Here is a 70,688-nt window from a genome sequence, read left to right as displayed (position 1 = left end):
CAAGCAAGCTGCTTGAGGCAGTGGAATTTTCTGCAGCCTGGGAACCTCTGTCTTATGCCCAGTCTGAAATGTAACCTCTCTCTCAATCTAAACCAGCCTCCAAAATTCTAAAGACCCTTCAAGAGAAAGACTAGTTCTCAGGTTCTTCCTAAGGCTGCTAGGCAACTCTGAGGTCTCAAGAAAACTGGACAGAAAGGGGACAAGCACTTATGGAATGTGTATTGTGTACTAGATAATATGCTAGACATTTTAGTGCACACTACCTCTTTCAGTCTTCACAAGAACCCCGTATGGTGGGTGTTATCCATTTTACAGATGAGAAAACTGAAGCTCGGAGAGGTTAACCAAGAACTTACTATGTATGTGTTCACTCAAGGTCACATAAGTAGTAAGTGGCAGAGCTGGGATTCGAGCCCATGTCTGTCTGAGTCAAATCCTGTGTTCTTAATTATCGAGCCATACTGCTGTTCTCAGTCCTTAGAGTAATTTGGGGCTTCCTAGGTCTTTCTTGTTCCTGATCCAAAGCTCAAAGAGCCTGGGGTTCTAAGATTGCTCTGGGGTTAGCAGAGGTGGAGAACTCTTTTCTCTTAAGCCTTGTGAAGGTGAAAGTCAATGAGTTACAGGCCTGAGGTCCAGAGGCCTAGGTGTGGCCTGGGGCTAACTGTCAATGGCTGTAACACAGTATAGAGACCAGTGGCTCTCAGGACTTTCTGTGGAGCAGCTGTGAGCTGCAGTACCACAAAGACCCTCTCCCCTGAGACACAGATCAGTGGGCTTTGCATTGTTCCTGCTTCCCACAGTCCCCTCCTATTCTTCCTTTCCTCTCCCACCCCCTTCCTCTCTGTAAACCCTGATTCCACTCCCCTGCCCCCACCTCCCAAATAGAAGGCAGCTGGGGGAGGTTTTGCAGGTGGCAGATCCTCTCAGGCCTCTGGAACAAAAAAGGGCTGAAATAATCCTTGTCACCTGATGAGAAGCAGCCTGGAGCAGCACCTGTCCTGGGCTCCTTAGTTCCTCAGCAGAGGTAACATCGGGCCTCCTATCCAGCCAACCCACTGTGAATGAACTGAGAGACAGGGAGCCGGAAAAAAAAAGCTTGGGGGGGGGGGTTGGGGGGGTGGGGGATGTGAGAGAGATAGAGCGCATGCACATTTTTTGTTTATTGGTGCATTTTTTTGAGCTGGCTGATTGGCTGCCCCCAGGGAAGGTAACCAGTGGAGACTGGTGGTGGGGGTGGGGGTGAGGTAGGGGGAGTATAGCAGGGAGGAATGTGTTCTCCTGAGGGCTGTTTCCTCCAGAGCAGGCAAACCTTCTAGTCCCAGCTGGGGCTGCTCCCACTGACAGCTGTTTGGGGGCAAAGCCCCTCCCCCATGGCAAGCTCCCTGCTGTTCCTGCTCCTGTCACCTTGGCAACAGGCTTCTTTAGGCCTTGCAAATAGAAAAGGTCCCTTATGCCCTGAAAAGCGATGGGGGCATGATGGGGGAGGGGAGTAAGGGGCGGAGAGCAGAGCCTAAGAGGTTGGGCTTTGGAGGGGAAGGCAAAAGGTCTGGCTTTGCCCTCCTCAGTGATATGAGGACTGAACCACGGAGGGCAGAAGAGGGGCAGGCAGTGAGTGTCCCATGGGTCCCCTTCAGGGAAGCCGAGCCCCAAGGGAGCTGCGCCACAGATAGGAGGCTGGGTTCTGGGAGTCCTCTTGAGTGCACTTTCAGGCCCAAAGGTGAGGAGAAAGTTGCTGACTGGGAGGGAGATGCTGTGATAAAAGGAAACTGTCCGGTCACTGAAAATCCTGGGCCGTTTACTCACAAATGCAGCCTCCAGATGCCAAGTCTTTGTTTTGCCTCCTCATTCCGCCTCCAATCTCAGCTGATGATTCTCTGTTGGGAAGAAGCCCTGCTACATAGCTGCTTTGTTTTATCAAAGGTGATTTTGTATCAGGGAGTAGTGATATCTATGCGATAGGCTGAACAATTTGGTGATTGCTGATCCCAGGATTCTTGGGCACCACAGTGCCCTCCCAAACTGGGCGTAGACACACTTTTACCTAGAGAATCCAATAACAACAAAAACATACAGGTGGGTCTGTTGTCTAACAGCTTTCCATAATTTTGATGTTAAAATCGCAGAGCCAACCATGAAGGTCATTTCAACCAGCCATGATAGGACCAAATTTAGATTACTAAGAATTGGCCCCTTTTATTAGGAAAAAGAAAAAATCTAGAGGATACAGGTCATCAGTGGAGGAGTTTTGTACTTTGCTTAATTAACATCCCTCACCCTGAGAGAGACAGAAAGAAAGAGAAGAGGGATACATAGCGCTAAGGGAATTCTTCACCTTGAACTTCTCTTACATTGTCCCTGGCTGCTGCCAGCTAGTAATAATTACCATTTAGTTAATAGCCCTGTCCCAGGTACTGTGCAGCATGTTTTCCTGCATATCTCATTTAATCCTAACAATTATTATTCCATTTCACAAGTAAGGAAGCTAAGGCTCGGAAAGAATAATTAACTGGCTGTCCCAAATAGTTCTTCTCTGTCTCCTTAATTGTTCAGTTCAACTCGCCATATATTCAGCAAGCCCCTATTATGTGCCAAACACTGTGCCAAGCGCTACGAGAGATACAGAGATGAATGACAGCTTACATTTTAATTGGGATTGCAGAAGTTTCCGTTGTGCCTTGAAAAAGGAGTATGTTTCAAGACTGGAACAGAGAGAGGATTATCTCAGCTAGCACTGGGAAGCACCTAAGCCGAGAGTGGCCATGTGTGCTTGTGACCATCTGTGTGTGTGGGAGGGACCTGTTCCTCTTTTTCCATTTCCTGTGGTCCACCACCATTACCTCTGGGGCTCCCGAAGGACAGTCCTGTGCCCACTTGTTTTTTACTCCAATACTTAATCCCTAGAGGAGCTCATCTGTTCACACATTTCAGATGCCTACCACCTGTCTGCAGGTGACTTCTAATTAAGCTTCCATCCCTGTCTTCATCCCCTCTCCCCATAGAATTCCAGCTGTCTATAGGATGTTCCTACTTGGATATCACCCCACCTGCACACAGAGTTTTTAGATTTGGAGCACGATTCTTAAACAAAACAAGACCCTGAACACTTCCTCTACAGAAAGCTCCCCTTCCCAGTTTCCTGACCACTGTCCACAGCCATGAGGTTTCCCTGTACCCCAGCCTCATGTTCTCTGAGTTATTCCGACCTCCCTTTCCTTCACCAGGGAGGCAGTGTGGGCTTCAGAGTTAGACCTGATTTCAAATCCCAGTTGCATTACTTGTTAGCTCTGGGACCATGATTAGTTGCTTAATCTCTATAAACCTCAATTTCCTCATCTGTACAACAGAAATGATTCTATTTACCGCAGGCTGTGAAAATGAGATGGCTTTCAAAAGTGATCAGCACAGGGTAGGCTTATGACAGATGCTAGTTCCCTTTCCTTCCTGATTCCCGCCCTCTGTCATCCCCCAGCTTATCACCGGGTTCTGATTATACTTCCTCTGTATTGGCTTCCTGCCTTTGCTCAAGGCCTGCTGACTGTATGTAAGAGGCTTAACCAAGCACCAGGACATCCTACTCACAGCTGTTAGAATCCTCTTCCTCAGAGAGTGTATTATTTCTTTCTTATTTAGAAACCTTTGCTATGTCTTTATTTTCTGCCTTATCAATTGGAATGCCTAGTCTATAGTACTAAAACCACACCCACTGCTGAAGAGTCGATTCCAACTCATAGAGACCCTATAGGACAGACTAGACTGCCCCATAGGGTTTCCAAGGCTGTAAATCTTTATGGAAGCAGACGGCCACATCTTTCTCCCATGGAGCGGTTGGTGGGTTCAAACTGCCAGCCTTTTGGTAAGCAGCCGAGTGCTTTAAGCACTGTGCTACCAGGGCTCCTTAGTCTATTGTAGGGACTCAATAAATAGCATATTAGTGGCTTCTAATAGACTGACCCTGATGAGGCCTCTGCCAGACCCTCCCCAAACTGCCCACTGAACCACTGTACTTTCTCATTGCTTCTGCACACAGACCTGCTTCAGCCAAGCGAATATGCTCTTGTATCTTCTCCCCTACTCCCACCCTTTTGTGACTTACTTGACCTATCTGTCATATACCTTTACCTTTCCACCTTCTGGCATTACACTTTCCTTTTGTTGTCCATCCCTCTAAGATTACCTCCAAAGCTCTCAGCCACCTCCAACTAACACTCCTGAACTTTCAGTATTAATTTGTGTTTGCTGACTTGTGTTATTCATTCATCCATCAGCATTTTTTGAGCATCTGTTACATACAAGTAGTCCCTGACTTATGACAGGGTTCCGTTCTGACAACTCTGTCCTTAGTTGGTTCTGACGTAAGTTGAACACCGTTTCAAATTAACAACCGATGCTTCTTATGGTAGGAAATGCCAAGTAAGAGTATGCGATAGGCCTGGTCTACAATGAAGTTGGTATCAGTGTCATAACGATGAAGTCAGGGACCTAATGGTTGTTGGGCGCATGCTCGATTCAATTGTCATACGTTGTTGAGCTGAACATTGCCCAATTTTCTACCCTTTATGACACCCAACACTGACACCAACTTCATTGTAGACCAGGCCATAGCCTGCTATGGCACTGTTTTGAACAGAAAATCATAAAATTGAACATCTATGAGTGAACATCTGAGAATAACATCAGCAAATTACGTATTGCAACATTGTATGCAATACATATTACTAATGATAAGATGTACCAAAAAAAAAAAAAAAAAAGCCCTACAGTCATAAGTATAGTTCGTCGTAACGAATACATCATAAATCGGGGGCTACTTGTACAGCAATACCTGTGGGAGCCGAAACTCAACAGGAACGGCTTCTTTTTCCAAATCTTTCAAGTTTTCCATGTTTGACAGGGTGCAGTCTTACCACTTTCCTATAGCAGTCTGTTAGTGGAAAATATTTGAGTTTTCCTTCTCTGACAAGTTTCCACCTTACACAGCTTCTGGCTTTCGCAGGTTTTACTGTACAAGGCATCATGCCTCATCTGTCAAGTGAGGTTGATTTCCCCTTAATTACTGCATTGTGGAAGTCCTCTGGAAACTACTCTCAGTTCTTGTTTATAAAATAGGAACACTGCCTGATTGCCTCATAGGCTTATTGTCAGGAATAAATGGGATTCAAATTATAAAAGTGCTTTGAGATGTTCAGATTTTTTTTTTAATATTTTATTGTGTTTTTGGTGAAGGTTTACACAGCACTTTAGGTTCCCATTCAACAATTTGTGCACAAATTGTTCAGTGACATGGGTTACATTCTTCACAAGGCATGAACATTCTCATTATTTCCATTCTGGTTGTCCCATTTCCATTAATCTAGTTTCCTTGCCTCCTTACATTCTCATCTTTGTTTTAAAGTAACTGGTGACCATTTGGTCTCATACAGGTAATTTTTTTTTTTTTTTTTTAGTAAATAAAATAATATATCTAGTTGGTAGCTATAATCAGAGAATATAATTTAAGATATAACTGAAAATTTTCATGGATAGAAAAAAATGCTATAATGTATAAGCCCTAAATACAAGTCTTTTGTACTTTATTTTTGATACAAATCATGTAGTCTTTACCTTGTGCCAGGTACAATTTTGAAAATAATCTAACCACAGCATGTCACTAATTACATTATTCTAACTATCAGTACTGTATGCTCTTCATTTGACAGTATAACTCATATAGGTGATTTTTTAAAGGAGCACAGTCCTTCGAGTGATACTCATTATTTTATGAGCCAATCCGTCATTTAGCTACAAGGTAGCCTCAGGATTTAGTTTCAGTTCAAGGATTTAAAGAGTATCTCAGGGCAATAGTCTTGGGGAGTCCTCAAGCAGTCCAGTAAGTCTGGTTTTTAGAGGCTTTTTTTTTTTTTTTTTTTTAGGAATTTGAGGCTTTTTTCCACATTTTTCTCCCATTCTGTCAGGGTCTAACTACTGTTGCCCTGATTAGAATGGTCAGTAGTATGGCTGGGCACCATCTACTTCTTCTGGTCTCAGGGTAGATGAGGCAATAGCTCATGTAGACTGTCCTGTAGACTAGTCTCTTCTCTGAGACTTTGGATTCCTTCTTTCCTTTTTGTTCTAGATGAGTAGAGACCAAAAGTTGTATCTCAGATGGCCACTCGTAAGCTTTTAAGACCCCAGACACTACTCACCAAACTAGGATGTAGAACATAACTTTACGAACTATATTATGCCAATTTACCAAGATGCCCCACAAGACTCTGGACCTAATTCTTCAAACCCAGGAAACTAATCCCACGAGGTGTTCGGTTATGTCTAAGAAGTATGCACAACTGTGCCCCCTATGCACTTTATTATGTATGGATATATATGCACACAGTCACATACATGCATGGACATATACGCATGCATTACCTATATATATACTCACATACACATACCTATACACATATATGCCTACATACATACATATATACCCACACATATATTTCTTGGTTGTTACTATTGTTTCAAAATTATATATGCCACAGCAGTTACCAACAGATCCTTTTTTCCTATGTACATTTTAGTAACATCATTTACCTTTATCAAGCTGTGTATACTTCACCCTCATTCGGTGTTAACTTTCCCATCACCTAAAATAACAAGTGTCTATCTAGAGAGTGAGTTTCCCTCTTCTCCCCAACCCCCATCCCTGCTAACCAGTAATGAACATTAGTTTCTGTATACTTACCTGTTCATGTCATTTCATAAAAGTGTGAACATAGAATATTTGTTTGTTTTTCTGATTGACTTACTTTGCTCAACATAATGTCCTCCAGGTTCACCTATGTTCCAAAATGTTTCGGGAACTCATTTCTCTTAATTGCTGAGTGGTACCCATTGAATGTATGTACCACATTTTACTTACCCATTCATCCACATACAGCGCATAGGTTGTTTCCATCTTTTTGCTATTGTGAATAACGCTGCAGTGAACATAGGTGTGCATATGTCTTTTTGTGTCATTTCTATTAGATCCCTAGGGTATATACCTAGGAATGGAATTGCAGGTCATATGGAAGCTCTACCTCTAGTTTGTTGAGGAACCACCAGACTGTTTTCCACAATGACTCTATCATTTTGCATTCCTACCAGCAATGCATAAGTGTTCCAATTTTTCCACATACCTTCTAACATTTGTCATTTTCTGTTTTATATGTGTGTGTGTTTTGTTGTTGTTGTTTTTATCTTAGCCATCCTAGTGGGAGTGAAATGGTATCTCATCGTGGTTTTGATTTGCATTTCTGTGATGGCTAATGACACTGAGCATCTTTTCATGTGTCTGTTGGCCACTTGAATATCCTCTTTGGTAAAGTGCCTGTTCATGTCCTTTGTCCAGTTTTTGATTGGGTTGTCTTTTTGCTGTTAAGTTGTACAAGTTTTCTCTATATTTTAGATATTAGACCCTTATCAGTTATATCATTCCCAAAGATTTTTTCCCAGTGTGTGTATGTTGTCTCTTCACTCTTTGAACAAAGGCTTTTAATGAACATAAATATTTAACTTTTATGAGGGACCAGTTATCTGTTTTGTTTTCTGTTTCTCATGCAGTCATTGTTGTGTTTGATAATCTATCACTGAAAAAAATTAGGTTACAAAGCTTTGCTCCTATATTTTCTTCCAAGAACTTTATGGTTTTAGATTTAACATCGAGGTCCTTGATCCATTTTGAATTAATTTTTGTATGGTATGAGGTATGGGTCTTATTTCATTTTTCTGCATGTGAAAATCAAGTTTTTCCCACAGCATTTATCGAAGAGACTATTCCTTCCTCCATTGAATGAATTTGGCGCCCTTGTTGAAAATCAATTGGCTATAGATGTTTGGATTTATTTCTGTATTTTTTATTTTATTCCATTGGTCTGTGTGTGTGTGTCATTAAACCCGTACCAGGCTATTTTCATTACGGTAGGTGTGTAATATGTTTTGAAGTTGGGAAGTGTGAGGTCTCCTACTTTCTTCTTCTTCTTAGAGAGTATTTTAAGAATACCACCACCAGTTGCTGTCAAGTTAATTCCAACTCATGGCGACCCCACGTGTGTCAAAATAGAACCGTGTTCTATAGTGTTTTCAATGGCTGATTTTTCAATAGTAGGTCACCAGGCCTTTCTTCCAAGGTGCCTCTGACTGGTTTCAAACCTCCAACATTTTGGTTAGCAGCCAAGCATGTTAACTGTGTGCACCACCCAGAGACTTTATTTTTAAAAATAGCTACCATTTATTGAGTACCTGCTATGTGCCAGGCATCGCGCAAAGGCAGTGAACCTATGTGTGGTTTAAACATAGATACTAACAACTACCCTATACTCTAAAAACCAAAAACTCATTGCCAACTCAGTGACCCTATAGTACAGAGTAGAACTGCCCCATAGGGTTTCCAAGGAGCAGCTCATGGATTTGAACTGCTGACCTTTTGGTTAGCATCTGAGCTCTTAACCACTGCACCACCAGGGCTTCTCCCAATATATCGTTAATTACAGAAGGAGAGGTCAAGATTCAAAGAGGTTAAGCAGTTTGCCTTAAGACTGCATAGCCTGTGTAGGTGGCAAAGTCAAGATTGAAGCACACATCTGTCTGACTTCAGCCACTTATGCTGTGCTGCCATCCCTCTGCCACAGGGAGAGGAAGGGGCAGAAATGCAGATACCGGTTTCTTTTTTAATGCTTCAAGCTGCTTGGAAAGGAATCCTGCACACAGAGGGCATTTGGTACTTTTGCACTTTTGCACTTTTGCAGAGCAGCTCTAAAGACATTAAGGCCAACATAGGCCTCCATAGAGTGCCCCTGTGGTTGGCAACCCTGTTTCTATCACCTAGCTCAAACGCCTCCTAACCCTAAACTGGTGGGAATACAACACAGAAAATTAATGTGACTATTAAAAACCCCAAAATTTAGGTTTTTCTAAAAGGGCTTCCATGTCAGTTTACTTGTATGTTGGGCTCTGACCTCTAGAATCAACTTCAAACTCAGTTACTCCCCGAGGCCTGATCACATGAGACGTTTTTGGAGATGAGCAACCTCTTGAGAGTACTGGCATAGTTTAGACCCAACCTAAATTTGCCTCCTGTCCTGGCTTCTCTTCCATAGCCAGATAGTTTCCTGAATGTGCCGTGCTGTTTTAGGCCTCTTCAGTCTTCCCATGTGCTATTCCTTTGGTCATCTTTGCCAAGCCGAATCCCCTTTTCTATGTCCTTGTGATATTCTGTGCTTATCTCCTATCGTAACATTTACCAAATTATGCTGAAAGGATCTGTTTACCACCTGTCTCTTGTAGTAGACTATAATCTCTTCCAGGGTAGGGACCATATTTTAGCCAGCACCAAACATACTACTTGGTCTGTAGTAACCAAAAATACTCATTGCCATTGGGTCAATTCTGACTTGTCACTACACTATAGGACATTAGAACTGCCCAATAGGGTTTCCAAGGTTGTAATCTTTATGGAAGCAGACTACCCCATCTTTCTCCCACAGAGCAGCTGGTGAGTTTGAACCATGGACCTTTCTGTTGGCAGCCAAGTGCTTAACCCACTATGCCATCTGGGCTCCTGGGTCTGTAGTAGATGCTTAGTAAATGTTTGTTGCATGAATGAATGGTTGAAAGCATATCTTCACTTAACTTCCTGAACCTCTAAGAGTAGTAGTTAGTAAAACATTATGCCTTTCCTCTCCCATAGATACCCTCTAGCCTCCCACAAGCCAGGTTAACTCTAAACTCTAGCCAATTATAATGGACTCCTAGGAAAATAAATGGATAAGGAGGTTTGCAACCTGCAACTGGGATGCTTGCAGTTCCCATACACTTTAGGGCAAGAGTCCCAGTGTTTCTGGGAAAATGATTTATTTCCTTTGTAACTGAAGTCTTGTTAGGTAACATCGAGTCAGTTCTGACTCATAGCAACCCTATGTACAACAGAACGAAACTCTGCCTGGTCCTGCGCCAGCCTTACGATTATTGTTATGCTCGAGCCCATTGCTGCAGACACTGTGTCAATCCATCTCTTTGAGGGTCTTCCTCTTTTTCTCTGACCCCTCACTTTACCAAGCATGATGTCCTTCTCCAGGGACTGGTCCCTCCTGATAACATGTCCAAAGCATGTGAGATGTAGCCTTACCATCCTCACTTCTAAGGAGCATTCTGGTTGTACTTCTTCCAAGACAGATTTGTTCATTCTTTTGGCAGTCCATAGTATATTCAATATTTTTCACCGACACCACAATTCAAAGGCATCAGTTCTTCTTCAGTCTTCCTTATTCATCATCCAGCTTCCACATGCATAGAAGGTGATTGAAAACACCACGGCTTGGGTCAGGGGCACCTTAGTCCTCAAGGTGACATCTTTGCTTTCTAACACTGTAAAGAGGTCTTTTGCAGTAGATTTGCTCAATGCAATGAATGTGTCGTTTGATTTCTAGGCTGCTGCTTCCATGGGTGTTGAATATGGATCCAAGCAAAATGAAATCCTTGACAACTTCAGGCTTTTCTCCATTCATCATGATGTTGCTTACTAATCCAGTTGTGAGGATTTTTGTTTTATGTTGAGGTGCAATCCATACTGAAGGCTGTGGTCTTGAGATCATATGAAATTTTGAGATCAACTTATTATTTATAAGTTCTGGTAGTGGACACAGTGAAGGGGGGCATGCCTGTCATCACCCATTTAGTCAGTCCTGCCACCCAGAGAAGTTAATTTACTTGTTGCTAACAAACAACTGATTTGAAAGCAGTGAATTGGCCTCTTCAAGATCTGAGGAGGCAATTCAAGGTCAGAGCACTGAATGGAAAGATGAGTCTTGCCTGGAGCCTCTTAAACTCCTTCTAACCCTCAGCCTGGTGTCATAGAACCAACCCTTTGTGTTTCTTTTAGCTAGGCCCTCATTTGCAAGAGGGCCTGGGCCTGCCCCACTCCTGCTCTGTAACATAAAGGGCAGATGAGACTTTCTAGAACTTCAGTTGAGGTATCATGGAATCAACCCCTTGTGTTTCCTACGAGCAAGGAACTTTCCAGCAGTTGGGTTTATGGGGGGAGGGGGAGCTGTATAATCTGAAAGGGTAAATAAAGGTACTAGACTTTAAGAAGAAATAAGAAGGAAGGTCCAGAGATCTTTCTGTGCATTCATATTTCATATACGGATATGCCCTATCCTAGCTATAGGAATGAGGGACATGGTCCCCCTCTGGTATAATTCCTGCAATGGGCAGTGCCCTCCGACCCTTCGCCTCCCCTGAGACTGAGCTGAGAAGCTATGGGAAAGGAAGACGAATTAATTTATCTTACTATGATCAGCAGCAGACATTTGCTGAGCATCTATAAACATATAAAGGATTATACTGGACGATGTGGAAGATAAAAGAAACATAAAAACCTTCTAGTTAAACTAAAGCATGTCTTTTCAATTAAAAAGAAAGAAATTATAAAAATATGTATATATAAGACACATCCTTGACTCAAGAAGCATATAGTCTAGTTGAAAGGATAGGATATATACACACAAAAGAATAAAAGCATTCCCATTTCATTTAAGCTAAGATGCCATCAGTTGTAAAACATACCATTATTAATTCTAAGAAAGAAAAACTGCCAATTAAACTGACATCAACTGTAAGATATAGCCCAATTCAAAAGATGTTAAATGTGAGGGAAAAAGAAGAATCAATTTTTACGAATCAATGAAACATGCATGTAAGAGAGCACATGTTATATCCCAAATGAGTGAAACAAACAAACAAAAAAAAAGCACGCGGGAAATCTGAGGAAAAAACCATAATTGAGGGTTAAGGCAAGCAGGGAGAAAGCAGGAACTGAGCCTGGATCCGAAACCTTAGATCCCTGAAGCAGCAGGAGAGCATTCCAGAAAATGGAAGCACTGAAGTTAAAGCCAAAAAGGCACAAAGGGACGTGAAGTTTTATGAAGAAATGAGTAGATCAGTTGGGTTGGATTGAAGGTTTGTGCAGGGAGACAGTGAGCAAAGGTTGTACAGATGTGTTGTTGTTGCTAGGTGCCGTTGAGTCAGTTCCGACTCGTAGCGACCCTATGCACAACAGAACGAAACACTGCCCGGCCCTGCGCCATCCTCACAATTGTTGTTATGCTTGAGCCCATTGTTGCAGCCACTGTGTCATTCCACCTCGTTGAAGGTCTTCCTCTTTTCCGCTGACCCTGTACTCTGCCTAGCATGATGTCCTTCTCCAGAGACTGAACAGATACAGGATCTTCAGGAATCCAGAATGTTGATTAGACCAAAATGGTCTACAAGGTTATACCCATCTCACCCATGTTCTGCCTCTGAAGAGGAAAGTAAGTTTTATGAGACAGACAAAGTGGAGTCCCACCATGTTGTCATTCATTCATTCACTTATTCACTCATTCACCAGTGCTGAGCATCTACTAAGTTCAAGGCCCTTTGGGGGAAACAAATGTGTCACATAAATTCTGCCTATTAAGGGACAGAAGTCATTTACTTGAAATAACTGAGAGAGGTAGCAACATTATCCCCATTTTACAGATTGTATTACACAGAGGTACAGAGGGCTCAAGCAACCTGCCCGGCATCACACTGCTGGGAAGTGGCAGAGCCAGGACTCAAATCCAGACATTCTGGCTCCAGAGCCCACACTTAACTACTATGACATACTCCATCTCTGAGGTCAGTGCAAAGCAGAGAAACCTCAGTGGCAGCTCAGAGCAAGGGAAGAGTAAGGGGAGGGCAGGGCTGGCCTTTTAAGGATGAGTAAGATGGGATTTTGGGGTTTTTTCTAGACAGTATGAGGAAAAGCATGAACTGTGCAGGAGGTAGTGAACAGTAACATTTGCTTAAATCAAAGAAATAATAAAAAGTAAAAGGTTTGTTTGTGTGGTAGAGAGACCTTGAATGCAGTAAGACATCTGTAGACAAAGGAGAGCACCCAATCAGGGATCAGAGCTGTGCTTTAGGAAGATTAATTTGCAATTTCTCAATCAGGTGGATTATAGAGGGAAGAATCTGAAATCAGGGAGACCAGTTAAACAGTTATTGCAATACTCAAAAGTATTTTTGATCCGGGATAATGCTGGAGTTAAATCATGGCTTTTGCTTTTTATTAACCTCAAAAGGTAAGGACGTACATTCCCCCCACAATATCTTGGGGTCTTTGATTTATGAATTTATCTAAACTTTCATTTGCTTTATTTCCAGTCTTGGTGTATATTAGCGTCATTTGTCCTAAAGCAACTGCTCTCAGTTGTCAATGAGCAGCCCAGCAGGGGCCCAGAGGGGGCTAAGGAGGCGAGCACAGGAACTAGAAGGGCTTGGGCAGCAGTTTCCATTCCCAGCCTTTGTTAAACAAATGGGTATTGTCCCCAACTATACTCTTATACTCCATAGAGTTAGAAACTTTTTCCTCTCTAACCTTGTCTTTTCTACCTTGTAAATCCTGAATTTTACACTATTCCCATATTGTAGCCACTCCTATCAAATTGTAGAGCTGAAAGGGACTTGAATGATCATCTAGCCCAAACTTCTTATTTCACAGATGAAAAAATGGCATCCCTGAGAAGGAAAAAGACCTTCTCAGGCCACACAGCCAGCTAGTGGTAGGACACGCCATTGATCCTCTTAGCTTCCTAGACTTGGACCATCTGCAGCTCCCACTTCAGAGGGGCAGCCCCAGGAATAAACCTGTGTTTCAGGGGCAGTAAATGGATGACTGTGTATTAACAGTTTGAGTTGAGTTTCCAGTGATGTTGCCCAGCATTCTGCAGACCTGTTTGAGTGCTGAAACATAGCAGAGCACTGCGTGGCATCTGCGGTACCTATCGGGTGCCTTCTCAACAGTCTCCTTAACAGTTCCATTTGCAACATCTTTCCTGGTTGTTAAATTTTGACCTATTCAATGTAGGATTAGAAAACAAGGCTGGAGGTTGGGCTCAGGGACAGTCTCTAATCCCCAAATGCCTGCTGGCCAGTTCCATCATCACCTCAAACCTACATAACCCATTGCCGTAGAGTCAATTCTGACTCTTAGCAACCCTATAGGACAGAGTAGAACTGCCCCATAGGGTTTCCAAGGCTGTAATCTTTACAGAAGCAGATTACCACATCTTTCTCCCAGCTGGTGTGTTCAAAACAATGACCTTTTGGTTAGTAGCTGAGCACTTAATCACTGCACCAACATGTTGTTGTTGTTAAGGTGCTGTCAAGTCAGTTCTGACCCGTAGTGACCCTATGTACAACAGAATGAAACACTGTTCGGTATGGCACCATTCTCACAATCATTCCTATGCTTGAGCCCATTGTTGTAGCCACTGTGTCAATCCATCTAACTGAGGGTCTTCTTTTTCCCTGACTCTCTTCATTACCAAGCATGATGTCCTTCTCCAGGAACTGATCCCTCCTGATAACATGTCCAAAGTACATGAGACAAAGTCTTACCATCCTTGCTTCTAAGGAGTATTCTGGCTGTACTTCTTCCAAGACAGATTTGTTTGTTCTTCTGGAAGTCCATGGTATATTCAATATTTTTCACCATAATTCAAAGGTATCAGTTCTTTGGTTCTTTTTCATCGTCCAGCTTTCACATGCATATGCGGTGATTGAAAATACCATGGCTTGGGTCAGGCACACCTTAGTCCTCAAAGTGACATCTTTGCTTTTTAACACTTTAAAAGAGGTCTTTTGCAGCAGATTTGCCCGATGCAATTTCTTGACTGCTGTTCCCGTGGGCATTGACTGTAGATCCAAGAAAAATGAGAAATCCTTGGCAAATTCAGCATTTTCCCTGTTTATCATGATGTTGCTTATTGGTCCACTTGTAAAGATTTTTGTTTTCTTTATGTTGAAGTGCAATGCATACTGAAGGCTGATGTCTTTATTGTTTAGTCTTTTACCTTCATCAGTAAGTGCTTCAAGTCCTCTTCACTTTCCGCAAGCAAGGCTGTGTCATCTATATATCGCAGGCTGTTAATGAGCTGTCCACCAATCCTGATGCCGTGTTCTTCTTCATATAGTGCAGCTTCTCAGTTTATTTGCTCAACATACAGATTGAATAAGTATGGTGAAAGGATACAACCCTGACACACACCTTTCCTGATTTTATACCGCGCAGTATCCAGCGATTACCTCTTGGTCTATGTACAGGTTCCACGTGAGCACAATTAAGTAACCACTGCACCAACATCCTTCCCCCTAAACCAGACACCTGTCCAAGTTTTCCAGTTCTGTCTTTCACTGTCATCACATAAAAACCTTGGGGGTCATCCATATTCGCTCTTTCTCTGACTACAATAGTCACTAGGTACTGTTTTATTTACTTATTTGTTTTTGTAATGCCTCTTGTTTCTGTCCTTTCCTTCCCATTCCTATTGCAATTCTCTGAACTCTGTGTTGGGCTGTGATGGGCTAGTTAAAGACTTTCATGTAAATAGGCAACATTCAAGGAAGAAGTTACCTCTTTTAGTTTGAAATCTGTTTATTTTGCACCTGTAGTGTCACAGGGTCCTTTTAAAATGTTAGCTCAGGGACACAGAATTTGCCTTTGGTCTTGTTGATTCTGAGCCTTTGATTGTAAATCCCCATTCATGAACTTCCAGCTGTGGCCCTCTGCATTTGCATGGCCCAGCCTCTCTCTGATGGCTCTCCAGTAGTGGAAGTCTCTGTGGAGGGCAGATTTTAGGCAGGCCAGATTCAATTGAACTGCTCTCATTCTAAGCTGGCCTGGATGTCACTGGATATCCATGCTTTGCATAGGGACAATTGATCTCTGCACTGAATTTTCTGAATCCCTACTGTATACAAGGCAGGAAGCTAGATGCTGAAAACCCACTGCTGTCGAGTCGATTCCGACTCATTGTGATCCTATAGGACAGAGTAGAACTGCCCACAGAGAGTTTCCAAGGAGCAACAGGTGGTCTCGAACTGCTGACCTTTTGGTTAACAGCCAAGCTCTTAACCACTGTGCCACCAGGGCTCCTAGAGGCTGAAGGAATTACCAAAAGTATAAAAATTCTGACCTCAAAGGGTCAGCCTAGTTATAATGGAAGAAGGGAAAGCTAGTAACACCTGGCAGCAAATGAATTCCAGTTCAAGACAATATGTTTATTTACTTTATTTACTAATGTCAGGCACTATGCTAAGTTCTCAGTGAGGAAATATTGGCTAGTTCTGATTGCAAGGGGTTCTTGATCTGAAAGGGAAGTTAGATAAGAAACAATTAAAACACACCACAATAAACATTATCACGATACAGGTAAGCCCAGGATATTTTAAGAACCTAAACCAAGACTAAATTAATTTTAATTATAGCTAGAAATGATAGAGCATAGCAGTGCTGCAGGCACTGTGCTATGCCCATCATGTCGCTTTCTTTCTGTATTTTATTTTGTCGTTGAGAATAGACACAGCAGGACATACACCAATTCAACAATTTCTACACGTACAATTCAGTGACATTGATTACACTCTTCAAGTTGTGCAATTATTCCTATCCTCCTTTTCTGAGTTGTTCCTCCCCAGTAACATCAACTCACTGCCCCCTAAGTTTCCTATCTAATCCATCATGTCAATTTCTCTAATTTTATGCTCACAGCTTTTTCTTATTTCATCATTACAGCAACTTTCTGGGTAGGAACTACTATGACTTCGAATTTTTAGATGAGGAAGCTGAGGCCTAGAGAGGTTAGGTAGCTAGCCCAAGGTCCCACAGTGTTTAAGAAAACGAGCTAGTAGTCCAGGCCTGGTCAGCCTGATGTCACAGTCTGAGGACCGCTGTGTAAAACCAGCTCTTCCTGAAGGAGGTCTAGCCTGTACAGAGCCGGAAGGATGAGTAAGAGCTAGACGTGTGGGGCTGGGCTTGGACGGTTGGGAGGCAGCAGGTATTGTAGGCACGGAGACCAGTGAGTGAAGGGCATGGGGGAGAGAGAGAACATGCATATTGTAGAACCTAGTGTTTCTCTGAACAACTAGATGGTTAAAGATGGCTTCACAGAGGAGATGAGTTTTGAGGGGCAGCCCAAGGAGCCCAATGTTTGAGCATAGGAAGAAAGCAAGGATACAGAGAGAAGAGAGCCATGGCAATGACCAGACTATCTAGGTGAAAGATGAAAGCAAGAGACATTGAGTTTGGGAGACCTTCTTTCTTTGGATGTGGGAAGGGGCATGGTTGGAGGAAGGTGGTGATAAGGAATGTAGCAGAAAATGAGGTCAAGCCATGCTACTTAACCTGGGTGTTTCCCCCTCCAGCCTATGCTCAACTACAGCCACACCAGCTCCTCTCACAGCCACCATCAAAGCACCTGCAGCCCCAGTTTGTGATCCAGCAGCAGCAGCAGCAACAGCCACAGCAGCAGCAGACCCAGCAATCACGGCCTGCGCTCCAACCCCAGTCCCAACCCCAGCTTGCCTCGGTCCCTCCAAGCCTGGCCCTACAGCCCAGCTCAGAAACCCATGCCATGCCACTAGGCCCAGTCACACCCACTCTGCCACTCCAGTGCCCCACTGCCAATCTGCACAAGCCTGGCAGCAGTCAGCAATGTCATCCTCCCACACCAGATGTTGGGTCTCATAATGGACATCCTGAGGGCCTGTCCCATATCCCTCAACGCAGGTTCCAGCACACATCAGCTGTCATCTTACAACTACAACCTGCTTCACCAGTGGTGAGTAAGCTGGTCTCAAGGTCCAGGGAACAAGGGGGGGCAGGGCACAGCTCAGATGATCCCACAGCCCCCATTTGGATGTGTTTCTGGGTAGGCTGAGGTTTGAGGTTCTCATTTGGGTATTCCAAGAAAGAAAAGGGGGACTCTCCCTAAGTTTGGGCTCACTGAAAAAGTCTTTATCTGCCACCCAAGCTCCATAGAAGCAGGGGAATGTCCAAGAATGTAAAGGCAATTCATGAGAAGACCCATTTCTCTGTATTCTCCCTCAACAGCCCCAGCAGTGTACCCTAGATGACTGGAAGGAGGTGGTGCCTGGGGAGAAGAGTGTGCCTGAGAATCGGTCTGGCCCATCACCACATCAGCAAGCTATCATCACTGCCATGCCTGGTGGCCTGCCTGTACCCAAGAGCCCCAACATCCAGCATTCCCCAGCTCATGGTATGAAGTGTAGTGGGGCCCTCAGGGGAGGGGAGAGAGTTGGCCTTCCTTGCCATCCCTTGGCACATTTCACTTGGCACCTATAAAGGGAGAGTAAACTATCACAGGCCCAGGAAGGCAACAAGGAGGCTGCATAGGGGAAATGAGATGAGCCAGTGATTAAAAAGGGGGGAACCTAGAAATAAGGGTAAAGGGTAGAGAGAGTTGAAAGTTCTAGAGCCAGACTCTGAGGCCTACTGTGATTGCTGTCAGATGTATCCAACGCTGATTAGACACATGCAGAGTTGAGAGCTGAGGCAGTTATCCAGTTGTCTGAGTTCTCTGCTTCATTTAGTATGAGAAGGTGTTTTTGAAATTGAAAAAATGGCAAGATGGCTGCCATAGCTCATAGATCAAGAAAGTGCGTAGGGGGAACTAGAAGGGAATTCAGGATACCTTCAGCTCATGAAGCATCTCTAAATGAACTGGGATCACCGTTGTCTGTGACTGTCCACTAACAAGTGGGTTTTTTCAGGACCTGGGTTTCAGGAGACTTTGCTGACCCCCTCTACCCTGATGGGAGAGTCGCAGTAGTACCTCCACCTGCTGCAGGGATCGATTTGTTGCAGGGATCGATTTGTTTTTCCTTCCCCTCTCTATCAGTATGCACAGCAATCTTGGCCCAGATCTCAGTGGCATTCTGAGCCATGAGGCTTGTACGAGTCAGGGAGGCAGTTCTAGCCATTGGGCTAAGTGTGATGGGAGAGGGAGTGGGGAGGGCCAAGAGAAAAAGAGATTGGAAACTGAAGAATGAGAAATGAGGAGAAAAATACTTTTGGACAAGGTTGGGGTAGGGAATGTTATAAAGATCCTGTAAGGAAGGGGGAATGGGATCAAGGGAAAGGAAAGCAAAAGAATGTGGAGAAAGAACACTAGAAAGCTGGGAAGAAGGCCATCTATTCTCTCTGTGCATACTTACAATGATACATTGTAGAATTACTAGAAAGTTGCTCTTAAAATTCAGTCAAAATATGCTCTCCTGTAACTTCCACCTACCCACTGGTTGTGATGCTGTCCTGTGAATTATATGAGTCCATCTCATATATTACAGCTGCCCAGTATTTGTAGACAGTTATGTCTCTTCCCCCTCCTTCCCATTAAAAGAAAAAGAAAATCTCCAGGCTAAGTATCTGAGACTTTTTCACTTTTAACCTATGACATATCAAGACCTCCCATTCCCACCAATCTGGTCATCCTTGTCTGTCCACATTCTACCTTTTCATTAATCCGCTTAAAGTGTGATACTCATAATTAAGCACATTAATTCCATATATAAAAATCCAGTAGTTACCATAGATTGGCACCTGGGCCTCGTAAGCCCTGGAAGGAACAAGACTGTTTTCCACATCTGTATGGTATAGTAGGGAGGACGCTGACATTTGCTGAATCCCTACTATGTGCCAGGCATTGTTCTGAGTCATTTACTCACTTATGACAACCCTGAGAGAGAAGTATTATTATCCCCCTTACACGGAAGAGGAAACTACAGCTCAAAGGGGCTCCAAATGACACAGCTGTCAAACAGCAGCCCCATGACCCTGGCTCCTACTATAGTACCTTCCTTACCTTCCTTCATCAGCACTCTGCACCTGTGACCCCACATTAACTCCTCTGACCCAGTGACAACACACTGTTGATTCATACGGCACTTGTTCATCTGAATTCCAGAGCGCTTTTTAAAATGAGGTTACTCTTTACATGAACTGCTAGCATCCAAGGTCTCCTCAGTCTTAAACTTCCCCAATTTATATTTTGAAACAAAATATGATTAATTATATCTGTTAAATATCATCTTCTGAATTTGGCACGTAGTTCCAGCCTAGCAAGAAAATAGTAATTGTTATTGGCTAACAATTATTGAGCCCTCTCTACTGAGCTTAACATGTATTTACTCATTTAATCCTGAAAATAACCCTCTGAGGTAGGAACTTTTATCATCCCATTTTAAAGATGAGAAAACTGAGGCACAGAGATAGTAAGTGGTGGAGCAGGAATCTCTTATATCTGAATTCTGTTATTCATTATGCTAACTCCTCTAACTTTGCTATCTATAAATTTTTGGTATCCATAAATTATATAGCATGTTTGTCTTTAACCAATTTGCTGAAAGAAATATTGAATAGGACCTAAGGACACAAGCCCTGCCTCAAGGTTGGTGTTGATCAGCATTCTTTGTTCAAGCATTTGTTATCCAATGAACTTAAATGAACTGACATTTGCCTGCCTTTCTCCATCTTGTTCATAAAGCTCTCAAAAATCTCTGTGAAATCTAATCAAGATGATATACACATAACAAGCATCTGCTCTTGAGGTACCATCTCATGAGAGGAATACGCTTTGCACAATCGAAACAACTGTTGGCCACCCAAGACTTAAATATTTATCCATTTTTTGTATGGTTGAATGCCTGCTCCATGCAAAGCACTGTGGAATGGGAAGGAATACACAGAGAAAAGGATCTGTACCCTGCATCCAAGGAGCTTAAGGTCTGCTGGGAAAGATGAGAAATGCACAGAAAAAAATTACAATAAAAGTTAAAACATGATAAATACCATAGAAGGATTATAGATAAGTGCTTTAAACGTTATGAAGTGGGAAGCGTTACTGCCAGCAGGAGATTATCAGGATAGGTTTCAGGGAGGTAGTGGCATTGTTGTAGAGCAGAGGTTGGCAAACTACAGCCCCAGGGCCAAAGTCATTAAGTCACCAGTTTTTTACAGCCCACAAGCTAATAATGGTTTTTACATTTTTAATAATTTTTAGAAAATCAAAAGAATAATATTTCATGATATGTAAAAAGTATATGAAATTTAAATTTCAGAGTCTATAAATAAAGTTTTATTTATTTATACAAAATAAATAAACACAGCCACATTCATTGTGTGCTTATTGTCTTTGGTTGCTTTCGTGCTACCCGGCAAGAGAGACCGTATGGCCTGCAAAGTCTGAAATATTTGCTGCCTGGTCCTTTACACAAAAGTTTGCCAATCACTGTTCTTCAAGTTTTTAGACCTTGAAGGACCTGGGCATGCAGAGTTGGGGAAAGGGCACCCAGGAAGGACTAGTGCAAGTGAAGGCAGGAAAGTGTGGGCATGGTTGGGGAATAGAGGGAGGTCAGCTGTTCAATGACATGTGGCCTTAGTTTAGGAAATAAAATGTAAGTGTCAGAATTGCAAAGGCAGAGATGGGGAGGGAATGTGAATAGTAATGAACAAAAGATTTGAGAACTTGAAACACAGGGTGGAGGGGAAAGAAAGGGAATAGAGATAATAAATCAGGGAATATAAAATGTAAAATACAGAAACACAGGAAAAGGGATGAGGCCTGAGGGGGAAAAGGAGAGAGGAAGTGGGCAGAAGGAGGGAGACAGGAAATGTTAAGAAAGGTGAGAAATGGGGAAATGTTGGGAATAGAGAGAGGTCAAGAATAGAGAAATTTGCCATTTTTCAGCACACCCCTCCCCACACACACACACAAAGCTCCTGGGGGGGGTTGAGAATTGCGTCACATTGTACATCTTTCGTATCGCCCACACAATTTCTAGCATATTTACAGAATGAATGTGTACCACCATGACAACTCCTCTTAAACCAATGTGGTTTTGGAAGAGGGCTAACATTTATTGGGCTCCTACTGTGTGACAGGCTCTGCAGGCAATTTGTATACATTTCCTCGGTTAACCTTCACAATCAGCCTTAAGAGTAGGGATTATCCTTGTTTATGGAAGTGTAATTGGGTCATTCTGGTCATTAATTCCCCTCTCATCCTCAGTTCCCAATGGGAAGCATAATGACTTGGAGGGTTATGGTAAACAATAAGTGAGCGAGTGCCTTCCTGTAGGGCTTGACACACATTAAGCACTCAATTACTGGTAGCCGTTGTTTTTATTATTATTGTTGCCTCTAAGCGTTGTTGTTGTTATTATTATTACCTCTAAGGCTCCCAGAGAGTGAAGTGGTCGTGACGGGAGTTCACCAGTCCACCATGTCACTGGGAGACGTATGAGGGGGGGCGGGGATGGCAGGCGTCCTTGTGACGTGACCCTTGCCTCCCTAAACGGAAACCTTGACGTCCCTAACCCGCCGCCGGCCTTGCTTCTCGGCGGCATCGGCCTCCTGCGCCTTCCGGAGGGCGGGGCGGCGGGGCGGGGCGGCGGGGCGGGGCTGCACTGGCTCCTGCCGGTCCGGCTGAGGCCGGCGGCACAAAGGAAGCGCGCGGCCGGGCTTCCGCGCCTGCTCACCCGCTTTTCGGTGGTCCCGCCCCGCGCGGCCGAGGCCCCGCCCCGCGCTCTCGCCCCGCCTCTGGCGGAGGCGGCCGCGGGAGCCCGGCCCGGACGCGCCGCATTGTCTCCGCGGCGGCTGCAGCCCTCGAGCGCCCGCCGCGCGCGCGCAATCCCGGCCGCCGCCCGCGTCCCCGCGCCGGCCTTGCGCCCCTGCCCGGGCCTCGTGCCCCCGCCGCCCTTTGTTGACGCCGGCCAGGCCGGTGCGGTCGGATGCGCCGCGGCAGCCCGGGGCCCCGGCTCGGAGGCTCCCGGCGGAGAGGAGGCGGCCCGCCCGGGCCCGGGACCCCGCGCGAGGCGGCGCCCGGCCGAGGGGCTGCGTAGGCCCCGCCCGGCCAGGCCCAGCCGGGCCCTGGACAGGTCAGTGCCCGTGGCGGGGGAGGGGTTCTCACCAGGAGGGGGGCCGGGGGCCGCGCTTGTCGCACTGGAAACCGGGCACCGCCCTCTGGTGCCATTCCCGGCCCGGGCCTAGTCGGTTGCCAGGCCGTGCCAGCCCGCGACTCGCCCTCTGCGCGCTGTGAGGTGTCCAGCTTCCCCGCCTCCCGGGCCTGGGAGGCGCAGCCTGGGTCTCCCTCCGCCCGAGACGTGACCCTGCCCGCCCCGCACTCGCCCAGGCAGGCGCCTTGTCAACCTCGGCGTGCCCAGCGCTGCAGTGTGTCCCCCATCCCTGCTCGGAATCCCCGCATGCCCCCACCCCCAGCCGTCCTGTCTGGGACGGGGTTTTCCGGGGACGGACAGTCCGCGTAGCGGCAGGACTGCTGGCTTCTGCTGTACTTCACTGGTGGTGGACTACCAATCTTGGAGGCGCCCGCGGGTTTGCTGGAGAGTTTTGTTTTTAATCTAGTTCAGTCTCAAGAGGTTTTTAATTGGATGGAAAGGGACAAGCTGTTCTGTGTCAGCCCTCTCTTCCATTTTTAGAAGAGCGTTTTCTCTCCTTCCTACGCCAAACGACGGTATACTGTATTTGTTGATCAAACTAGGGATTTGTGAGATTCTCTGTTTAAATTGAAGTCTACAGAGAGGGAAATAATTGGCCCAAGGTCAGGTTGCCCAGCACTGGTGAAGCTATATCCTGAACTCCCTGCCCCTGGCTCGCACGTACTGTTGGATACCAGTTTGTGTCACCGATATACCCAACTTCCACCCCAACCCTCACCGTCCCACCCCACCCCCACTTTTGATACCTGAACAGATTTCACTGACATACTTTCAGTTCTGATAAACTTTCTTTCCTACTCCTTATGTAGAATGTTTACCTTCTTCATGTGCTGTCTACACAGCACTCTCTTATTCTTCTTCTTCCTACTTTACAAATCAGTGACCACTTTCCCCTCAGATATCTCCAATCCTTGATACTTAATCCCCTTCCATTAGCATATTGGGCCCAGAGAATCCCTTGTTGTGAAGTAAGCCACTGACCTAAATCCACCATATGTCCCCGATTTTTCTAGGACAGCCCAGTTTAAAATATTCTGTCCCATTGTCTCTCAGCCCAAGTGTCTCAATTTTGGGTTTAGAAAATAATGTCGCTTTAGCTGTTCCAGACCCTACTGTCCTGGCCTTTTCCAGCCATTTGGCTCTGGGGCATAACTGGATAATCCAATTATCATTCACCTGGGATTTTTCTTCCCCTCCTGAGTCAACCCAAATGTTGGAACTGCCAGGATTTCTAGTGAGCGTGAACATTACAGGCTAATGAGGCAAGAATACCCCTTCTTGCCTTCATATTTCTGCCCCCTGTCCTCTCCATCTTTTATTCCAGTACAGGGCAGGAGACCTGTGGCAGTGCCTCTTGATGAGGATTTAGCCTTAGGTCACAAGGGATGTAAGACTTCACATCATTTTGAGACTAGTTTAGAAAGAAGGTATCTGACTGTGTTGGTTCCAGGACAAGAGATTGTGTCTGTTGAATCAAGATATTGGCACAGCTCAGCAGTTTGGGTTTCATTCAGTTAGATTTAACACACCTTTATTGAGCTCCTGGTTTATGTAAAGCACTGTCCTAGACACCATCAGAATATAAAAGTATTTAATACATATCCCCCAAGATCTGGATCTGTAATTGGAAATATTAACACTTTTGAATCAGCTGATAAACTGTTTTCCACTGTTGATTTCTGCACCTAAATTCCAGTCCCTGAAAGGCGGGAACCTGGGCTTCTGGTTTGGCTCATTCACAAGGGCTGGCTTGTTTCACAGAGGGTCCGGCAGATGGGTAGTGGTGCCCTTTTGGCACCTGCCCTTTCCAGGCACTCTTCATCACATGAACTCTGCCTCTCAGCCCACCCAAGATCTGTTTCCAGGCTTGTCCATGCACATTGGAATAGATGCCTTTATTTGCCCCTCTTAATCTTGAGAAAGTAGGTATTTTCTTAGTCTGCTATTCTGATGTTCTTGAGTTGGTTTCTCAGTTGTCCAACTGCATCTTCTCGAGCAGTTTTCACCTGCTTTATTTTTATTTTTTATCTGTTGTTTTACTGACGTCTGGCACATAGGTGCTTAATGAATGTTGGTGTTTCATCATGTATCCACCTTCCAGCCTTTCCTACTTGTCTTCCGGGTCCTGGCTTAATTTCCAGTTTTCCTTTGTTGAGTGTGCTCCGTATTTTTTATTTCCACTCCCCTCAAAGTAAAGAGGAAACTCCAGCACCTCTTTCTCCTGACCCAGTAATGATTCTTCTGGCTATGGGTCCTCTCAGCCATTGTCTGTATGCATCTCAGGGGAGAATGACTTCGAAGGAAGGTGCTGTTCTGCCTCAGTTCTCCAGACACACCTCCTCTGTCATTGACTTTCTAGTCTAAGTTGACTGAACCCTGAGGTTTCTCTTTTTGTCATCAAGACCCCTTCCTCTATCTCTGAACCTGCCTGTTCCTTAATTTGGCTCAGCCCCAAAATCCACTCTTTCTCAGACCACATCCTTTTTCCTGCCTTACTCATATCCTGTCTCATACTTTGAATCTTCTGGTTCTGATCTTTCAGAGGGAGAGGGAATGAACTAAGAAGAAGAATAAATGGATAGATGCTTTTATACAATTGAACTGTTCTTGCTTCTGGTCTTATCACTTCCCTAGGCTTTCTTATTTAAGCAAAAAAAATTTACTGTCTCGGAATTAGGGACCTCTCCCTGTGAGCTCTTAAATGCCTTTTAAATCTCTCTGTCTCCCCCCTCCCTCGTTTTTCTGTTGTGAATGTATGAGCAGGCTAAGTTGACAACTTGGGCCTTTCCCTCTAAGTCTCTGTCTCATCCCTTGGTCAGCTAGGCATTCGTTGATCATTTGCTGAATAAACAAAGTTTACCCACCTCCTAGCGGAGTCCTTAACTTTAGGCTACCATGGATCACAATCCAAAAATAAAATCAGAAGCTTAAAATATAGGGAACGGGAGGGTTGTTCCAATTCTGGTAATACCGTGCCTCATTAGTATGATACCAAGCCCCCGCCCCCCCCACCACTCCCGCCTTTGAGTCAGTCCAAGTTGATTTTAAAGTTCTCCCAGCTATTCAATGCTACTTGATCTCCAGGCAGATTTGGTCCTGCACTCAGAAAGATGAGATTAGGGAAATGAGAATGAAGGCGTCTCCATAAATGATAGTTTCTCTTTCATTCCCTTTGTTGTGTACCATTTTGCATCTGGAAGATGAAGATGATGAATTTCTGTGGTCAAGAGGAATCTCACAAAATTGGCTGTAGAGAGAGCCTTTTGTGTGCCCCTCCAGAGACTGTCCTGAAGTGTGGCCTGGTGTCTGAGCCTGCCCACCTCCTGGTTGAAAAGCAGCCTAACTCTGATGAGGCCTTTGTGCCAGTGACAGACATGACTCTTTCTCGAGTGATTTAGCACTTGTTTGATGGAACTCAAAGCTGAACTACCCCACAGAAGTAGGGGTCTGAACATATGTAGGTTTATATTTTTAAATGTTTTTATGGCATGTTTTAACCTACAGCATGGGTCACCAGCTAAAAATACTGTTTAAGGTTGTTCTCTGTTTAAAACAACAAAAGTGCCTGTTTAAGATAACTTTAATTACGTATTCACAACTCACATAAACGTAGGTTTCATTTTAAGCAGAGTTATTTAAAATTTCAGTTGGAATTACTAGCTGCATTAGAACACTGATTTGATACTTGTAAAGATATTCAGAGGCAAACTAACTTTAATTCAGCTTTACAAGGAATCATAGATATTTTGGGAATTATTAGGAATATAACCAGCCATTTGCTTACTGAAGACAGCAGTCCTGAAATTCTGGACTTTGTTCTCTTAAAATAACAAAAGTAGAATGTAATCATTGGTCAAGAAATGGTACATTCTATAGTTAATCAAGACTTACGCAATTAAGAATTATTAGCTTTTCAAGATAAAAAGTATAAGAAACAGCATATAATAATAAATAGTTGCTGTGTGATTATTGTAAAACCCTCTAAACCAGCATAGTAAATGGAATAGTTTTTTTCCCTTCCCGTTACAAATTATTAATGGAAAAGGATGTGCTTTCCTATTCTTTCGATTTAGGTAAGTCTAAAAGAAGACAACATTCTTTATACATCTGCTAAAGAAATTGTCGCTATTAAACACTGACTTGCCTAAGATGAATCCAGATATTGAAAACAGTCCAAGTTTGCTATTATGGTTTCCTTTAAAGCATCAGCAAATATCTGTACCTTGGATGGTTTTCTTCTTAGCAGTGAAATTTTTTACAGTTTCCGTTAAAAAGAAATGACTATTATGTGCCATGTCATAACCAGCTCTTCTCCAGGAATGAGGAAGGCCAGGCCTGATACTGAATATTGAAACTGTTGGCAAGGAAATAAGAGTTCGTGGTTGCTGTGAGTTATTTTTAAAGCTCTAGTTGCATGGCTTTTATGTCTCAAATACTGTATAATTATCCCTAGTTACTGATATCTTTAGCATATTTGAAACCATCCATGTGTGGTCTAAAGCCACATGGCCTAAAAACATTTTTAATCACAGCAAATGACACTGTAAAACAATTAATGTGAAGCAAATTAAAAAAAAAAAAAGTTAGGTCCACACTTCCACATTTCCATTAATCAGCATTAATTTGTTCTACTAATTGACTGGTGGCAAAGTAAGATGAATGAAAGCTTAGAAAATAGTGACAAGAAGAAAAAGGACAATGTTTTTGAGAAGTAGAAATTATCAGTAGGATACATTTGCAAGATAAGTATTATCTTGCCCGTTATACAGACGAGACAGCTGAGGCTTAGCTCACTCTCTGGGCCATTTATCTAAGAATATTAGTGATCCCATGATTGGTAACCAAAACACACAAAAAACTAAAGGCATCATATGGGGAGCATGGTTGGCTTTCCTTGTTATTAACCTCGAAAAAATTAGGGAACTTAGTAAACATTTCTAGGTTTCTTTTGTAAACTGGTATAAATCTGTCTGCCCTGATTATATCTTCAGCTTTTTAAATGGATTTCTTTTCACAGGCTAAACCACCTCCTGGTATTACAAATTTAATAAATTTAGTATTCTCTGGGTAAAGTGGTTCTTCCATTTATTTTTCCTGAAGTTATCTCTTTTGTGATTTTCGAGGTACTTTTTTCTGCACAGTCTACTGGATACCGTGGACTGTTTACAAAAGAACGATATAGAAAAGGATTCTGGTGATTTGCCTTGATGTGAAGGTGAATCAAGCCTTTGGTTTGTTCTAAAAGGGCAGGGGCATTTCCATTATGTTGTATTCATCGTCAAAATAGAGGCAACATTTCTTCCTGAAGCCTGACCCCAAGAGTACAAGAAGGGGGACACCCTGAGTGGACCAAGGTATCTGAGGAACACAAATGATACATGAGTTTTGGCCAAGGAAAGAATAGCTCTGCTCTGGGACTGTAGGAGACCACCAGGCTTAGTGAGATGGTGAGATGGAGCAGACCATTTCCTAATCTCCTCTCTGGCCTCAGTGATGTTGGCACTTCTGGCATAGCCAAGCCTATTCCTTTATATTATAACCACATTATCTTATTTAATCCTCATGTAACTCAGATATAAATACCCCATTTTACACATGAGGAAACTGAGGCCTAGAGTAATTTGCCCAGGATTACAAATGAAGATTTAAGCCTAGGGTCTTTCTGATCTCAAAGTCTTAACTGCCATATACTACCACTTCTAAATGTATACAGTGCCAGGCATTTTATATATATAAACTGTAATATTCACTATAACCTTGCAAGATAGGCAGTATGAGCCTCATTTTTATGAATGGAGAAACTAAGGCTCAGAATGGGTACTGAGTGCTTGAAGCCATGCAGCTAAGCAACGATGGAACCGGAAAGTGGCCCAGGTCCAGCCTCCCTGCCCCCAGCCAGTGCCCTTTGCCCTCTGCAAGTGATCCTTTCATCGCCTGTTATCTTCATGTCCCTGCTGTGCAGCCTCTACCATTGGTTCCAGATATTTTGCCTTTTGAAAGCATAGTAGCTCTCAGAGCACTGTGATGTGAGACTGTTTAGGAGCCCTTAACCTCAGCATTGGATACCATAGGACTGGCTTCAGTCACCAGGTTTAAGTGGAACTCCTTTTGAGAACTCTCTTCCTTGTCTCTGGCAGTCATGGTTATTCCCTGGTGTGTTAACTGGTCCTACTGGAGGTCACGCTGCAGTCCTGCCGGTGCTGCTGCAGAGTTTGATCTGGGAGTCCAGGCCTCTGTTACAGGGCTCTGCTTGTGGGCTGGGAAGCAATTCCTGCAGCTGTTTGGAAATCCCCCATTGCTCCCCTTGTCCTGAACTGCGTGGGGGAGGGTGGCTGTTCGCTCCATTGATTCCTTCCTTCATAGCTGGGGGTGGCAGCTTGGAAAACATTCAGCTGTTTACAATTCAGCTTATGTACACTGTAGCTGGGGATTGTGGGTGAGTCAGAAGGGCCGCTGTCTTTGCCTGTGTCCTGAGAGACAGCATGAAAGTCAGCTGTATGGTAATGGCTGCCAGGAGGGTGGAGGGGCCCTCCCTAACAGATGCCTTAACCAGAGCCGCTCAGACTTGCCAGGACTGCTGGGCCATCTCCCAGATGCTCAGAATACAAGAAGCATGTCTGCTCTCCAATCCTCTTAACCCAGACTCAACAAGGTCATTTTGTGGTGACACTGAGGGCAGGTCTAGGGTCACCTAGCTCAGCCTCTCTTTAATTCTGCTGGAACCTGCGCGATGCACCAGAGCCTCACCCTCCTGTGATTGAAAAGCTCACCACTTTGCTTAGTGAAATGCCTCAGTGGGATCCTCCTGTTACTGCTGTTTCTGCCCCCCTTGGGGAGAGGTCCTCTAGAGCAGGCTGCTTTTGTTTGCAGAGCTGAGGGAGGTACCCAGAGGGGCAAAATGGTGATGGCATCTGTGCGAGAAAGCCACAGGCTACCGTGTGCCCCCAGCGCAGCAGCTTGGTACTTAACCGAATTGAAAAGCTTAGAAATGTTGGGAGGAAAGCAGTCTGCTTCACTGAGCTTTGGTTCCCTCCTACCTTCTGGTACTCAGGGGACTCTGGGGTGGGAAGGGGTCTACAACTTTTTTATCACTAAGGGCTCCTCTCATTTTTTTTGTTTATGTTTTTGTTTTTTTAATATTGTGTTTTTGGTGAAAGTTTACACGGGAAATTAGGTTCTCATTTAACATTTTCTACACATATTGTTCAGTGATACTGGTTACATTCTTTACAGTATATCACCATTCTCCTTATTGGTTGTTCTGTTTCTTGTCATGTTTTAAAAGATACTATCTTCCAAATGGAAACCCTGGTGCCGTAGTGGTTAATTGCTATGGCTGCTAACCAAAGGGAGGGCAGTTTGAACCCGCCAGGTGCTCCTTGGAAACTCTATGGGGCAGTTCTACTCTGCCCTATAGGGTCTCTACGAGTCAGAATCGACTCGATGGCACTGGGTTTTTTTGGGTTTTGTGTGTGTGTGTGTGTGTGTGTCTTCCAAATAATACAGACTTTTAACACGTACAGTCTGCAGTTGAGATGGGATGTGTAAATTTAGTGTAAAGACTTTTGTGGGGAAATAGGTCATCTTAACATCTGATGGCATTTTAGAATTAGTGAGCTATGGTATTAAATAATAGCACCTTTAGCCCTATTGAAGGTGGTGGTGTTTGGTGCCATTAAGTCGATCCTGACTCACAGCGACAGTGTAAGAGAGTAGAACTGCTCCATAGGGTTTCCTAGGCTGTGATCTTTACGGGAGCAGACTGCCACATCTGTCTCCTGCGGAGCCTCTGATGTGTTCAAACTGCCTACCTTTCAATTAGCAGCTGAGCGCTTAACCACTGTGCCACCAGGGCTCCTTTCTATTGAAGGTATTGTGCTGTTTCCTTTTAGGCGTCTTGAGATACTGAGTCTAGCATGTGGGTTCAGATTACACTCAGGGGTCCCTTCCTTAGTATCTGGGAAACCATTTTGGGAATCACTCACCTAGATCGTCTCTCCCTTTCCAATCCAAATGCTTCAGCCACATATGACGTCTGACCTCTGCTTCAAAACATCCCTCAACGCGACCGACATTTCCTGCCCTCTTTTCCCAAGGGCCCTAATGCCGTCCTTGGCTAGTCAAAGGACACCCTCCTCCACTTGAGTGGCCCACTCAGGGAAACCTGGAGAACTGAGTTTTAGTGTTGGCTCTGCCTCTGGCCACCTTTTGTGATGTTTGGTAAGTTACCTCACCTCTTAGGCCTAGTTGCCTCATCTGGAAAATTAAGATGCTAGACTCAGGGCCCTTCTAACTCTAATCCATTGTGGTGATTCTGAGGAGCCCTGGTGGTGCAGTGGTTAAAGTGATGGTCAGCGGTTCGAAACTACCAGCAGCTCTGTGGAAGAAAGATGTGATAGTCTGTTTCCATAGAGATTTACAGCCTGTGGGGTCACTATAAGTCGTAATCCACTTGATGGCAGTGGGTTTGGGTTTCTTTTTTTTTGATGAGCCAAAAACCACCACTCTGTCTCTACCCCAACCCTGCCTACCATACCTTCTGTTCCCTGAATTGGGAGGAAAGCAAACCCCTTATCTAAGTGATTCACAGTAAAGTGTGAATGACCCAATAAGCATATTTGCATTTTAAAGAGGATTGTTAACCAAGTGAGACTTTGTCTAGGTCCCTCTCTTCCCCTCGTTTTCCTACCCACCCCTGGGCAGGGGGTAGAGGGAGGTCAGCACGTTGGTGGTCAGGAAACAGCTTGCCTCCCTCACTTGCCAAGTGGCATTAATTTCTTTGAGGGCCCAGATATAACTGGAGACATTGTACGGGGTGACCCACAGACCTTTCCACAAGGACTGTGTCTGCTGTCCTCAGCTCCCTGCTGCTGGGATCAAGTGCAGTATGCATCCGTGCTCACCATCACCTGGATATTGTTTCAGCCTGTGCATCACTTTGCATGTGCTCCACTTATGGCTTTCTCTATCACATGCAATTCTTTAGGAACCCTGCTGTCCCCCATCCTGACCACATGACAGCCTGCTAAGCTGAGGCGAAGTGAGCATGACTTCAGTGCCAGGGGCCTGAAGAGAGCACTCTGTTAAATAGGTGACCTTGTTTTGCCATTTGCTGAGCAGAATTTGCTCTAGGCAAATGATCTGTGTTATCATTGCTTCCTTAAATTCTGTATTACCTTTATTAGCTCTGTCTTACTCTTAACTGCAGCCAAACAGGGGTAGTAAGAAGTTTTTTAAATTAAAATACTTCCTTCTTGTCATGTCTGTGTTGTTGTTAGCTGCCATCCCCTCAACCATGTGTTACGAAGTAGACTTGCTCCATAGGATTTTCTTGGCTGTCATCTTTACAGAAGCAGTTCATCAGGCCTTTCTTCCACTGACCTGCTGGGTGGGTTCAAACCACCGTCCTTTAGGTTAGCAGCCCATCAACTGCTTGCACCACCCAGACTCTTTTTGTCAACCACTGGTCAAGCTGAGGGGGCAGAAGGAAAAGCTCTTCTTACTCTCCACTTCCTCTGAAGTCAGGTCTTCAAGGCAGCTTTTTTAGGGGCAAACAGAATGAATAGCCAGGCCATCTGAAATACCCATTGCAAATGTTAGTACTAAATCATATTCCAGTATGACTGATGATTTTTGCCTTATCTGTGCACGTGAAGAATATCAGAATTGGCTCTGAAGTCCTGCTGGGACCAGTCTGATCTCTGTCTTCAGCAGGCTGGAGAGCTCAACCTCCAGAGGCCAACCCACTAGTCCCGAGGGTGGGGTCACCTTTTACAGGAGCATCCCTGCCTCTGCCTCTAGAGGTCATCATGTCCCTGCAAGTGCCTGCAGCCAGCATAAGGGCTTCCAAGGGGAATATGGAGTTCTGGATGCAGGGCTCCATTCCAGCTTCCGGGGCAGACTTAATGATCTTCCTCTCTGCTAAGGAAATCTCTGCTATCACAGGAAGAAACCAGCCAAAACCTACTTCTTACTCTTCATTATAGCCAGATACCCAGAAATTCTACTCTTGTAGGCAGGCACCAGCCTAGCAGCTCTCGAATCATTATATCCTCAGAAAGTAATTGTAAATCTCAGCCAGTGCCAAGTTCCTTGTTTTGGTACCAGAGAGACTTGTACTCTACCTCAACAGTTAAGATTGGGGACCATGGGTTCCATACATTCTAGTTTCACAAATATTAAGCAGCTGTTACATATTGGGTGTTAGCCCCTAATGATGTAGAGATGAGTAAGACATGACCCCTTGCCTACAGAAGCCTGCCCTGCCTACCCAAAGCAAATAATTTCACAAACAGGAACATAGAAAGGGCCATTGGGTGGTCCTTCCTATTTTATCCTGTTCCTGTAAGGGTTACTTCTGCCAGACTCAGTGAATGAGGCCAGAATTGAGATGCAATGTTGAGGTTGAAACATATATAATGACTACCCCAGAACATACTGTTCATTCTGGCCTGAATACTTGGCCCTTTGTAGTCAGCATCAATTAAAGGTTATATCTACCTCCCTCTCCCGCCACCACCACCACCACCACCATCACTGATTCTTGACTCTACTCCCTCCCCAGCTTCTTATGCTTATGGTGTCCTTGTCTCTGCCTTTCAGTTGCAGGTGCCTTACTCTGGAATAAAGGCATTTGAGACCTGTGGGAATCCCCAGTAGCACTCACAGCTTTGGGACCGGTCAAGAAAACTGGGCAAAGAACAGAATTCCAAAGATAGAGTACCGCTTTGTCCTGTCTTTTATCTGGCCTCAGGGCCAGTAGGGCAGGTTTCTACAAGTTCTACTGTTTAGCTGTCCTCTTTCCCCCAGGCAGGCTGCAAAGCAGTCTGGGAGAACTGAAAGCAGATTAAATTAATCTCAGTGTGCCCCGCTTGGCAGGGGGTGAGGTTGTGTATGGTCATTCCGGAAATAGCCCAAACTCCTTTGTTACTAAAACAGATGATGAGGTGTCAGCCTACAAGATGACTGCAAAGCAAAATAACTACAGGCCTTTATATTTTCATAAAGCACTTTCTTCTCTCCCTTGGATTCTGTCTCTCCTGCAACCTGTGTGAATTATAACAGAGTGATGGTTTCTAATGTGGTGGTGAAAGAGTTTATTAGTTTGATCTCTCTCAATAAGATCTGTTTTTTTTTCAGTCTCCAAGTTTTTGCTTCCCAGAGTTAAGTATTGGCTCTATAGCTTCCGAACTGGTGAATGTATCTATTCACTAGTGTATTTGGCATGGGGAAAGAATCTGGCCTCAAGAATTATCCTGTCTTGCAGCATAAAGTAATAGACAGAGATCTGAGAGTCAGGAGGGAAGGGGTGGAGGCAGGAAGAAGTGGAGTGGAGCAAAGGTAGCAGAAATCCCATAAAAGGAGACAAAATATCAGCAACTGTTTGGTGACATCAGTGAGCGGTGGGAGGTGGGGATGATCCCAGAATCCAGAAGAGAACAGATTCATTCCGTGGAAGTGTTATAAGCCTCACTGTTAAACACTCAAGCAAGAGAGTCACTCATCCCTTCTGCCTGTGCTCAGTCACGGTGCGACTGTGCTTAAAAGAAACAAAAAGACAGATCTTAGCCAGATGTCTTAGATGACCACACTTCATCTATTATATTTAGTATCGACGGGGTACCCAGTCTAAGTATTGTCTTTAAAAAGATGTAGGCAAGGAAAACCTAGGACGATGACAAACTTGCAACCTTTTTATGTAAGAAATAGTTGAAAGAGCAGGGGGGGCTTGGCCTAGAGGAGATGTATTGGCATCATTAGCAATGTCTTTCATGACACCAAGAACAGCATCTACCATTTCTTGAGCACTTCCTAGGTGTGCTCGCAACACACTGCTATGCATGATCTCATTTAGTCCTCACAGCAGCACTACCGGGTAAGTATTGCTAATATCCTTACTTTATAGCCAGTGAAACTGAGGCTCACAGAGGCGTGGTGACTTGCCCAAGTTCACTGAGTGATGGAGACCAGGCTCTAAGTCAGGGCTAAGCCTGTGTTTTTGACCGTTATACCAATCTGATTAGCCTCGTCCGTGGGATCTTAGGGAACAAAACCAGGCAAGTGGGCAGAAAGTGACAGGAAGATAGATTTGTGGCTCTGTATAAGGAATAATTTTTTACTTGGGTTGTCCAGAGTGGGAATAAACTACTTCAGGAGTCGCGCGTGGTGAGTTCCTTTGTCATTAGAGGCATTCCAGCAAAGCCAGAAAAGCACTGGCTGTGGGTGTTTTAGAGAAGGTACAAGCATGGAGAAGGGAAATGAACTAGACTTTCCAAACGTGTGATTCTATAGTCCATAGTTCACTAGGTTAATCAGGAATAGCCTACTAGGTTCTAATTAGGAGGAGATAGCCATCATCTAAAAATGAAATTTGAACTTCCACAAAATTTATAATTTTAACAACATTCATTTTAAGTAAAATATATATTTGTTTGCATATTTGAAATATTTAAAAATAAAAGCAGAGAAAATATAATTGTGTAAATGCAGACTTATATATTTAAAATATTAACTCAGTCCTCCTAGTTCTTCATGGATTGTAAATGATTTTTTTTTTTTTTTTCAGTTTCCAAACACCTTTACAATTTAGAAAGACTAATTCCAGAAAGGAGCCTTAGTGGTACAGTGGTTAAGAGGTCAGGCTGCTAACCAAAAGGTCAGGGGTTCGAATCCACCAGCTGCTCCTTGGAAACCCTATGGGGCAGTTCTGCTCTGACCTGTATATAGGGTTGCTATGAGTTGGAATCAACTGGACAGCAACGGGTATGGTATGGTAATTCCAAAGGGGGGGGCGTGGGGAGGGGCAGAATTCTCCATCTTGACAGAAAGCTAAAGCTATTTAGGAAATTTTTTTCAAATGAATATAGACACTTAAGGGAATTACGGTAACTTGCTGGCATGACTGTTTCAAACAAAAGATAAAACAACAGCAACAAAAAAATGTCATCAATCCATCTTTTGGATGACTCCTGCCTAGCCCTAAAGTTTATTACAGTTGAATTATGGAGGTCTGAGTACTGAAGGCATGTGTCATAGCCAGCTCCTTTTCATAAAAAAGACTGAACCTGGTTTACTGAACATTACAGCTGCCAATAAAAAAAAATGGAGGGGGCCCAAGACCTGTTGTAATCTAGTTACAAACCCTAAAATGGGTCTCTACCACCTACCTGTCTGTTTGTCATATTGTCATACTGTGATGGCTTGCGCATTGCTGTGATGCTGGACAAATACAGCGGAATCACCCATGGTGGACACATTTCAGTGGAGCTTCCGGACTAAGACAGACTAGGAAGAAAGACCTGGCGATCTCATTCCATAAAGTAGTCAGTGAAAACCTTACAGATCACCGTAGAAAACTGTTCAACTCCAGTGCTTTGGACATATCATTAGGAGAGACCAACCGCTGGAAGACAACATCATGTTTGGGTGAAGTAAAGGGCTGGTGAGGGCAAGGAGACCCACAGTGAGATGGATTGGCACAATAGCCGCAATCATGGACTCAAACATGCCAGTGATTGTGAGGATGACCCAGGGCCAGGCTGCATCTTGTTCTGTTGTACATAAGGCCACCATGAGTCAGTTGAGGGCAGATGTCTATCTCAAGATGGGTGTATTCTGATTTCTCCCTGTTACATAGTTAGACAATATGAATTCCTGTTCCCGTGGTATTTTGGATCTTTAACGTGAAAGAGGAGCATATTCATGTAAAATTTGTGCAAAAGTTACTTAAATAACATATACTAAAATAGTTTTAAATAAATAAACATGTATGTATGTATATATATGTCACACTCACCACTGGGTTAATGCTTAATATTCATAGCTTGTTGCAATAAAGAAATGGCTTTTTTTTTCTTCTTTCTTTTTTTTCTTTTTTAGATAGTTCCAGGTTACAGGCAACCTCAGCTCACTGGGCAGTTGGTGGTGCAAGAAAATGGCTGGGGAAAGAGGGTGGGGATAGAATCACAAAAGACAATAAGGCAACTCATGAGAGACATTGTTTGAAGCGGAGAAGAGGAGGACCACTGTGATGTGGTTCTATATGCGCACCTGGCCAGGCTTTCTGGAGCACTCTTAGATCTCTTCAAGGAAGCCTCGCAGGTCCTTGGAGAAGAAGCTAGGAAAGGTTGTCCGCAGAGGGATGGAAGGAGGGAGTCTATGAATTGCAGAGCATCAGGCTCTGGGTATGGAGCTGAGAACTGGGGAAGAGGCTTTATGGAGAGCACCTGGTCAGCAGAAAAGGCATAAAAAGCTCAGCTCTGCCCAGCACTTCCTTGGTGGAGTAGTAGAATACATGCCCATATTAATGCAGTCACTCCAAGGAACCCGTCTCTGAATAGTCAGATCTCCATTATAGTCTTTACTTCGGCTTTAGCCTCCCAAATTCCCTTCGCCTTAACTTCTGATGTTCAGAGCTCTGACACTTCACCAGGCTCTTAAAAGCCAGCCCTTCTCCAGAAGCTTCACAGGAGGTTCATTTAACCTCTCTCCCTAAAGCCCATCGTACCCTAAACCCTGTACATAGTTCAGCTTTTTGTCCTGGTTTTAGATGCTACTTTGGATACATTTTCTTTCTTGAACTGAATGCCACTTTCTTTGTCCAAATCAATATTGGCCAAGGTCTTAATTCCTAGGAGATATCTGGTCTGCTTAACCTGGTTGAACTGTAGCACATTTGGGAAATTCAGAAACACTGCTAGCTGATTGGCTGCAGTGCTGGGGAACTGATCAGAGGCACACTGGGTGGTGTGTCCGTTGAAACAATCACTTTTAAATAGCCCAATGAGGAGAGGGACCACTTGGTGGGCATCTGTTTGGCTCCACAGGAAAACCCAGGCCTATACTGAATCTTCGCTTTACTTCTATGGCCCAGACTCTGGTTCTGATCTCCCCTTCTTGTGTCCTCTTTCCCCTTGCACAGAGACAGGGCAGGGCATTGTTCATGCACTGACCGACCTCAGCAGCCCCGGCATGACCTCAGGGAACGGAAACTCTGCCTCCAGCATCACTGGCACTGCCCCCCAGAATGGTGAGAATAAACCACCACAGGCCATTGTGAAACCCCAAATCCTGACGCATGTTATCGAAGGGTTTGTGATCCAGGAGGGGGCGGAGCCTTTCCCGGTACGGACTACTTCTTTTCCCCTCTTTTTTTTTTTTTTTTAAGTGTATTTTGGATGTGTATTAGAATATTTTTACAGTTCCATGCAAAATTTCTGAAAATGTGAACAATTTGTTCTTTCCTTGCTAATTTTACCCCGAAGAATATCAGAGCAATTGTCTTTGTGGGATTGAGTATCTTCCTAAGGTCCAGAAGGAGTCAGTGATCAGGAATAATTGGCAAGACCCCTTGTTTTAGAACTTTCTTAGGGAACTTACATTGGGGTGTTTGGTGAGAGATGAAACAATTCTAGAGCTGGGATTTGATGGTCTCACTGTTAATCCCACACATGGCAAAACCTGTGAATGCCAAAACTTTTAGCCAGAGAACAAAAGGAACCTGTGTAGAACTGAATTCTCAAGCTATATCCAAATGAAGATAGGGGAACATGATTACAGCCTGAAGCTGCTTCTCTAGGGGCAGGGCCTGGGCAAGGGACTGAATGGGATTGAGAGGCACTTCGGAAAGGGCTGATCAAGTGTTTCTAATCAAAGCATAAGACCAAAGAGAAATATAAATGAATCAAGAAAATGGCTTAGTAGAACAGAGCACCCAGAGCTGACTCTGTATAGCGTGAATGGGTTCAGGACAGGTGCTACTGTTCTGTAGGTGTGGAGGAACCCAGAGCCAGGTGCTCACTGGCCTCCCTTCTGATGAAAATTATCTGGCTGGTAGAGACACATCATCTCCATGGGATGCCATCTGCCTTTTGGTTATTCTTTGGATCCATGAGAGGTCTGAATAGTCAACAGAAGGCTGAGCTTGAATAGCTGAGATGGGTGAACTGCCCTTCTAAAATGCCAAAACACGCATAGGTTCTTGCCCACTTTCCCTCTGGAAGTCGTTCAAAGCCAGTGCAGAGAAATCCACCTGGAGCACCTTGGCCGTAGTAGCTCTAGCCTCGTTACATTCCTTCTTCCCTCGTTAGATATGGTCTTCCCCTTGGCCTCCTGGAGCCAGAAACCAACAGATCTCACAAGGTGACTGCAGACTGAATAGCACTCTAGCATCTCCCTAGAGTCAGATACCACATAATCTGGCCACCAAGCAGCGTAAACAGAGAGAGGACCGAAAGAGTTTGTAAGCCATTCTGGGGTCCTAGCAATCACAGAACGCATTTGCTCTGTAGCCTAGAATCAGTTCTTCTTGCTCTCCTTGGTGTCTGCCTGTACCTCTTTACTGGATGGGGCAGTGGTAAGGTGGATCGCAGCAAGAAATCAAAATGTGCATGCTGAGTCTGCCCCGTACATCCACTCACACACACAGACTCAGCCGTGTCCCTGTCTGGTGACTCATAATCATTGGGTCTCAGCACTTGATCTAGGAGTGTGCAAAACCTGATCTCTGCCTCCATCTTTGCCCCTTAGACACTTGGAAGAGTAGGTATTTTGCTAACCTTCTAAGCTATCCATTGGATTGAAGCCATTCCTATACTTGGGTGCCCACTGGCATGAAGCCATTCCTATACTTGGGTGCCCACTGGCATTTTGCCTCATGAGCTTAACAGCAAAACAGGGCCTTGAGCAGGCCCCACTTGGAAGATTATGGGGGGATGTTTGAGGAGGTCTGGCATGTGTGCACCTGAATTCTTTATACATGTAATTTTGATGAGACTGAACAGCAAAGAAACGTCTCTCACCTAACCCTCGTGACCTCCATGTCACCCTGTCCTCTAGGTGGGACGCTCGTCCCTGCTGGTGGGGAATCTCAAGAAGAAGTATGCACAGGGGTTCCTGCCTGAGAAACTTCCACAGCAGGATCATACCACCACCACTGACTCTGAGATGGAAGAGCCCTATCTGCAAGGTGGGCATCTCAGGCTTTCTGACCTGGCTGCCATTGTAGCACCTGAACGGCTAGTAGGCAAAACCAAAAGGCAGGCCATATGCAGTTCCTTTCTTGGTATCCATGGAGGAACTCTAAGCCAGGGAGTGTGTAAACATGTCAGTCTACCGAAAATTTCACCCCGGTCCCTTCTCAGCCTTGATCCCTAAAAAACAGGTCACTCGTCACCTGCCTCTCCCTCAATCTGTCCATGCTGGCCAACTACAGGATCCCTAGAGCTGCTTTTCCTACATGGATCAATGGCAAGTTTGAGGAGTGAATGTAGGAGCAGCTCCAGGCAGGTGGTGCCCTTCTTGACTGCCTCAGGAGCCTGCACTTGGGAACAGGGGCCAGCCATGAGGCCCAGCAGGGGCCAGGCAAGAGACTGCCCTTTGCAGATGAATCACTGACTAAATGGGAGCTGTACAGGTTACGGATCTACTGGGTTCTGTTATCCAAGTCAGCAGTCAGCTAGATGGATCCAAGGTGGGATAATTCCAGAAGATAGCTGTGACAGCATCCGGAGTATTTCCTGTGTGCCTCCTGATTCTCTCACGGTCATAAAGAGGGGTGCTGATTCTTCATTACTGTCTTCTGCCTCAGGCTCATAGCACTTTTGAAGAGAAAAATTTCAAGTACCCAAGGGGCATCACCAGACATCCTTGGGTACTTTAGGGGAAAAAGATAGCTTTCCCAAAGACAGTGACAAAAACAATCTGGCATTTTTGAAGCTAGACTGCTACTACATGTGACAGCCATGGGAATGTGAGGAAGAGGCAGAACAGCAGGGAGGCCTCTTGGCAGGGCTGTCAGCCATTTTGTGGAGATTTCTCATTCTCCACGCTTACCCATTTTCATACCTTTCAGAATCCAAAGAGGAGGGTACTCCCCTCAAACTCAAGTGTGAGCTCTGTGGTCGGGTGGACTTTGCCTACAAGTTCAAGCGTTCCAAGCGCTTCTGTTCCATGGCTTGTGCAAAGAGGTGAGTGGTCTCAGCCCCACTGCTGTGCCCAGTCCCTTCCTGTCCCTCGCAGGATTGTGTTTTTGTGTCCTGCTGCTGTGTCTCATCTCCTTCCAGTAGTAGCCTACCCCAAGAGGCTTCTTCTTTTCTTGACCTGCCTGGAAGCAACATCACGTCAGTAATTCATCAAGCACTAGAAACCAGAACCCCTAAGACCAGGTCAGAAAGAATACAGAGTCCAAGGAAAAAAGTAGCTCTGGAGTTTGACTGGTCCTCCTGTGTCCCACTGGCACCTGTTCCCTTTTTCTGCCCTTGGCAGCTGCCATCTCTTCAGGGTAAGCCCTCCACCAGCAGCTTTGCCCCAAGTCACTGCACTAGTTACATATGCTGCCTTTGTGGGTCTTCACCTCGGCTTAGAAGACCAAGCCAAGGTGATGCTAGTCTTGGGATGACAATATAAAAACGACCCTGGTGGTGCAGTGGTTAAACATTTGGCTGCTAACCAAAAGGTCCGCAGTTCAAATCTACCAGCCGCTCCTTGGAAACCCAATGGGGCAGTTCTTCTCTGTCCTGTCGGGTCACTATGAGTTGGAATCTACGCCATAGCAACAGGTTTGGTTTGGTTTGGTCATTTATTGAGAGCCTGCTGTGTGCTACACATTGTGCTAGTCAGCTGATAGCATTATCTCATCTAATCTTCAACATAACCCCAGGAGGCAGGTATTATTATTGTCCCCTTTATAGAGGAGCCCTGGTGGCACAGTGGTTAAAGCACTCAGCTGCTAACCTTTAAAAGGTCAGTGGTTCTAACCCACTAGTTGCTCCACAGGAGAAAGATGTGGCAGTCTGCTCCCGTAATGATTTACAGCCTTGGAAACCCTGTGGGGCAGTTCCTGCTCTGTCTTATGGGGTCACTGTGAGTTGGCATTGGGTTTGGTTTTGGGTTTTATACGGGTTAGGAAACTGAGGCACAAAGGATAAATAATTGTGCCTAAGGTTACATAGCTAGTAAGTCATAGACTTAGACTAGTGGTCTTTAGATCCATATGGTCTTTCTACTGAGGCAGAAGAGACAGCTGAACTTGTAGCCCTGGGTCCTCAAAAGAAGAAATTGCTTCTCTGTGCTCTGGACCTTTCTGCCATTCCTGGTTGTTGAATGTGGAAGTCCTCTAGGGTTAGCCTTCGTTCCCTTCAGGTTGTGCTGAAGATAGCCAGGGCAGCTTTGTCAAGCTTTTCCCAAGCTCTTCTCCAGCAGAACAGTGAACAATAGTTTACTGGCACAGGTTGTAGTTATGGTAGAATAGGCCAGCCATGAGCTCCTAACCATGCTCCAAATTGTTGTATCAAGCACTTTATATGTATCAAGCATTATCTCATTTAATTGTCAGAGCATCTTACAGAAAGTTAATGGTATTATCCCCAACTCCAGATAAGGAAACTGAGGCCCAGAGGTTAAATGACTTGCCCAGAGTCACACAGCTAGTAGTAAATGATGGAGTTAGGATTTGAGCCAAGTAGATGGACTTGAATTTTGCCAGGTGGTTTGGTTGCTCTTATTCTGCATTGGGCCCACGAGCCCTACTGACTGCTCTTGTCCCCATCTCTTGACAGGTACAATGTGGGATGTACCAAACGAGTGGGACTTTTCCACTCAGACCGGAGCAAGCTGCAGAAAGCAGGAGCCACGACCCACAACCGCCGTCGGGCCAGCAAAGCCAGTCTGCCAGCACTCACCAAGGATAACAAGAAGCAGGTAAGAGGGCTGGTAGAGCCTTAAGTGCCATTCTCACAAGTCCCATCAACGTCCAGATTCTTAACACAACCCTAGACACCCATGTCCCGTTTCAACTGCTGACTTCCGTATGCCCTGTTGTGTTCTAGTTCTCATAGATCTGTCAGATCGAGCCTCCCCCGCGTGCCTTAGTAGGTCTGCTACATTTGGACTCAAGAATGCTTATGAAGTAACTTGCCCATTTCAGTGGCCTTGCCCCAGCATCGCCCCTCATGTCTCAGTTTGCCTCCATCCTTGATTTCTGGGCTCATGGAAAGGGAATCCCCCTGAATGGCCCCAGAAGAGATAGGCTGCTCAGGTTACCTCTTGTCTTACTGTGGAGGACCAGGCGAGAAGGCAACCTACACCTTTCACCTTCACACCTGTTGCCTCCTAGAACGTTACAGCAATGAGTTCTTGAAGGTCATTAAATATTTTTTAGGGCCAGTTCTGTTCCAAGAACTCTGTTAGGCACTAAGGCTCCAAGGACATAGTTTTGCCCTAAAGGAACTCATAGCCTAGTGTGATGCTTCATAAACTTACGTGTTTTTGTTTTTTGCTTGGTGGAGGTGTTAGTGATGGGGATCAGCCTCTGATGAATGCTGTGGACCAAAATGTGCATACACCTGAAATTTTACCTGCTATTTCAGGTGGTTCGTAGAGTCCTGGATTAAAACCACACATCTAGAAGAAAAGACAGACATATCCAGATAATTGCAATAAAATACTGTGCATGCTATCATACTGGGAGGGACTTACTCTGCTTAGGGTTGGGGAGGAGACAGCACAGAAAATGCTTTTTGATCTGGGAACTCAGAGAGATGTAGAGTACCAAGCAGAAAAAAGAGAAATATTTGCCTTTGCCCATCACTGCTGCTGGAAGTGGCTGTTTCCCCCATCCTGAAGACAACTGTTTCTCTCTGCTCCCAGCCAACAGGCACTGTACCCCTTTCAGTCACTGCTGCATTGCAGCTAACACACAGCCAGGAAGACTCCAGCCGTTGCTCAGATAACTCAAGCTATGAGGAACCCTTGTCACCCATCTCAGCCAGCTCATCTACCTCCCGCCGGCGGCAAGGCCAGCGGGACCTGGAGCTCCCTGACATGCACATGCGGGACCTGGTGGGCATGGGGCACCACTTCCTGCCAAGTGAGCCCACCAAATGGAACGTAGAAGATGTCTACGAATTCATCCGCTCTCTGCCAGGTGAGGAAGCTCAATGCCTGCCTGGAGTAACAAGGAAGGAGAGGGAATGAGAGACTTCACCTCTTACCACCAGGAAGGATTAGGTAGCTCAGTAAATGAGATATACTCAGGTTGAGGAATTTGGACGTAGAGATGACTAAAATAAGGTTCCTGCCTATGAGAGTTTACATTCTAGCACAGAACACAAGCTGTAAAGGACATTCTATAGCAGTAGTTTGATATATTTACTGATACTGTGGCACAGTGGTTTAGTGCTCAGCTGCCAACCGAAAGCTTGACAGTTCGAACCCATCCAGTGGCTTCGTGGGAGAAAGACCTGGTGATCTACTGCCATAAAGATTACAGCCTAGAAAACTTGATGGGGCAGGTTCTGCGCTGTCACACTGGGTTGCTATGAGTCAGAATCAGCTCCATGGTTCCCAGCGACAACAACCACGTGACACACAGAGATGATAATGCAGTCAGCCCTGCCTCTCAGGTGGGAGTGTGAGGTCTGCCAGGGAGATCAAAAAATAAGGAAATTTAAACTGAATGGCAGTGGACAATATAGGCCTTTAGCAGAGAGCCCAGCAGAGGGAGCAGCTTGAGGACGGCATGTGGATATAAAAGTGCGAGATCAGCTGAGAACTGCACGTCGCCCTCTGTGGAGGAGGACAGCAGGCTGGGAGGGTGGGGATTGAGAAGTGAACCTCTCAAGGCAGGTAGGGACCAATACTGAGAGCTTCCCTGCTTTGTCTTCTGCCAGCTTCCCCACCTACTGACCAGGACAGGCACCAGTGCCACCCACAGATATGTTACAGAGACTGGAGTGTGGTGCTGTTAAAAAGCACAGATTTCTTAGTCAAACAGAACTGGATTCAGATTCTGACCCTGCAACTGAAATCCAGTGTATTAGTTATCTACTGCTGATGGCTTAAAATAGCACTAATTGTTTGTCTTTGCACAGTTTCTGTGGGTGAGGAATTTGGGAGCAAGTTAGCTCGTCAGTTCTGGCTCAGAGTCTCTTATAAGGTTGCAGTTAAGATGTCAGCAAGGGCTGAGGGTGTCTTTGGCTGTTGGATCCACTTAGTCTCTCCTCAAAGCACTTTAGGCATTCACAGACACTCCTCAGAGTCCTTCCAGCTTCCTCCAACTGCCTGGTTCCAAGGCCATGTGTACATTTTTAGGGTTTTGTTATGGCAGCACCCCTCTTCAAGGTACCAGAATCTGTACTAATTATCTATTGCTAGGAAGCAAATTGCCCCAGAACTTAGTGGCTTAAAACAATCATTTAGTATTGTAATAGCTCTAATATGTATATATACATATATATATATATATATATATATAGTAATAGTTCTGTGGATCAGGAATTTGGAGGGCTTGGCTGGGCAGTTCTGGCTTGGGGTCTGTTATGAGGTCTCAGGCAATACGTCAGCCAGGGCCTCAGCCATGTGGGGGTTTAGAGCTGGAGTATCCACTTCTCAGGTGGCTCACTCACATGATAAGTCGGAACTAGCTCCCTGTAGGAGACGTCAGTTCCTCTTCACGTAGGCATCTCCAGAGGCTTGAGTGTCCTCACGGCATGGTGGCTGGCTTACTTCAAAATAAATAACCCAAAAGAGCAAGGTAGAAGCTGCTATGCCCGTTATGACCTAGCCCTGGAAATCCCGTGCTATCACTTCCACAACACCCTGTCAGTCTCCCAAAATCCCACTGCCGTCAGGTCAATTCCAACTCACAGCAAACCTGTAGGACAGAGTAGAACTGCTTCGTAGGGTTTCCCAGGCTGTAAATTTCTCCTGCAGAGCAGCTGGTGGGTTCAAACCACCAACCTTCAGTTAGCAGCCAAGAGCCTAACCACTATGCCATGAGGGCTCCTCTGTTGGTCTCCGAGGTCAGCCCAGTTCGTTATGGGGAGGGGTCTATGAGAGGGCATGAGTAAAGAGACATGGATCACTGGGGCCATTTTGGAGTCTGGCTACCTCGGGTAAGTCACTTTTCTCAAACTGTAAAAAATAACAGTACGTTCCTTGAATGGCTATAAGGATGAAATGAGAATGTATCTAAAGTGCAGTGACTGCCGAGACTGAATACTGGGAGCTGTAACTGATAACTGTCATTGGTGGTGTCACCTTCAGGCTGCCAGGAGATTGCAGAGGAATTCCGTGCCCAGGAGATTGATGGACAAGCTCTGCTGCTGCTCAAGGAGGACCACCTGATGAGTGCTATGAACATCAAGCTGGGGCCCGCCCTGAAGATCTATGCTCGCATCAGCATGCTCAAGGACTCCTAGGGCTGGGCGGGACAGCCAGCATTCTGGCCCGGGGCTCCTCCTCCTGACTGAGCAGAGCCAGACAGACATTCCTGAGAGGCCCAGAAGTGGGGCCAGTTGGAGGGAAGGGGCTCTCTCTGTGGGGCGTGGCTGGTGAGGAGGTCTTGGCACTGCCTCAGTGGCTCTCAGGGGCCTTTCATTTATGTGGGAGGGGCAGAGAGGTAGGTGGCGCAGAAGATGGGGCTTTATGCTTGTAAATATTGATAGCACTGGCTTCCTCCAAAGTCCCAATACTTTAGCCGCTCTCTTCCCCTCTCTCTGTCCCCCATTTTCAAGGGGGTATATGGTCAGGGCTCCCCAACCTGAGTTGGGTTATTTCCAAGGGCAGCCAGCAGGCCTGGATAGAGGCCTTGAAAGCCCTTGCCTGCCTTCCTCCCTCTTCTTTCTCCAGGCCTGGCTAACTCTTCCGTTGCCAGCTTCTCCCCCTTTAGCCTATTTCTAAAGCAGCCAGGGTTCTTCCCTTACGCCCTCTGCAGGTGGAGAGAGAGAAGCTGGGCCCAGTTTGGCCATGCCTGCTGGCACAGACGCCTTAATGCTGTATGACTGTATGACTGTGTGGGAGCCTGGACTGACAGATAGGTGAGAGCCACCCTCTGGCATCTCCAGGTGTTTTGTAGCAAACAGCCACTTAGTGCTTTGTCCTGGACTCCACTCAGCCTCAGGGTGGGGAATAGAAAAGAAGAGCAGCCTCGGTACCGAGAGGAAAGATCAGAAAGAGGTGATGATGAGGAGCTTTTCCTTTCCAGACTTGTCAAGACATTTCTGAAGCCCCTGGCCACCCTGCTGTCACACCAGCAGCAGGAAGGAAGCTGCCATGGGCTGGGCCACAGAACCCTGAAGGTGGAGCTGGCCAAGCCTCCTGGTCTGCCTGCCTGCCCACTCTGGGAGCCCCAGTGTTGGGGCCCAGAGAACCTTTTAAGGGGACGGAACAGCTGGAGCTGGCATTGCATGCAGAAGGCAGCCTCTGACCTCCCGCTCCCACACTCCTTTGCCTCTAAACTTCCTAGCAACAGTTTGCGCTACCTGAGGAGGAGGCAGGGCAGGAAGGGCAAGGGCCTGCCTCTGACTTGCCCTGTCCTTTGCAGGCTCCTGGGGAAGGAGTGGGATTCTTCCCAGGAAGGGGGTGGTGGACACCTTTCTTAGCTTGTTCTATTCCCCACCCACACCCCCAGGCAGGGTTGGAAATGAAGGACTTTTTTTAACCTTTTTGTTTTTTAAAAATAAACCTGTAAAATCTGTCTCTTCTGTGCCTTTATCCCCTTAGGATACCTATCATAATCCAGCAGGACTCCAGTCACAGAGGGGTGGGTCCCAGGGTTGGGGAGGGGCGAAGCGCCTGTGTATCCTCCACACTTGGCTGAGGCTGTGCCATCTGAGGGCGCTCCTAGCCCCAGTTCACAAGGGTAAGCAGAAATCACCTCTACTGGTTGCATAGCCGTCCCATGGCATGCCCCTCAGCTCTGAGCCGCCCTACCCACTGTCCCCCTTGGAGGAAGACATGACTGTTGGGCCAGCAGCATCTGGCACATCTGGAGCTGGCCTCTGACTCTCCCACAGCCCAGCAGGGGCCCTTGGTTGGAACTACCTAGTGTCCAGAATAGCCCCGGGAAGGCTTTGTGTCACTCAGCACTTTTGATCTATTTCTGGAGCGTGAATTAGAAATACAGTCACCACTCTCAAGGAGGGGGAACCCAATCCTTGAACAGAGGAGTGGAGGGAGCATTCCAGACCGAGGCATCACACGCCAAGGCGTGAAAGTGAACGTGGCAGTGCAGCTGAGTGGAGCGTGAGCTGGCTGGGTTAGATGAGGTGTGTGCCCTAGCAGTAGCTCCCATGGTGACCATGTGCCTCTTGTGAACCAAGCCTGGGACTAGAAAGGAGGCGTATCCTGCTAGTGTAGTTTTTAAGCTACCCTGCAGCTATCATTAAAAAAAAAAAAAACCGTTGCCATGGAGCCCATTGCAACTTATAGTGACCCCACAGGACACGGCAGAACTGCTCCATAGGGTTTCCAATGCTGTAATCTTTACAGACACAGACTGCCACATCTTTCTCCCACAGAGCACTGGTGGGTTTGAACTGCCCTATCACAACTCAATGCTGTTGAGTTGATTCCGACTCATATCGACCCTGTAGGACAGAGCAGAACTGCCCCATAGGGTTTCCAAGGAGCAGCTGGTGGATTCTCACTGCCAACCACTTGGTTAGCAGCCAAGCTCTTAACTGTTGCGCCATCAGGGCTCTGTGCTATCACAGGGGAGGGAAAAAGAGGCGGCTACTTGGCCTCACCGCCCTTCTCCTTCTCTAGGTTATGCCCATTAACCTAGAATGCCCAATAAAGTTTTTCCTTGAGATGTTTCCTCCTGTTAAAAATGCGGAACATGAGGCCCAGGCCCCAATCTATGGAATCAGAATCTCTAAAGGTGGGGCTTTGGGAGATTAAGCGTGCTACTTCTGAAAAACTAATACCCACATCTTGATAACTCCTGTCTGGAAAGCCTGTTAAAATGTAACTTATGTGGAGGAGGGAAAATAGCAGGAGTGTGGAAGCCAGGCTGGAGAGTCCAGAGTGCAGGAGGTTAAGGAATGGCAGCTGCAGAAGAAGGGGTGAGGGACCCTGAGCTGAGGGAGAAGGGGGAGGACACAGGGAACCCTGGGGTGAAGTGCCTGCGTGGAAACTGAGCCCTGAGGACCCCAAGCAAGGGAGACCCGTGCGCTGCCTTTCATCTCCCTAGGGTGAGGAATGCACGCGGTGAGCCTCTGCTCACCTGTGTGACTGGGCAAGTCTCTTCATCTGGACCTCGATTTCCCCTTCATGAGAATACCAATGTGGGGCGAGGGAGTAACCAAAGCCAGGCCTTATTTGAGTTTGTATGCATGTGGCCAGGGGAAGGGAGCCAAAACTACTCCTAAATAGGAAAAGGTGAATTTGAGGGGATTGACTTAGATAAATATTGGTCTTACTTACTTTAGATATACAGCCCCAACCTATTGCCAGGGTGCTTCCTTAAATATATTTTATATTTGCTCCTGTTGTTTACCCTATACACAGAATTTCTCAAACCTTTATTGGTCACGACCCAGAGTTGAAAAAAATATTTTCCAAATTTTTCATATGCACTTGTATAACTGAAATGAAAATTTCATGAAACAATACCCACCTCAATCCACTCTGGTATTTTCTTTTCAATTTTCATCCACTTCACACTTTAAAAATCTTGGTCACAATCCACTACACGAATTTCACAGCCCTCTAATGGGTCACAACTCAGACTTCTAAAAACACCGTCAGGTGTAAACTTTACAAAGCTGTTCTGTACCCATTATCTTATCTGGGCTTCTCACTGCCCTGGGTGACTGGTGTATGCGCCCCATTTTACTGAGGAGGTAAAGAGTTCGAAGAGGTAAACTGAATTGTCCAAGGTCACACGCTAGCAACCAGCGCCCTTGAAAGCTGGCTGAGGTTCTGCAAAACAAGCTTTTCCCAGGTGACAAACACCAAGACCTGACCTCTGGCCATTCCCAGGAACCGGAAGACACCCAGGAGGGGCTCAAGGTCCCCTAGGAAGGAAGAGGAATAAGGGAAGAGGAGTCAGTACAAAATAGCTCAGAAGCTCTGGCCAACCAAAGTTGGCTTTATGCAGATCCACTGTCTTTAAGGGATTGGCCCCAAGGGGGCTCCCCAACCCTCATCCCTACCCCAGGCCAGCTTCCTGGATCAGGCCCTGCCCAGATCAGGTCTCTCCCCTGAGCAGTCCATCCCTACTTACCACTGTGGGTGTGGTTCCTGAGGCTGAGGAGCTGGAGCTGCTTTCTCCCAGTCACCGGGAACAGGTCATTTCCTCCCTGGAATCTGAGCTAAGGGGGCTCCTGGCAGCCTGTCCTACCAGCTTCTCAACATGGCTTGCAAGGAGGGACTCCGGTGAGTGGGGACACTGTCAACAGGTGGGGGAGGAGGGGACAGGGACAACTAACACAAGAAAAGTCCAGTCTGGTGGCGAAAACAGTCATGGGGGAGGCTCCAAAGCTCGTTCCTTGAGTACCGGCTGAGCCACAGGTCATGGGAGAAGGTGACTCTAGTATGGACATCACTCAAGGGGTAGTGAGACGGTCCATGGGCATGGGCAGTTGGGTGAGAGGATACTGTGCCCCAGGAAATCCTGTAGCCAGTGAAGAGCTGGGTAACTCCTCTTACTTCCCTGAACTCCGAATCCCCTTGCTGAGCCAGGGAACGAAAGCCTAGGGTGCATTCCTCATTTCCCATGGGTGCCCTTTCTATTGCCACTGCGAGTGACTGTCCAAGACTGAAAACTTGTTCCCACAACAAATGGCTGATCTTTACCCTTCTTGAAAGCAAGGAGAGTGGGGAGCAGTGTATTGTACGGGGCTTGAGAGACCACCTTCTGCAAGTGGTGGGCAGTGGGGTGGAGAGGGTTCCTTTTAAAATACCTGACCAAGGAATATGGAGTGGATAGATCAGGGAGGGCTCTCCATGGACTAGGGGCTCCCAGGCTGGTGCATGGGAGGGGGCAGGCATGGCTGGTGTGTCCCTACCCCAGACCCAGGTCTCGGCACCCTCCCAGACCTGACAGTTTGAGCTCCCCTGGGCCACCTAGGGCCAGCTCTGCCTGGCTGCCCTGGCAGAGGCCCAGTGCCCAAGATAAGCATCAGCTTGCTCTGCCCTGGATGGGAGGGGGCTGGCTAAGAGGGTTGGGACAGCAGCGACTGAGGGCAGAGAGAGCCTGAGGCCTGCTCCAGCCTCTTCCTCTCCCTCCAGCTCAGGCGGTACCTACCGCCGTACACTCCTGGAGCAATCTTGCCACCTGGGAGTACCGGGTCTGGCCAGGCTTCCAGGAGCTGGAGACACCCAGCTGTAGTCAGCCCTCCAGGAACTCAGCTTCGAGCTGAAGTCCAAGTGAGGAGAGGAAGCGGGGCCCCCAGAGAGCTCAGCAGCCTAAGGCCTTGGCAAAGGCTGCTTGCGGGGGGGCGGGGGGGGAGGGGACATTGATGGGCCAGAAAAGGGAGGTGCCTTGGAAGAGCCAAGCCTATGAGGAGTGATAATAACAGCAGGCTGGCGACCCTTGTGAGATGACCCTCAGGGGTGCTTCAAGGCCAGGTCATAAGGAGTCCCAAATGCCATGCTACACACTCCGGTTTGGGAGTCAGACAGACCTGGGTCCAAATTTCAGTACCAACCCTTACCGCTGTGTGACCCTAAGAAAGTACCTTTCTGAGCCTCAGTTCCGCATAAGGTAGAGATAATCACAGCATCTACATCAAGGGATTGTGGCCAGATTTAACTGATACCGGCACGTAATACACTTGGCAGAGTGGTTCAGTACATATCTGTGATTATTAATAAAGATTGTAAACAATCTCAAAGGAACTTGTGTTTTAAGCAAAGGAGTAATACCACTTGGGAAAGAGGATGAAGACAAGGAGCCCATTCATTGCCTCATTCATTTACTGAACAAGTAATTATTAATATCACCAACTATGAGGCAGCCTTGGAATCTGGCACTAAAAATACAAGGTCTAGTAAAACAGGAAGCGCACAGCCTAGTGAAGAAGACAGTCACATAGCATAGTTGGTAAGTGCCATAACAGAGGTCTGGACATGGTGGAAAGGTGCATATTGTGGAGAGAACAGTGGAAGGTGAGGAAACCGTCCCCAAGGAGGAAGCTGGGTGTTAAAAAACAAGTAGGAGCTTGCTAGGTAGATGACAGGAAAAGAGCCATCTGGGGGTGGAGAGTAGGGCAGCTTTGGGCACTAGGAAGGAGGTAGAAGTAACAGAACTTCGTTGGGGAGGGTGAAAGGGCCCCATCTGAGTAATTGGGACCAGTGTCTGAGAACACGGAAGAGATCAGGGAAAATGCAAAGTGCAGCCTGCAGACCACTGAGTCTGAGGCCTCTGTGGTACACCCAGGTGGACACAGCTGTCCAGGAGACACATGGATACCTGAGTCCAGTGCTCAGTGAGGGGGCTGGGCTGGAGACAGACTTAGGTAGGAGTCAGTGGTAGAGAGAAGCCAAGTGGTAAAAGAAGACACCCAGAGAACTGTAACTGAGATCTAAATGACAGAGATCCAGGCAAAGGTGAACAAGAAGGCCGGGTGCAGGGGAGCAGTGGACAAGTGTGTGTGAATGGAATGGAGAAGAGGAAGATATTGCAGAGGTCAGCTAGTGCCCAGGGTGTGAATTTTATTAAAAAGCAGTGAGAAGTCTCTGGAAGAGAGGGGGGAGGCATGTTCTATTTTGTTTTTCAGAAGATCATTCTAGAGAGTGGATTGTAGGAGGGCAAGAGTAGAACCAGGGAGGTGAGTTAGTGGGAGCTAAGGTACCCAGGTGAGAGGCAGGGTGTCCAGAGTGGGATGAGTGGACGAAGGCAAGTGGGTGGATGTGGGTATGTCTGTGAAGGAACGTCCACAGGCTTTGCTGAGGGGCTGGATGTGGGCAGTGAGGGAAAGGGGGGAATCGAAGAAGACTCCTAGGCCTCCAGTTTGAGAAATGGGGCAGGTAATCATGATGTCATATACCAGGATGGAGAAGGTCTGAGGGAGCAGCAGGTTTCAGAGGAAAATCAAGAGTACATTTTGGCCATCTAAGTTTGAGATAAACCAAAAACCCTGGTGGCATAGTGGTTAAGAGCCATGGCTGCTAACAAAAAGGTAGGCAGTTCGGATCCACCAGGCGCTCCTTGGAAACCCTTTGGGGCAGTTCTAATCTGCCCTATAGGGTCACTATGAGTTGGAATTGACTTGATCGCAACCGGTTTGGTGTTTTTAAGTTTGAGATGCTCCTGAGACATCCAAATGGAGAGGTCACATGGCACCATGTCTGCAGGTGCCCTCTCACTGTATCCCATGAGGCCCAGATTAGTACCACCAGAGCCTCCAAGCAATGACTGCACCCCATTTTTAGGGGATACTATAGAAGTATATCAAGCTAAAAAGTTGAAGTCCCCCCCGCCAATTCCTCCCATCTGAGCCCAGCATTAACAGCCTGGTGTGTCTCCTTCTAAATCCATGCTGTTCAGTATGGTAGCCGCCAACTCCAAACCAATCACTTGAAACAGGGCTAGTTACAATGGAGATATGCTGTAAGTGTAAAATACACACTAGATTTTGAAGATTTACTATAAATCAAGAATGTAAAATATCTCATTAATAATTTTTATAGTGACTACATGTTGAAATGATATTTTGGATATATTAGTTAAATATTCTCATTAATTTCACCTGTTTCTTTTCACCTCTTTTACTGTGGCTACTATAAAATTTTAAATTACACATGTGGCTCACATTGTATTTCTTTTGGATGATGCTGTTCTAGATCTCCTCCTACACATTTATGAAAGAACAGAGATATACATGTCTGTACCTACACAGGTGCATCGGTATAAGGGCTTCCCCCGCTCCATATAGTTCTGTTACTTCCTTTTCCATGTGGCTTAGTTTCCTAGTGCTGATGTAACAGAAACACCACAAATAGGTGGCTTTAAAAAAATGTACTTCCTCACAGTTCAGGAGGCTAGAGTCCAAATGCAGGGCGTGGATCCAGGGGAAGGCTCTCTCCTTGGCTCTGGGGAAGATCCTTGTCTCTTTCAGCATCTGTAGCCCCATTCCTCAGCTCTTTGGTGATCCCCATATGGCACCACCCCCTCTCCACCCCCATTTGTTGCTTACTTCTGTATCTAATCTGCTCTTTTTTAACTCAGGAAAGTGAGTTATATAGCCTAATCAGAAGTGGTTAGGTTTAAGACACGCCCTCCACTGATACGGTCCCTTAATGTAACAATGAAAATCCTATTTCCAAATAAGACCATATCCACAGGTATAGAGGCTAGGGTCGGAGTGGAGTCTGTATCTATGGATATAACCTTATTTGGAGATAGGGTGGCTGACACTAATGGTTAAGCTCTCGACTACAGGTAGTCCTGACTTACGACACATTCAAGTTATGACAAACCACAAACCACACTTACAATGGTCTGGTTTTCTTCTTTTTTTTTTTTTCACATCTTCTCATTAGTAATATTTACAACATGTAATGTGGGAGTGCACACTTTGCTGATGTAATCATTCTCAGATGTTCACTACCAGAGGTTCAAAGATCAAATTTATAAAGATACTGATAATAAAAGGCAATAAAAATGAAAACTGAAAAAAAAAAGTCAGAACTGAGTTAGGACAGAGTCATTGGAACAGAATCTCAACGTAAGTCAAGGATTAACTGTACTAACTGAAAGGTTGGTTGTTTGAGCCTACCCAGAGGTGCCTCAGAAGAAAAGCCTGGCAATCTTCTTCTGAAAGATCACAGCCTTGAAAACCCTATGGAGCACAGTTCTACTCTGCCACACATGGAGCCATGAGTCAGAATGACTTGACAGCAACTAGTCTTTTTTTTTGGCGGGGGGGGGGGGGTGGCAGGATTTCAACACTTATTTTGAGGGAACACAATTCAATCTGTAACACCATGCGATAAAATAACCTACCTCATTTTTGTAGTGACCACGTTAATTTTCATTGCATGCATATGCATAATTCATTCATCCAATTCCCTACTGATGGCCACTGAGGTGGAAATCCATTTGCTTTTTCCAAACAACGCCACAGACCACCATTGTCCTGGCTACTGCGCAGTCTCAATTCCTGGAGGTGGGAAAGCTGAGTCAGAGGGTGTGAGTGCTTAAAATGCTGAGAGTTAAGAGACCAGATTCCGAAGGCTTCTTAAGGCAGGGCTAAGGGTTTTTTTTTGTTTTTTTTTTTTAAGGGGTATGGATTTTATCTTGCAGTTCCTAGGAACAAATTGTTTTTCTCTTAAGTTGCTAACTCTTTGGATTTTTCCTTCATTAAGAAAGCAAATAAGCATATGATAGAGGTTGTTGTTGTACGCTGTTGAATCAATTCTGACACATAGCAACCCTACATGAAAGAGTAGAACTGCCACACGGTGTTTCCTAAGCTGTAATCTTCATTTTATAGGTAATTAGGGGTGGAGGAGGGGGAAACAAAAGAAAGGGGGAAGAAAAAAACCCTACTACAATCTCACAGCTCCAACACAACCTCTTAAATTTTTCCTTTTCATCTTATTTTCTGGTGCATGCTTTTATTTTTACTAAATTGTAATCCTAGTGCTCATCAATTTTGGATCCTGCCTTTTCCATTTAACACTCCTTCATAAGCATTCTTCCATGGTTTTGCAGAGCCTTCATAATAACTTGATTTAGCCAACCCCTTCCACTGGACACCAGGGCCCTTTTCAGTTCCGTCTTATCCTCAGATGATGCCTCTCCCTGTGACTTCAAGCCTCCTTTCTCCATAGATGCCATCCAGTCAGCACTGAACCGCACTCCGGTCTCCCTTATGTGAAAGAAAACAAATACCTCCGTCAATCCCAACCCCTCGCTCCCCTGCGGTTACCATCTCTCATTCCTCCTTACAGCCAAACTTCTAAAAAGGATTGCCTGCACCGCCTGCTTCCACTTCCGCATCTCCCATCATCCCCCCGCCCACTGAGAAGTTGACTTTGCCCTTAGTCTCTTCCTAGTCCCACCATTCCCTGGGTGTCCTGGGCCCTGGGTTCTTTCCCCACTGTGCTTTCTCCCTTGAGCCCACCTACTCCCATGATACCTGTACCCTCCTGGTAAATCCAGAACCCTCTCTTGAGCCTGCCAGCCCAGACACTCAGGCATCTCCTCCTCTCCCAGCCCCCAGCCCTGGCCCTCTAATCAATGACCAATCTTGCCCATTCCACCTCCTTGGTAGTCCTTTGTTATCTGCTCCTCCCCACTGCCAATACCCTGGTTCATGCCCCCATTAGCTCCTGTGGGCTGGCAACTGGCCTCTAATTGGTCTTCCTACCTCCAACCATGCCCTCCTCCTACCCTACCATGTCCAGTCTCACCAGTTGAGCTGCAGCACCTCTTTCAGATAAAAATATGACCATGTCATTCTCTGATGGGAAGACCTTTCACAGCTCCCCATGGCCCTCAAGATAAAGTCCAAATTCCTTAGCCTAGAATTTAAATCCTGGGTTATCTGGCCCTGGCTTGCTTCTGTAGCCTTAACTCTCACCACGTTATCTGCACATTGCTGTTTCCTTTTCACAGACCTCCTTCCTGCCACTGCCTTCTTTGCCTGGCTAATTTCCAATTGTTCAGGTCCTAGTTTAGAGGTCACCCCCTCCAGGAAGCTTTCCTGACATCCTCCTCATCTGTCAAGGCTCGGTGCCATCCTCTGATTTGCCCTCATACCATCTTGTATTTACACTAATCACAGCAGTCATGCTGTGTTTTATTCACCTGTTTTCTGCCTGTCATCTGACTCACCCTCTACTCTCCACTCCCCCCATCTTCATGACCCTATTTCCTGAAGACAGGGTCTGTATCTCATTCATCTCTAAACCCCTGCCCTAGCATAGAGCTTGACACTGAGCTTGTGCCCGGCAAGTATATGTTGAATGCACAAATGGACAGAAACTGACAGCTTTTTTGATGCATAAACATTTCCATACTGAAGTTTATCTCCTTTGAACAGATTCCCAGAAGTTGGGGTTATTGGATCAAAGGCGATGAATATTGAAAGCTTTCAATTACTATAGCTAAGTTGCTTTCCAAAAAGGCTATAGCAATTTACACTCCCACTAGCAAGCACAAGAGTGCCTGTCTCACTGTATTCTCGCAGCTTGGTTATTTTCATTTATTTGAAAAAAAAAAAAAAAAGTACTCATTTTATAGGCAAAACATACCACCTTGCTCTCATTTGCATGTTTTTGATTACTAGTGATGGTGAACGGTTTTCCATGTTTATCTACACACATATGGATTTGTAAATGTATTTTTTCTTTGAGGACTCACCTGTCCGTGCTATGTGAAAGTTGTTAAGGCAGGTTGGTTTTTTATGAGATGACTCTGGTGGCCATGTAGGGGGTGACTGGCAGGAGCGAGGGAGCTGCTTCAATGGTCCTGATAAGAGATAAGCCATCAGCACAGTGGAGCCAAAGGGAAGAAGAAGAGGGGCAGCGAGGGGTGAGACCAAGAAGGCCAAGTCAACACAAGCCAGGAATGACAGCAGGAGCTGGGGGAGGTCAGGGTGAGGGTGCGCCCAGGCTTCTGGCTTGGCCAATCAAATAGGTGGAGGTGCCACGAGTTGAGATGGCACACATGCTGATACACACAAACAGACACACAACTGCAAGACTATTCTCAGCGCTATTTACTAGACACACTTCCCAAGGAATGGTTAAAGGAGGTGGAGGCGAGGTAGCAGAAAAGGCAGGGCAAGGAGGGTTTGATGCAAGCAGGCTTCTGAAGAAGACTGGGGCAGCCAGATTTTGGAAGGGAGTAAAGTTGGGAGGTTGGCCAGGGGATGATGAAGGTCTGTTCAAGAAGAATGGAAATCATCATCATCACCAACAACAGCTACCATGCACTGAGCTATTACCATGTGTGTGGCCTTGTTCTAAGCGCTTAGCTTGTCTTAACTTGACAAAGCTTGAAGACGGTGTCTTAGTTTCCTAGTGCTGCTGCAACAGAAATACCACAAGAGGGTAGCTTGAACAAACAGAAATTTATTTTCTCACATTTTGGGAGGCTAGAAGTCCAAATTCAAGTCCCTGGCTCTAGGGGAAGGCTTTCTCTGTTGGCTCTATGGAAAGGTCCTTGTCTCTTTTCAGCTTCTATTCCTTGGTGATCATGGTGATCTTCACATGGCATGGCATCTACCTTCCCCCATCTCTGCTTGCTTCTCTGTCCTAATCTGCTCTTTTTATATTTCTAAGGTTATTGGCTTACAACACAGCCTACATTAATATGGCTTCTTACCAGTACAAAGAAAACCCATTCCCAAATGGGATTACAGCCACAGGTATAGGGATTGGGATTTATAATACATATTTTGGGTGGATACAATTCTTATTATCCCCATTTAATAGATGAGGGGATTGAAGCACAAAGAGGTCCATAACCTTGCCCATGTCAGAAAGCTAAGAAGTGATGGACTTGGGCTTCAAACCCAGGGATCTGGTTCTGGTGTCCATGTTCATCACCATGAAGCTTCCAGGCTCTCTAGAGGCAACGGCACACCATGGGGAGTGGGGAGGGCAAGGCAAGTTCCCAGGAGGAGCTCGTTCTTAACATTCTGGGTCCTTTTGGAAAACCGTCAACCATGGACCAATCCCAAAGTCGGCCTCCTCAGAGCCGGGAATGGGGCCACTGAGCTCTGAACTCGCCCAACCTGGTTACTGGCGCCACCACAGACAGGTGGGCACTGACCACATTCAGCCCCCAAGGCAGCCCAGCAACTCAGCTCTGAGTCCCAAACAGCTCTCAACTCCAGCCACCAAGCCAAACGCTGCCTGAATCCTCTCTTGGCCTCTCCTGCTGTCCAAGGTCGGTTCCACCCTCTACCCAGGCTAAGCACCCCAACTCTTACTGTTACAGCCCCCGAGCCTGCCCTAGGTCATTCCCTGCAGTGGCGCTGGGAAAAGCAAAGGATTAGAAAGCCAAATACCCATCAGAATGGGCCTGGATAGGTAAATTACCTCGCTAGCTCCAATCAACTGCATATTAACCCACTGCCGTGGAGTCGATTCCAACTCTTAGAGACCCTATAGGACAGAGCAGAACTGCCACATAGGGTTTCCAAAGAGCGGCTAGTGAATTCGAACTGTCGAACTTTTTGGTTAGCAGCCGTAGCTCACCATAGCTCTTAACCACTGCATCACCAGGGCTCCCAACTGCATAATAAAAAAAAAAAAAAAAAAACAGACCCGTTGCCATCTAGTCGATTCCGACTCATAGCGACCCTATAGGTTTAGGAAGCTCTTTAAGCTCTTTAGGTGCTGAGATGAAATAACCTTGAACACACAATGCTCAGTGAAAACCACAAGGTGCAGAACAGCATGTCTACCGTGCTACCATCTGTGTGTGTGGGGAGAGGGGAGAAAAAGGAAGATACAGTGTGTGTGTGCATGCGTACTTGCTGCTATATGTATATTTGCCTGTATGTACACAGACTGTCTCTGGAAGGACACACAAGAAACTGGTAACATTAGCTGCCTCCATGCAGAGGAACTGGGTAGCAGGGAACAGGAGAGACTTTTGTTCCTCTGAATGTCTGTACCATGTGAATAGAGTATATTCTTATTGAAAAAAGCAAATAAAAGGAAACTTTAAAATTACATAAATAATAATACGTTGTGTGTATGTGTATAAATGAGTTGCTGATGGCACCCCTCCCCCCAGGGCCTGGAAGAGAATCTTCTGGCAGCTGATCTTACTTGCACTTGGCTTCCTAGGCCTGCTCCTGTATTGGATCCCTGTAGTCAGGTACAATGCCCTCCTCAGCACTCAAGGGAGGACCACCAGGATGAGGGTTGAGACCCTAGAGATCCACTTGCTAAATGCCTCCTTGAGCGATGGCGGGTGATGGCCATTTCAGCCTGGGGCAATGGTCCTTGTGGGCTCTCCCTTCTTGTAAGGAGCAAAGCAAGAGGTCTTCTGAGGCAGGCTGGCTCACTGCGGGCCCTACCCCACAGGTACCTGGAAGTCTTCATCCCCATGGGTGTCTGCCCTTCAGCCAGAATGCCGCTGCTGAGTGACAACTTCACGGGTTTCCTGCGCCCCTGGTAAGGAGCTGTCACCCCTCTTCCCTCCCAGAATGCCCACCTACCTGCAGAGCTCTGCCCCAGCGTCTCACGTCTCCCACCCTGGCATAGCCACACAGCCCACTAACCCCAGGGGCCCCTCAGGCCACACATCTCCCAGCCCTGTGCCTGTCTGTGTCAGTTCTGTGAAGGGGCTGCTCAGGGCAGGGACTGGGTGTGATTCCTCTGTGGGTCCCCAGGGCCCAGTACCAGGGAGGTAGCAGTGGGCATACACCAAGTGGGCAGATGGATGGACCTGTCTCCCCACCCCTACCCCGGCCAGGGCCCGGCCTGAAGTCCTGACCTGCACCTCCTGGGGGGCCCCCATTATTTGGGATGGCACCTTTGACCCAGATGTGGCCCAGCAAAAAGTTAGACAACAAAACCTCACCATTGGGCTGACTGTCTTTGCTGTAGGCAGGTAAGGCCTTTGGGAGGGCAGAGGGTGCTGTCCAGGCAGGGTGCGGGGTGGGGGTATTCATGGGATGAAAGGGTGGGATGGCAGCACCCTGTTCCCCTGTGCCATGAGATCTCAAGGCGAAGGCAAAGACAGCATCCCTTGTCCCAGACTCCCAGGGTGAGGGCAACACCATTCTCCACCACCCCCTGGACACCAACACTATCAAGCCCACTTAGCACAAGCAGCTGAGGATTCAGAACCATGTCCTAGAAGTAAGCTGCCTAGGGGCTGGAGCTGGTCTATCTGGAGCCATTGGTGGATTTGCATTGAGAAAATAAGTCTTTCAGGTGAGAGTGATGAGAGGGGAAAGTAAGTGGGCAAACAGAAGGGATGGCCTGGCTGCAGTGAGTGCCCATTGGAGGTCAGTGGCTCAGGGACAGGTGCACAGTAAATAGAGGGTACTTCATCTCTGATGAAGGGCGAGGGGCTGGGGAGCTGTGGGGTTCTGCTAGGGACTGGGGAACCCAAGCTGGGTAAAGAGGTAAGTGAAGAGCAGAAGGGTGATGAATACTGAGAAAGTGGTAGGGTCGCAGATCAGAGGACTCAGTGAGGTAGGAATGTGAAAGGGGTATCAGAGTAAGTGAGATGGAAGAATGGGGGTGCTCACAGATTGGGATGGGTGAGGGTACAATTTTGGAGGAAGAACAGATGCTGATGATGGCCAAGTTAAGGGAGTGGCCATGGGAGGAGGTGGCCGTGAAGAGTGGAGAACACAAATCTCTGTAGGAGTGAACAAGGAGCTGAATGGCCAGCAAAATGGGAGGGCCTCCAAGTGTGAGAAGTAACTGGGAATGGTAGGTGGAGAAAAAATAGTGGAGGCACTGACCTCCCCATTCTGGATGGGAGGGAGTGTCCAAGCTGGGTATCCACCTTCCAGAAGGGCCCCTGGGAATCAAGGGGGCAAACAAGACCAAAAGCTAGCCTATCAACCTAGTGGGCAGAACTGCTGGGTCACATGGGGGCCTTGGCCTCTCCTGGGGCCTTGGTGCCCTGACTTCTCTCACGAATGCTGAAGCGTGCTTCCTGCACCAACCCTAACCACCAGAGTTTCAGAGCCCAGAAGTTTCAGAGACCTGAAGTCTAGGAGACCAAGTTTCAAGGTTTTGTAAATCCATACCCTGGGATTCTGAGGCTCCCAAGGTCTTTGATTCCAGCTTCCCACACCTCCATGAGGAAGAGAGCAAGTACAGGTAAAGGAGGAAACCCTGGTGGCGCAGTGGTTAAAAGCTACAGCTGCTAACTAAAAAGTTGGTAGTTTGAATCCACCAGGTGCTCCTTGGAAACTCTATGGGGCAGTTCTATTCTGTCCTACAGGGTTGCTGAGTTGGAATCAACTCGAGAGCAACGGGACGGGTCTGACATGTAAAGGAACAGGCTCAGATTTGAAGGTGGCAGGATTTGAAACTGAGTTTAAATCCTGGTGCTACCACTTATTAACTGAGTATACTTGTGCAAGTTACTATAGCTCTTTATGTCTCCGTTTCCTCATTTGAAAAATGGAAGTAAAAATAGATTGTGAGGGTAATGTACAAAGACTAGAACAGCGTCTGACATATGATACGTTTAAAAAATATTAGGCATTATTACTCTTATTTTAAAACTCTAAAAAATTCTGTTAATACAAAGTTTCCAGTATCGTAAGTGTTCTGGTAATCCATGTAAGGAATTACCCCAAACTTAATGATTTAAAACAATTTATTACTGTATCTTATGATTTTGTGGGCCAGGAATTCTGTCAAGGCCCAGCAGGAAGGGCTCCTCTCTGCTACAAGACACCTAGGTCTCAAATGGAATTACTACAACTATTGAAGATCTCGATCTCCACACAGCCTCTCTGCATGGCTAGCTTGGGCTTCCTCATGGCATGGCAGCACCACAGTTCTGGGATAGTTTAGAGCTCTAAAGAGGCACAGGTGATGTTGCCACTTCTCCTAGGAGCTGGCATAGTGTCACTTCCTTGGTACTCTATTGATCAAAACAGTCACAGGAAAGCCCATATTCAAGGGAGAGGCCATGGACCCCCATCTCTCCAGGACAGGAGTGGAAATTTGCAGCTAGTATTAATCCTCCAAGCCCAAATTCAAAGGTTCGATTCTGGAGTTCCAGGGGCTAAGGTGGCAGGATTACAAGGATTGGATTCCTGGCAAAGGACTAGAGCCACGAATTTGGGGAGGGGAACAAGGGGAGTAAGGCTGAGCGGGGAGGCGCCTTCAGGCTGACTTTGGTACCCCTCCCGCAGGTATCTGGAGAAGTACCTGGCGCGCTTTCTGGAGACAGCTGAGCAGCATTTCATGGTGGGTCAGCGCGTGGTGTACTACGTCTTTACCGAGCGCCCGGCCGCCGTGCCACACATGGCGCTAGGTCAGGGCCGCCGGCTGCGTGTGGAGTACGTAGCCCGCGAACGGCGCTGGCAAGACGTGTCAATGGAGCGCATGCGCACGCTGCACGAGGCGCTGGGCGGGCGGCTGGGCCGCGAGGCGCACTTCGTGATCTGCATGGACGTGGACCAGCACTTCAGTGGCGCCTTTGGGCCTGAGGTGCTGGCCGAGTCGGTGGCGCAGCTGCACGCCTGGCACTACCACTGGCCACGGTGGCTGCTGCCCTTTGAGCGCGACGCGCGCTCGGCCGCTGCGCTGGGGCCTGGCGAGGGCGACTTCTACTACCACGCGGCGGTGTTTGGGGGCAGCGTGGCGGCGGTGCGCAAGCTGACTGCGCACTGCGCACAGGCCATGCTGCGGGACCGCGCGCGCGGCGTGGAGGCGCGCTGGCACGACGAGAGCCACCTCAACAAGTTCTTCTGGCTGCACAAGCCCGCGAAGGTGCTGTCGCCCGAGTTCTGCTGGAGCCCGGAAATCGGCTCGCGGGCCGAGATCCGCCGCCCGCGCCTGCTCTGGGCGCCCAAGGAGTACGCCGTGGTGCGCGACTAGGGAGCAGAGCCGGGACCTGACCTCAACGCGGTGTCTGGCCTCTTTCTCTCTGGGACTCATCCAACCGTGGCCAACCCTTGCCAACTAGGGCTTGTTTGACACCTGGTCGGTGTGGCACGGGAGTAACAGGAAAGGGAGACCCAGAAGCCCATAGGGGGCACCTAAGAAAGTAGCGTGGCACTTTGGGAGGTGGAGGGTGAGAGATACTGGATGAAGAGCGCCCTACCCCTTTCCATGCTAGGAGGGGGCAGGGAGACAGAGGTCCTGGTCTCTGGGAGCTTCTAACTTGGAGAGGAAGATCCATTTCCCCCACTGTCAACAAAAACAGCGACAGTGCCTCGGGCTAGTATCCTTCAGACCTTTCACTTCTGATCTTGCTGAATTCATCCAAGGCTTCCTGAAGGAATGTTTTAGCCACATTTTTTGGATAAGAAGACTGAGGCGCAAAGAGGGAACATTACTGCCTAAGGACACAGAGGCTCTAACTATGACTTAGTCTGTGATGTCAGCCCTGGGGAGCCAGGACTGGCACCTCAGGCCAAATAGAGCTTCCTTTGGGCGTGAGCTACAGAATCGGAAGTGGCACGGAGTCATGGCCTTGCCCTTTTACCTCCATTGCACATAAGCATAAGAAGTTAGTACTGTATTTAATATTATAAGGTCATATCATTCTGTTAACATGTATGTAAGGTTGCCCGTGAGTCAGAGCTGACACAACAACAAAATAAAATAATGTATTCCAATATTGTCCTTATGGCCTTTTCTCCTAGAGGCTCAAAGCCCACAAAATTGACATTTTCTGGCCTCGGGGCTGGTAGGGCTAAGTTTGGCCACACTCTGGGAGATAAGTTTTCTCCCCCCCGTGGCTGCTGTCTAGACTGTTCACCCACAATGTGGAAAAACACAGACTAGGAACGGGAGCATGAAGCCCTCTGGCCCTGCCGTAAAGTTTCTTTTTCCGCGGTACACAGAGCCCAGGAGATAAGGAAAGTAACCACCGGGAGCCCCTGAGATATTGTCTGACTGTTGGGAAAACTGGGTCCTGAGAAGGTGAGCTTCTACTCCAGGTCTCCTGGATCCTTTATGTAGTATTCTCATTGACCTCGCATTTCTACTGTTCCCTGGTATGGCAGCAATGCCAGGTATCTACCTGCCCCACCCCTGGTGATTTTGACAGTCTGATCATTTTTACAAGCAGATTCAGTTATTGTTGACATGAGATAACAATAGCAATTCAAAGTTCCCCAGTGCCTCTGGGTTCTGGATTAGAGATGAGAACAAGGTATGTGTGCCTAGGAACAGGTTATTGTGTGATGACTATGGAGGTAGCACAACCTCTTCTGTGGTGGGAGAATGTCCTCCAACTTACCCTGCAACATTCACACTGAACTTAACCCCTGGGCCACTGGAGAACTGAACTTGGGCCAGTAAGATCCAGGTGTGAATCAGCTCCTTTTCTAACTCCGACTGTGAACAAGTTCCTTATTTTCCCTGGGCCTCAGTTTTCTCATATGTAAAGTGGGGTTTCTAATTGCCCTCCCCTCAGGAGTTGTGGTGCTCCAGAAAATGCAACTTGCCTGCATCCTCTTCTCACCTGCCCTTTTTCCAGCAAGTTCATGGAGTGCAAGGGAGTCATGAAAGAACAGTCATTTCATTTTTCAAAGGGGAATAAATGGAATGGTTGCAGTTTTCCATGCTTGAGCTGTGGGTAGCCTGGTGCCTTTGGTGCCCTTCCTGAGGAGAATGGTTCATAGAAGCTGCAGGGTTGGGCAATGTTTGGGGAATTTAAAAAAAAAAATTGCCATGAAGTTGATTCTGACTCATAGTGACTCTGTGAACTGCCCCATAGAGTTTCTAAGGAACAGCTGGTGCATTTGAACTCCAACCTTTTGGTTAGCAGCCGAGCTCTTAACCACTGTGCCACCAGGGCTCCTTTTGGGAATAGTGCCCTCTTTTATCTCACCCAGGAGACGTGGTGGCGCAGTGGTTAAGGAGCTCAGCTGTTAACCAAAAAGTTGGAGTTCGAATCAACTAGTCGCTCCTTGGAAACCCTGTGGGGCAGTTCTCCATTTTATAGAGTTGCTGTGAGACTCAATGGCAATGGTTTTGTTTTCCCGTTGGTTTTATCTCACCCTACACCCCTGGGTGGTGGAAATGGTTTGCTAACTAAAAGGTTAACATGTTTGAACTATCCAGCAACTCCATAGAAGAAAGATCTGGCAATCTGCTTCCAAGAAAACCTTATGGAGCTCAGTTCTACTCTGTAACACATAGGATTGCCACAAGTCACAACTGACTCAATGGGAATGGGTTTTTTTTTTTTGTTTGTTTTATCTCACCCAGGGAGCTCAAAGGCCTAAGGATGGAGTGATGACTGAAGCAGGAATCCAAGAAGGCAGGTAAAGGCCCTTTTACAACTATTTCTGTAGACTATGGACAGACTGTGAATAAGATCCTGTTTGAAAATAGTGTGAAGATGTCTTAGGTTGACATGAGGTCGTATTAAAGTAAACCCATTGCTATCGAGTTGATTCCGACTCATAGTGACCCTACAGGACAGAACAGAACTACCCCATAGAGTTTCCAAAGAGTAGCTGGTGTTTTTGAATTGCCATCTTTTGGTTAGCCGCTGTAGCTCTTAACCACTGTGCCACCAGAGTTTCCATTCTGGAGTAGGATGGGTCCTAATCCTATATGACTGGTGTCCTTATAAACAAGGAGAAAATGCACAGAGACAGGGAGACAAGAATGATACTATGTGACCTGCAGCTGCAAGCCAAGGAATGCCTGGAGCTAATAGAAGCTAGGAGAGAGGCATGAAACAGTTTCTCTCTCAGAGCCCTCAGAAGGAATCAATATGGCTGATGCCCTGATTTGGACTTGTAGACTCCAGAACTATGAGACAATAAATTTCTGTTCTTATAAGCCACCCAATTTGTGGTACTGTACACATGTTAGCTGTGACTTTTGTGACCTGATGGGCACCATCACTGCTGCTTCCTGGGTCTCAGTTTCCTCATCTGTCAAATTGGAATAAAGATTGTCCTGGGGTGAAGCTTCAGAATCCACCTCTTTCTCGAGGATGGAGGGGGTAGCTGTGGGTGGTAAAGAGCACTGGCCTGAGGGGACCAGGGTCTGTCCTTGACCTGGGTGTGGCCTCAGGTGAATCACTTTCTCTCCCTGGGCCTTACTTATACTAGGCAAAGAGGACGCCCTGGATGGGAGTCTCAGGGCCTCCACTCTGAGCAAGGCGCTTCTCCTCTCCCACTGGGGGAGGTCTCTGTTTCCTCATTGGAAAATCAGGGATAATAATTCCTATCCCATAAGGTCTGGTGAGGATGAAATGAGACACAGAGGGTGTCTGCATGGTGGCTAAAAAGCTAGGCTGCTAACTGAAAGGTTGGAGGTTCAAACCCACAACTGCTCTGCAGGAGAAAGATACAGCAGGCTGCTTCCGTAAAGATTACAGCCTTGGCTTTCACCTAAAGCACAATAAAAATTAAAAAAAAAAAGCATAGACACTGAAGAGACAGGTGAGTAAATGAATGAATAAACTGTGGCACATCCATACCATGGAATATTATTCAGTGATAAAAAGAAATGCACTATTATGCCACAAAAAGACATGGAAGAAACTTAAATGCCCGTTGCTAAGTGAAACTCTCAATTAGATGGGTTAACACAATGGCCACAGCAGTGGACTCAAACATACCGAGGATCATGAAGATAATGCAGGATGGGGCAACGTTTCATTCAGTTGTGCATAAGGTCACCATGAGTCGGAGCTGATTCAGTGGCAACTAACAGCAAAACAACAGTGAAAGAAGCCAGCCTGAAAAGGCTGTATACTGTGTGATTCCAACGATATTATGACATTTTGAAAAAGGCAAAACTATAGAGACAGTAAAAAGATCAGTGGTTGCCAGGAGCTGGGGAAGCAGAGGTGTTACCAATCACCAATCTGACATGATATGAATACACGTGAAAGGCAAACTTTATCTTCAGCAAGCTTTATTTTGCTTGAGCCAAGCAAAAGGAGTCGGCGGGGATCTAAGCCTCTCCAAAAGGCTGACTTGAAAAGGGAGGCAAGGCTAGGGCTTATATGGGTCAGGTGGAGATGACAGAGTAATGAATATTTAGTGGGCTTCTTTCAAGGGGCAGGTACTTCTCAGAATGGTGGTACATGTTGATTAGGTTGCAGCGTGCATCTGGAATCCAAGATGGAACCCGCTGATATTCAAGATGGAGTCGTCTCAGCAGCCCTTGCCATCACTTATTATGGGATATAGCATAAGCGCACTGATCTTTGGCACTGCATCACCATCTTCAGAGTGCTAAGGAAGGTTAAACACCGGTCAGGCTTTGTTCTTCTGTGCGTGCAGGAACCTGTAAAGGGGGAAGGGACTAGAAAAAACGCTAAGAAGGAGATAGTAATTCATGGGTTGTTTCAGCCTTATATTGACAGGGTGCGGTTCCTGTTTACCCAACTTCTGAATGGTAATCCTTTAACAGCTCTTTTGTTCCACCAGCACAGTTAACCCTATCTGTCTCAGAGGGAAAGGATGAACAAGTGGAGTTTGGGGCGTTTTTAGGACAGCGAAACTATTCTGTATGATGCTGTTAACAGTGGACACATGACATTAAGCATTTGACAAAACCTATAGGACTGTTTGTGGAGCCATGGAGGCTGGATGAACACCCAAATATATTGCCCTAAGATAATCTTTAAACCTTAAACAAAAAATAGACCCTGGATTCCTCAAGACTAAACAGTGCTTCAGCTTAACTAGTAAAGAATGACTGCCTTGAGCATTGTGCCTTTTTAAGAACTATCTATATGGGAGCAAATTGACAACAGCATTTCAAAAGATTAGATAGGAATCTTAGCGGGGCAGTGAGTTTATGTTAAAGGGGGAGGAAAAACTCGGAAAAAGAGGGTAAGAATGGTCGCACAACTCAAAGAATCTAATCAGTGTCACTGAATTAGACATGTAGCAACTTGAATTGGTGTGTTTTTGCTGTGTATGTTCTCAACAACAATAAAAAAAAATTTTTTTAAAAGGTTACAGCTTTGGAAACACTGTCGGGCTGTTCTACTCTGTCCTGTAGGGTCATGATGAGTCAGAGTCAGCAACAGGTTTGACTTAGTTTTGGGTGTAGATAGATAAGTAGCTGCTATCGAGTCAGCTCCAACTCACATGCAACAGAATGAAATGTTGCCTGGTCCTGCATCATCTTCACAGTTGCTGGCATGTTCAAATTCATCATTGTGGCTATTGTGCCAATCCATCTCACCAAAGGTCTCCCTCACCCTTGTGGGCCCTCTACTTCACCAAACACAATGCCCTCTTCTAGCAATTGATCCCCCCTGATGACATCTCCAAAGCAAGCACCTTGGACAATGTTCTGTTGTGATCTGTTAGGTTTTCATTGACTAGTTTTTGGAAATAGATCACCAGGCCTTTCTTCCTAGTCTGTCTTAATCTGGATACTGTCCTGAAACCTGTTCACCATGGGCAATCCTACTGATATTTGAAATACTAGTGGCGTAGTGGGGTGTGATGGATCATTTTTATATGGCCTTTCTTGCCATGGTCTTGTAACTCCCACCAAAAGACTGAGTGGGATTATGAAAATGAGGTGCTTGTGGCCCACTAAGGGGATAGATTGCTAATAATGCAAATAAGATGCATGGCACCGTTTTGGGGATGGGACCATGCAAATAAAGTGTATGGAACCCTAACAAGTGGATTGTTAAGTTTTGCTATCCCGCTAGGCTTAAAATGAGCCAACCCAGAGGCGGGAATGGAAGATCTCAGCACCACGAAGAAAGAAGAGCCAGGAGTAGAGCATGTCATTTGGACCTAGGATCCCTGTACTGAAAACCTCCTAGGTCCAGGAGACAGAAAGAGACAGCTGTAACACTGGAGACAGCAAGAGACAGAGGTAACCAGCTGCAGAGAAAAGGTGGCAGCAGAGGCAGCAGAACCAGAAGACCGGCAGGAGACAGCGCAGTGAGCTTCCTGGCACACAGATTGAGAGAGCTGAGCACCTGCGGGCAGGAGGCTTTCTAGCAGAATAGGGTACCTCCAGGCACTTTTCAGCAGAGATAAAAGAGCTTCCTAACACTTGCCCAAGCAGGGCAGAGGCCGAAGGGGCAGAGAGAGGCGTGCCTGCTGACATGGCTGAGAAGAAGCTGCCCTGATCAAAGACCTGTGTCCATTCCTGAACCTGAGTTGTAACCTGTTACTTCCCTAATAAAACCCACAGTCGCGAATATTGTCTGTGAGCAAAGAAGGAGAGAGTGCCATGGGAGGGACGGTTGGTGTCAGAATTGATAAATAGGTTGGAGGGTGGAGGCACATCTGACCTCCGACTCATAGGAATCAGCCTTGGACTGTTGATCTTGGTTCTCCTTCCCCCTTGTGAAGTTAGAGGAGGTCAAATGCCACCCCCACACCATCTTTACACATAGCTTCCAGCATTACAGCAACATGCAAGCCACCACAGTGTGACAAACTGACAGATGGGTGGTGGATGTATGAAAACACATGTATGTAAAACTGAAAACCGACTGCTAGTGCTTTCCTGGGAGGAGAAAACAAAAAAAACTAAACCCATTTCCGTCGAGTCGATTTCGACTCATAGCGACCCCATCAGACAGAGTAGAATTACCCCATGGGGTTTCCAAGGAGTGCCTGATGGATTTGAACTGCTGACCTTTTGGTTAGCAGCCATAGTTCTTGACCACTACGCCACCAGGGTTTCTACCTGGGAGGAGAGGAGGTGGTTAAAGGGGACTTTAGGTATAGCTTTCAGATTTTCTTTTTTCCTAAGTAAATATAACATGATTACAATGATAAATTCTGGATGTTGTGAATAGGGGCATTTGTTACATTATTCTTTGTGTTTTTTCTTTTACATTTTTTTAAATTGTGCCTTAAGTGAAAGTTTCAGTTCAAGTTAGTTTCTCATACAAAAATTTATACACACATTGTTACGTGACCCTCGTTGCTCTCCCTATAATGTGACAGCACACTCCTCCTCTCCACCTCAGATTTTCTGTGTCCCTTCAGCCAGCTCCTGTCCCTTTCTGCCTTCTCATCTTGCCTCCAAACAGGAGCTGCCCATTTAGTCTCATATATCTACTCGAACTAAGAAGCACACTCTTCACGAGTATCATTTTATGTCTTACTGTCCTGTCTAATCTTTGTCTGAAGAGTTGGCTTCGGGAATAGTTTCAGTTCTGGGCTAACAGAGAGTCTGGGGCCATGTCTTCTGTGGTCCCTCCAGTCTCAGTCAGACCACTAAGTCTGGTGTTTTTACTAGAATTTGAGTTCTGTGCCCCGACTTTTCTCCTGCTCCATCAGGGACGCTCTGTTGTGTTCCCTGTGAGGGCGGTCACTGGCGGTAGCCGTGTACCATCTAGTTCTTCTGGTCTCGGGCTGATGGAGCCTCTGATTTCACTCAGCATAATGCTTTCCAGATTCATCCACTTTATGAGATGTTTCTCCAATTCATTGCTGTTCTTCATCCTTGCGTAGTATTCCCTTGTG

General features: G+C 46.3%; 3 protein-coding genes across 5 annotated transcripts in view; all 3 read left to right on the top strand.

The window, feature by feature from the left end:
* LOC111752060 (polyhomeotic-like protein 2) overlaps window positions 1-764 on the top strand; it is an 11,370-nt gene extending 10,606 nt beyond the window's left edge. Inside the window, exon 6 of the mRNA XM_023554499.2 lies at window positions 1-764. This exon is cut by the window's left edge and continues 2,512 nt beyond it. The gene's annotated coding sequence lies outside the window, so the exon portion shown is untranslated.
* Window positions 765-22,683: 21,919 nt separating this feature from the next.
* On the top strand, window positions 22,684-47,337 carry LOC100671391 (polyhomeotic-like protein 2). Of its 3 annotated transcripts, XM_010595189.3 has the most exons (7): window positions 22,684-22,782; window positions 37,781-37,983; window positions 39,697-39,826; window positions 40,712-40,826; window positions 42,417-42,558; window positions 43,507-43,783; window positions 45,904-47,337. In XM_010595189.3, the coding sequence occupies exons 2-7, from the start codon at window positions 37,831-37,833 to the stop codon at window positions 46,056-46,058; spliced, it is 972 nt and encodes a 323-aa protein (XP_010593491.2). In that variant the 5' UTR covers window positions 22,684-22,782; window positions 37,781-37,830; the 3' UTR covers window positions 46,059-47,337. The 3 variants fall into 3 exon arrangements, with proteins under 3 accessions (XP_010593491.2, XP_064137739.1, XP_064137740.1); XM_064281669.1 differs by lacking the exon at window positions 22,684-22,782 and having other exon boundaries at window positions 35,714-37,983; XM_064281670.1 differs by lacking the exon at window positions 22,684-22,782 and having other exon boundaries at window positions 37,777-37,888.
* Window positions 47,338-47,467: 130 nt separating this feature from the next.
* Window positions 47,468-63,132, top strand: A3GALT2 (alpha 1,3-galactosyltransferase 2). Its single transcript, XM_010595185.3, has 5 exons — window positions 47,468-50,019; window positions 59,345-59,428; window positions 59,638-59,727; window positions 60,029-60,166; window positions 62,445-63,132. Exons 1-5 carry the CDS (start codon window positions 49,997-49,999, stop codon window positions 63,130-63,132), a joined length of 1,023 nt encoding a protein of 340 aa, XP_010593487.1. The 5' UTR covers window positions 47,468-49,996.
* The last annotated feature ends 7,556 nt before the right edge of the window (window positions 63,133-70,688 follow it).

The sequence above is a fragment of the Loxodonta africana genome, chromosome 3 (genome assembly GCF_030014295.1).
Source record: "Loxodonta africana isolate mLoxAfr1 chromosome 3, mLoxAfr1.hap2, whole genome shotgun sequence".
Taxonomy (NCBI): Eukaryota; Metazoa; Chordata; class Mammalia; order Proboscidea; family Elephantidae; genus Loxodonta; species Loxodonta africana.
The sequence above is the reverse complement of the archived record's forward strand: the minus strand, read 5'-3'. Positions and strand labels throughout refer to the sequence as shown.

What these genes read in the sequence shown, in the direction of transcription:
- LOC100671391 (XM_064281669.1), top strand. Translation starts at nt 37,642, where the DNA reads ATGAGGAGAGGGACCACTTGGTGGGCATCTGTTTGGCTCCACAGGAAA. An exon ending in AGGGGGCGGAGCCTTTCCCG is followed by an intron (nt 37,984 to 39,696) that starts GTACGGACTACT and finishes CCTGTCCTCTAG; the next exon opens with GTGGGACGCTCGTCCCTGCT. An exon ending in GGAAGAGCCCTATCTGCAAG is followed by an intron (nt 39,827 to 40,711) that starts GTGGGCATCTCA and finishes CATACCTTTCAG; the next exon opens with AATCCAAAGAGGAGGGTACT.
- A3GALT2 (XM_010595185.3), top strand. Translation starts at nt 49,997, where the DNA reads ATGGCTTGCAAGGAGGGACTCCG. An exon ending in TATTGGATCCCTGTAGTCAG is followed by an intron (nt 59,429 to 59,637) that starts GTACAATGCCCT and finishes CCTACCCCACAG; the next exon opens with GTACCTGGAAGTCTTCATCC. An exon ending in ACTGTCTTTGCTGTAGGCAG is followed by an intron (nt 60,167 to 62,444) that starts GTAAGGCCTTTG and finishes CCCCTCCCGCAG; the next exon opens with GTATCTGGAGAAGTACCTGG.